We start from the raw sequence: 72089 nt of genomic DNA, 5'->3' as shown, positions 1-72089 counted from the left end.
AATTGACCTAAATTCAGAAAAACAAAAAAATAGTACTCCCTCCGGTCTTTTTTATAAGGAACACTTTGAAAAAATCACGCAGACCAAGGAAACACATTGTCCATAGTTATTTCATTTAATACTTTTATAAATTTAATTTTTTTTCCATGTATACCCTTATTTAATTGATCTTAATTCAACTAATTTACTTATTTTTAGTATTCTCTTTCATAATAAATAAGAGCATAAGTGAAATTAAACATTTAAAACATTTGAAAATTGATCAATATTTCTTATAAAAATGACCAAATTTTTTTCCAAAGCGTTTCTTATAAAAAGAATTGAAGGGAGTAGTATTATTTAAGATGTGTCAGAAAATAAACGTAATTTATCTCAAAGTATATTCAATATTTATACCAGGACTTACTTTTCTCTCCAAATTTAAAACATCTCTTTAATTCATATTGTTTTCTAATGGGATTTTTTTTGGAAAGCATCTCTTTCATATTTTTCTTAAACCACACATATTTTCAATTGCGACATTTAACTTTAATTATATATTAGACTTAAATATATTTTAAACAGATAGAATCTTAATTCTTGGATTTTACCAAGTAACACCATACTCTTAATTTCATCAAATCATGTGATATCTTATGATTATGACACTTCTCTTAGCAAATGATTATGACACTTATAGAGTTTTCATATTGATCAATCAATTTTTTTTTTCAATTAATTATTCAATATTCTTATTTTTTATTTTCCTTAATTAATATTTAAATTTAACTGGAGATTTATAAATAATTAATATCTTCAATATCAATATTTTCTTGGTTGTAAAAGTTATCTTCCAACCGAAAGTTAGAGACTAATCTTTTAAAATAAAGTGATCAATTTCTAATTTGACCTGTCCCAAAATGTGTTCCAATAATTGTGACAAAACACACCTACAATGATATATAATATTACCGAAAACCGAGACGTCTAAACGATTGCTATAATACAATTCACTACGCGTTTGAAATCCAATTCAAAATCCGCTTTATCAAATTGTAATTCATAAATCCAATTTAGAACGCTTAAAAATTCTAAAACTTTACGTGTATCCACCTAAAAACCATATACTTTTTTTTTTTATTACCATGATAACAGTATAGTTAGTGATGACTAATTTTCGTCGGGAAACCTGTGAGACACACAAGGTGTGTTCACCCCTCCCAACCGAATTTTTTTCATACGCATGAGTCAAGAATTAAACCCTTGACTACATGCTTAAGGAGACCAAGATTCTTACCACTTGAATCAATTAATTGTTGATTTAATGAACCCATTATGCCAACTACACCACACCATGTTAATTAGTTAGTATATTTAATATTTAGTTTATTTATCAAAATAATTTTTACATTATAAGAAATATTTAAATTTCCTTGAAATGCTCATACACTACCCTGAAAACGTGCTTACAGCCTACAATTTGGTTTGGCTCACATGTCAATTTCATTGCTAATTGCTATCAAAATCAACTGTTAAACAAAGACTTATAATATTTATTTATAAGCAATAATGCATACAAAACTCATCAATCGCCTATATAAATGTATCATAAGAAAAAAGATCCTACCTCAATGACAAAGGTACCAAACTAAAAAATTGTGATCAAAATCATAATGAAGATCACTCCAAATGAGATTGAAGAGGAGAATGTCGTCATTGACACGTCTCTGACATCAGAATCAGAACATGAAAATCGCAATAGGAAAGTGGTGAAAATGGTGTACAAAGCACTACTGCGTGGCGGCAATGTCGAGAAGGAGAAGCTAGCAAGAGTGGTAGGAAAACAATTGGAATGGAGATACCATGGACCTCCACATTGTCAACACATGATGAAAATGTTGACCGGAGAGTCAACGCAACAAAGTTTCAAGTTTAGGCCAAGGAGAATGAGGAGTGTTAATGGTGACCGTTTGATTGTTGAAGGATGGGAAGATGTGGGGGAGTATTGGGTGCATGTGTGGAGACTCAAGGATGGGATTATTACTCAATTGCGTGAGTATTTTAACACTTTGTTAACTGTGGTTTCTGAGGACGAGAATAAGGGTAGGTTTTGGAGGAGTACTCCTTGGGCAAGGGTTCAAGGGTCTTTACCAGATCTTGTTCTTTCTATATGAATCATGATATATTGTATACTGTTTTTTAATAAAATAAAATAATAATCATGAAGTATTTAATAGGGTTTTACTAACAAGTGCACCGGAGTACACTGCATTCACTATCACAAGTAACATATATAACTTTATAAAAAGAGCCACTTCCTATATTATGTTTTTGTGTATTTTTGAATCCTCTTAAAATTAATTCTTGCAACCTCTCTTTTCTTTTGTTTGTTCTGGCTGGGTTTGGTCTTACCCCTAGCTTGTACGCTTTTATATATATATATATATATATATATATATATATAATATTATGAGCACTTGGTGCAGGATGAGGATCTACACCAAAAAAAAATACTAAGTTTATTATTTTCAAGTTATTATATTTTACTTTGAGATTTACATTTTTTTAATAATGGTGAATACACTAATGTTTAATGACAATAGTTTAGTTTATATAAAATTCATGGTAATCCAATTTTTTTTTTCTATTATGAAACTATTATCGCATTGAATTACTTTATATCATTATGGACATGCAATTTTTAGAACAATCGTTTTAATGAAGAAAATTGTCGGTTATTCATTTGTTTGGCTTGTTTGTGTCCAACAACATTGAAAGAGATGTGTTCAACAACATTGATAATGAATTAATTATTCTCGATTTTAGAACCTGAAATTGCGTAAATGACAGTTGTATAGTATGTAAATAATTTTTAGAGTATAGTGATTTTTTTTTTAATTAAAGTTCAAAAATTTGCACCCGTGGATCAGAGTCCTATAGCTAGCAACGCCACTAGCCTCATATATAAACAAATTTTTACATTTTAGATTCTTTAATTACTAATGTATATAGTTCATACGAACCATATACATGAATAATTGAATCAACTTAAAAAGTAAAAATTTACTTATATATATAAGTCCGGAAAAAGTAGTATATTAATACATTGGCCTAATTTGCCTGTTTTTGACTAAACATTATTAAGCATGGTTTGATCACTCTGGACAATGTCAGCTAATGACCCAACCTATGTCAGCTAATGACCCAACCTAACTTATTTCATTTTTTGGTTAATTTACTCATATAATATTTTTATGCTACTTTAATACATATTAGTTTCTCGTAATTATATATCTATTTGATGAGATATAATTTGATGTATGTAATTTTTTTATTTATATTAATATCGAGTATTCTCACAATTATCTCTTTAAGTATATTTTTATTTATAGATGATAATATTTTTCTTAAAAAAAACCTTACTACTAATAGTTTTTGTTTAAAGGCAAATGCTAAATAGTGCCCCCGGGGCACTCTTTAAGCCCTTAAATAGTAAGTTTTTTATAGAATTTTTATCGGAATGCATAAAGTCAATGCATTGGAAATTGTAGTATTTAACTTTTTGAATAAAAAGTTTCTTTAAATGGAATGCTTAAAGAGTGCCCCGGGGGCACTCGTTAGCAAGACCGTTGTTTAAAACTCACGAAGTAGTTGCAAATGGCTCGGTTAGAAGCCCAAAGGACTGACCCAGATTACTTTTTATTTTTGGCTCAATGAGCTGACCTAAAAAAACTCCAATTATTTTTCGACTTATTGTTTTACTGTTATATTAATTAATTAATAGAATTTAATTTATATGCACCGTCAGTGCAAAGTTATTTTGCACATTCGTCCAATAATATAACGACACATCATGTATGGTAATTAAAAACACATGATATGTCACATTCATTAAGTAATGTGGCAACGTGTCATTGGATGTATGTGTAAAAAAATTTTACACCGACGGTGCACAACAATTAAACTCTAATTAATATATACTACTCCATCATTAATTATAAGTAAAAATCAACTTTTTTGATTTATTGAATAATTGATTTTTTTTTTGAAAGGCAAAATTTTATTAGAATGAAAAGTACAAGAAGTACTTATACAATACACAGGAAAGGCTAGAAATAAAAGCATGCAGGCAGGGCAGCGGCCCACACACCTAGCCAGCCTAAACACAACAACACCAAGAACCTGCAAACAACACAAAGCAGCAGCCCAGCACCACCTAAAACAAGCAACAAGCGCTCAACTCTAACAAAGCGCACATATCAATCCAACTAACGGAGGCAAATTCCGGGATCCCAACATGATTCGTAGAACAAGCAAATAGCAATTTTCCTGCGGCTCAACCCCCACCGCCATGAAAGAAGTTTAATATCATCCACCACCTTCTCCAAATCTTTAACCCCATTCGCAAAACACAAATCGTTCCGAGATTTCCAAATCCTCCACACAGTCGTGTGCCAAATCAAGGAGAACCCTTTTCTACTCTTGTTGTTAGGCGCGACCCCCAACAAAATCTCGAGCAACAAAAAGAGGTTTGGCGGCATAATTATGACCACACCAAGCCGGCGAAATATGGCATTCCACACATGAGCAGCAAACTCACAGAACATGAAAAGATGAGAGGCATATCTTCCGTCCTTCCAAGACAATGAACACTATATTATAGACCAAATACATCAGTTATTTAATGAATCTGAAAAGTTAATTTTTGCTTATAATTAAGGATGAAGGAAGTATGAATTTATGGATTCCCCTAAAGTTATTTCAGTTGATATATCATAAAATATATGTATAGGTTAAACTTTAAATTCTAAATACTTTACTTATTTATCTTTGAGCTAATTGAATTTTAAATTAGCAAACTCCTACTCAAAAAATATCATTATTGTATAGCATAATATTTCGTGTTGGCTGTGATGACACATCAAGTATTCAGTGTTTGGTTCAAAGTATTTCTACTTTTGAAATAAAATAAAGTCATCGTGCTTTATTGGTGTACCACTTCCATGCTATTCCATCTCAATGTTAAACAAACACATTCAATAGAATAACGTGTATGCGCAAACTCACACTCACTCTTTTTGACACAAAACACAAAATTAATATACGTGTGTGCGGCAAACATTCCAACCCAAAAACATAACAAAATAACGTCAAACCAGCCACCAAGCACATCATAATATAGGCATAAAAGCACAATACATTTCTTAATTTTGACCCCAAACCCTTAAATCAAACAAGCACACCCCATGGAAGTGATGAATCAAGGCACACTATGAGTAGTGAACCTTGGAATTCCAATTCATATGGAGCAATTTTATTTACAGGGATTAATTGCTGATTTAATCCTCGGCGTATCACAATATTTTATTTTACAATTTTGGTCACCAAATTAGATTGCTAAAATAAGTCCGGGAACCGATTCATCACAAAGCGTACTTTGCCAAATGCATTGACACATGGAAGCAACCGGCTCCACTATTTCCGATGGTGGTGCCACCGTGATCCCCAATCGGGTCACCGACACAGAAGTATTTACATATTCTTTAACCTGACTAATAACACCACCAGTATTAAAAGTCCAAGCATGCACCCACCACACCAAATTTTCCTCATCGTATCCTTCAGCAACAACGATCGATCCAAACCCAATTACATGACTAGGAACCAAAGCCTTTGTCGATGGTGATGGTGAGCTTCCGGTGAGCCATGGGACCAAATGGTGGCGATGGCACGGTGGCCCGTGGAACCACCACTCTAAGTCTTGTGTCACTAGTCCATGAAGTGTTTCGGTTTCTTTTGAAGTTAAGGCTTTGTATAACTCTCTAACCACTCTTTTGTTGCGTTCCTCTAATTCCTCTAGACATGCTTGTGAATGTGATGACTTTGAGTTTGCCAGCTCCGGAATATATATATAACAATTACGCCAACAAAAGAGAGTGTTATTGCTCTTTACTTCCAAAGCAAGAAAGCTATATTTGTGGGAATGGAATTGTAAATGCTGGTTTCCTATATATATAGTAGTGCATGGAGATGGAGCCAAGGGTGAAAGGGAAAGATACTTGTCATTTCCATGTATAAAATAACTTTTAGAGAAATGATTAAAACTATATAGTTCTATATTGTGGTTGAGAGTTTCACCAAAAAAAATATTTTGGTTGGGATATTATACAGCATAGCAAAAAAAAAAAAACATTGCAATAAAAAAACATTTATATTGTGATTCCAATGCATTTTTTTTTGTTGTTGAGGCAGTGATCCTATTGCATTGTTAATTGTAATTTAAATTTATTATATAATCATTTATGATATTTAGGATCTGTTTGGTTCGAAGTAGATGGAGGGGAGGTAAGGGGATAATCTTGACAAAGAAAGGTTTCTTTTTATTAAATCATTTTTTCTTAAAAAAATGTTTTTTATTCTTGAAAAAAAAATCAAGGGAATATTCTATGAATTTAAAATATTCAACGTTTTTTTTTAAAATGATTTAATTTTGTCAAAAAAGAAAAGATTTAATAATTTTTTTTTCCAGTCAAGATTACTTCCTCACATCCCCTCCATCTACTTTGAACCAAACAGACCCTTAATTTTTTTTTAGATTTTTATTAGATTTAATTCAATCTCCTAAAATCAGCTTGTAAAAAGACGGCATTATTTATAAATTCATTTGAGCTGTATTATTTGTATACTATGTGAGACTGAAATTTTACTCAATACACCCCCTCGTATCCATCACCGTTAAATTTGGAGCGTGAATATATTATATGGTGTAAGATTAGTAGCATGAACAACTTCTGGTCTTGTACCTTTGGGTATTACTGGTAGAATTTGTATGAAATCTCTGCAAAAAAGAACAACTTTTCCACCGAAGAGAATGTATTTATTTTTCATATCAACAAACTTGAGAATATCTTTTAAAGTTCGATCAACAGCTTCGAACCAGTTGTTGTGCATCATTGGTGCTTCATCCCATATGATGAGTTTTGCCTTTTGATTTAAGAGTGCCAACGGGCTTTTGGGAATTATGAAACATTTTGGAAACTCGTCAACATTTGGAGGAATACAAAACCTTGAATGTGTTGTTCTACCACTAGGTATGAACAATGCAGCGATCCTAATTGACGCAACTGTTAGAACTATTTCACTTTTTATCGTAATGCGGCTGACATGACCCTCCAGATAAATGTCTTCTCTGTTCCGCCATAACCATAAAGAAAAAACACACTAGACTTGTTTTCGTTAACTCTTGTCGTGGTTGTGTCGTATACTTTACGTTGTTCCTCAGTTAATGATTTTCTGTTATAATTCAATTCATGATGTATCAAACTATGTTGTATATCAGGAATTAATGATGTGTCTGCTCGAGCCATCGAAGATAATCTTTTATACTCTTCCCACAACTATGTAACACCAGCTCAATATCCGTTAGTGCATATTGTTTAAAAATACCAGCTTCTCCCGATCAGATAAAAGATTGAGATTCAAATGACCTATATATATATATATATATGTGTGTGTGTGTGTGTGTGTGTGTAAACGATAGCATTTGCAGCAACCACGACTGCAATGCCTCGGCCATCCGATTGACATATTGAATGGTAATTCATTAGAAAGCTCAAATATATATATATATATATATATATATATATATATATATATATATATATATATATATATATATATATATATATATATATATATATATATATATATATATACACATTAGAAAGCTTCAAAGGACCTATATATATTGGTTACAAGGCTAATCAAAACAAAACAAAAAACGAACAGAAAAAAGAAAAGGGAACTATTCTCTAAGGTAGAAAGTTTCAACCGCGTCGCTCCGAAGAATATCAAAGAAACCTTCTGGGGGAGATGCATGAACCGTGAGATTAGAATCTGAAGAGGCTCCAAGTTTGGTTAAGAAATCCGCACAATTGTTTCCCTCTCTGAGAGTGTGGCAAAGAGTAATGTTCCTTTGAGATCTTGAATCAACACAGCATAAACATGACTGCAATGTCTCGGCCATCCAATTGACATATTGAATGGTAATTCATAGAAAGCTCCAATCCTACCTTTATTTACGGCCTCATTTTGTATGACATTAAAAAACACTTTAGAATTTTTTTTTCTTAACGTTTACTTTATATTGTGCTACACTCGATATTTTATCTTTATACAAAAATTCAATAATTTTTAAATTTTAACAACTCAAACAAAATAATGCTTAAAAGTATGATATATTTTTCTTAACAACTCATCAATTTAGTCTATACGTTTTATCATACCGCTTCAATTTAGTTTATAAACTATAAATGTATTTAATATTTTTAAACATTATGTAATTATCAATTTCTTTGTTAGGTTACCTATTAGGTAATTATAAATGCATTTAATAATATATTAACATATTAGGATTTTTAATTTTAATCACAATTGAAGCACATGCTCTAGTGGTTGAAAAAATTTATTTTAAGCAAATGATGTGGGTTTGATTTCCACTGTAGACAAAAAATTTTTTTAATATAAAACTGCAATAAAAAGAGAAGCAAAATGAGCAGAAAAATGATTAGCTTTAGAGTTAACGTATCGGAATAAGCTTAAAATATAAGAGATTATCAGTCAATACCAAAAAGGTATGGCCATTGTTTGCAATTCAGTGGTGGAGATCATGCATTTGAAAGTTGTGAAATGGTGCTATTTTTGCCAACAATGTGTGTTGAGAAAGTGGTATATTTGACTCAATTTTAACCATTGTAAATCAGAAGAACCGTTAACCACATTAACTTTTTATTTTTTATCTTATAAAAATAAACTACATTAAATTTGACCTTATAAAATTTTAAAGAAGTTATCTAAACCGTGACGAACAAGGTATCGACCAAAAAACAAGGTGTTATTTTGTGAAATGGTGCTGTTTTTTTTTTTGTAACAAAAAAAAAAAGAAGGTGTTATTTTAATTTTCAATTTTTATATTTTTTTTCTCTCTTTTAATTAAAATAGATCTAAATTGCACTACTAACACCCCTCGTTCTCCTTCCAACCCCTTCAGCTTCTTAAAGAACACCAATTGGGGTCATCCCATGAGATTTTCAATCACATTTTATATGAACGGTTGATCATTTCTACTCAGTTGGGGTCTCTTGATGAGCACCAAAGGTCGTTTGCAAATGGCTTGATTAATTTCTCTTTTGGCTAATACAATAACTTGGTTATTTTTCTTAAAGACAAATATATAATATAACGAGAAAAGTATAATAGAAGGTTAAGAATGACAAAGATATACTAAAATACACTCTCATTAGAACCGAACAATTTTTAAGATAAGACAGGAAAACAAACAAACAAATAAAACTACAAAAAAAATACCAACAAACTAAAACCCCTCAAAAACATACACGAGAAGAAGATAACTTGGTTATCTTTAATTGCTAATAATGTGCATAAGAATTTTATTGGATAATTTTCAAATTATAAGATACATTAATAATTTTTCACAAGACGCCTCTAAATAAATTGAATTAGATAAATTTGATATCACGTTCAGTGTTCCACACATCTCAATATAAATTTTTTTAGTGGTGGAAATCTATGGAATATAAAAATTAGATGAATTTTGTTAGAGTTCCCATCGAGTATATTAAAGTGTTCAATGTGATACTTAAGTCATGAGGCTCACCTATTGGACTAGTCTTTTTGGTTGGGCTCTCCTTATGTTAGGCACGAATATGAGACAGGGCAGGGACACATATTTTGCCTTCGCCTAACCCAAACTCATAAAGTTCGGGTATCTCAAACTCGTTTTAATTTTCAACGGGGATAAAAAGTAGAACTCCAAATTCATACTCAACAGGGTGTAGGTATCCCCATTTTTCTCCACCTCACATAAATTTAGGTTGCATTTGGTTTTTTTTTTATTATAAACAAAAGAAAAAATACTATATTTAAACAAAGAAAAAAATAGAGCAAAACAACTTGTTAAATACTTGACTCAATTTTTGTTTTTTTAAAAAAAACATACGAATGTAATTGAAGAGTTTGTTTTAGGATTTTATGTAAAATATAATTCTGATATAAGCAGGGCGGTATCGGGGTGGTCATCAATATCCTCATTACCCGCTCCACCATCGTCTTTCAAAATCGAGGAAAACTCACACTCAGACCAGTCAACTCGGGTTTTTGCAGTCAAATTATCGTCGCGGATCCGAACGGGTACCTACGAGTATGGGTTTTGTTGTCATATGCCTACCTCATGTGCTCAAGTCCCTACAATTAATGCTTTCATTGAGAGCTGGGTCACGGAAAAGGCTACATATGAGCTGGATTAAGATGCTCCATTGAATACTAATATATGAGTGAAGCCGTCGAAACAAAAAAGGACTGCTATCGAGCCAGTGCCAATAGAGTGAAAGCCGAAGTTTTCAAAAAAAATAAATAGAGTGAAAGTTGTCGTGGACGTCGACTGTTAAAGGGTGTGGCATTGTTAGGTGTCTCACATCAAGTATATATCAAAGTGTTCAATTTGGTACTTGAGCCTTGAGACTCTCCCACCTATTGGACTAGTATTTTGAGTAGGGCTTTCCTCACGTGCTTAAGGCCTAACAATTGGTAAGTCTCATTGAAAGTCGGGTCACGGAAATGGATACCTATATGCACCGAATTCTAATAGATGAATGAAACAATTGAAAATGAAAAGGGTACCATCGGGTCATTGCCTATAGAGCGAAAGCCACCATGGATGTCGACTCTTAAAGGGCGTGACAATGTTATCGAGGATATCAAAATACTCGATGTGGTACTTAAGTCATGAGGTTCTTTCACCTATTGGACTAGTCATTTGGATTGACACTTTTCATGTGTTTAAGTCCTAACAATATTTTTTTTTAATATAAATAGAATTAGATGAAATATATATATTTTTTTTACTAAAGATGAAATATATTTATTGTTGGCGTGTAATAACTGAATATTGGATATTTAACCAAATTGATGTGTAAAATTCTTCCCAGCCATTTGATGAGGAAGTATTCATTTGAGTTGAGCCTAATTAATTGCCATCCCTATAATTTAAACTCATACTTTATCGCAATGATTCTAACTTTTGTTATACATATATTACCAGTACACCTGAAATTATTTTGATTGTAAAAGTTGCATTAGGTGAAAGAAAATGTGATCAGCAAAGATCAAAATTATATGTGTAGTTGTTTGTGGAGCATCATGAGCAATAAACACGCCGACCTAATTAAAGATGATTAAGTTTATGGGAAAAGCTAACATAGGTTTATTCATAAAAAACTTAGTACATAATACTATGACAAAACTAAGTGTACCACTTTGCCTTTAATTTCAATTTCTTCACAATTATCTTTATATTAAATACTTCCTTTTTGTTATTTTATGAATGTAAAGCTTAATCATAACAAAGTTTAGTGCAATACCAAATCTCCACTATATTGCAATGGCCCATGCATTTTCCTACCCTCCACATTTTTGTGTGGCTCTAGTTTGTCATTCTACTTTTAAATTCAATTATGTGATAGAAAGGCAATTCTAACTCTTATATATATATATATATATATATGAAATGACGACGACAAACACATTTTAGAATTGAAGTTCTTAAAGATTATAATTAATAAAAAATTTAGTGTAAAAAAAAAATTAACAAAAAAATTAATTTCATTTTTGGCCTCAATGTTTACTATTTTGTACATTGGTCTATCTTTTTAAATTCTGTCAATTTTAATTTCGTTCTTCATCAAATATTTGGATATGATGTTTTAAATGAAATTTTAAAGGAATTTACTTATAATTTTATCCGTGTTGATCACTTAGTACCATAAGATCATATTTATATACCACATCACCTATTTTTTAGTTCAAAAATATGATTGAGCGACTAAAACTGTCGGTTTTAGAAAATAGGAGGACAAAAAGTTGTATATTTGTTTAAATTTTTAAAAGGGGATATGAGGGAAAGGGAGCAAAATCCCTCCGAAGACCAATTTTTGCTTCTCTCAAATTGGCGGGATTTGGAGGGGAGGTTATGGAAGAGGAAGGAAGATTTGATGTTTACAATTCTATTACAATGCCCAAATTATCCCCAATTTTATTTTAAAATTCCAAAATTATCCTTTTTAAAGTTGTTAAAAATTAGGTTAACTTGTTCTGCTTCGGTCCTTCATTTTGTTATGTTGCTGTTTTTGAGAAGCTTTGTTCAATTCTATTTTTCTCTATATATCATCCACATGTCAACAACTTCGGCTAGGAATTACTTATCCCAAATTGTAAAACAATGCTCAATCTCAAACAAAAGCAACACATTGAAGCACTAATAAATAATAACAACTCCAACAATTATTCTCTCCTTGCTCTTAGATTTGCAAACGACACATCTGCACCTCTTTGGAGAAAATTGTTAAAGTTGTTACATTATACCATGGTTAAATTTTTTTGTCAAATAGTCTAGTGGCTAAAAAATTTACCTTAATGGTGAATAAGTGAAGTGTCCGAATTCGAATATGGGCTCCTGTGCAATGTCCCGGGTTCTTTATTTTAACTATATATAGTATTACAGAAAAAACGAAAAAAAGCAGGTACTAGAAAAAAAAAACTATTATAAATCTCCTCTCCTCCTCTTGCATGCGAACCAAACATAATTAAAATCTTTTATCTCCCCTCCGCTCTTCTCTTTTGAACCAAACACATATCTAATTAAAAATTATTCTCTCCCCTCCCCTCCCTTTCCCTCCCCTTTATAAAAGAACCAAGTACACGAAAGACAAGATGGAAATAGATGCAAGGAAAACATGATGAATAAAATATAAATTCAAGGTCTCCCGTTAAAACAAAATTCAAGTTCGCCACGATCCATCTAAATATTTTAATCTAACTCTGGCACTTGTACAACACTTATGATGTATGTTTCTTTGTTCATATCATATCATATATCGGAGAAACACTACAATATTGTCTAGATACATTAATTTTCCAATGAATGTAAAACACAAACTTTTTCTTATATATAGGACCGGAAAAAGTATATTAGAATAAATATTTAACCTACAACACTGAATATTTTTCTTTTAAATTCTTTTCATTAATTTATGAGTGTGTGCCAAAATATTTTCATTTAAGCTTGTGTCTATCTGAGTGTTTCTCATCTTTTATTTAGTGAGACTTGAGTTCTTTATATATTAAGGTGGAAACTTGAAAATGTTTGGAGGCAAAAGAGTTTGGGGGATTCATAAACACCAAATTAACAGAAACTTAATCTAGATAATACTTTCAATTCACACCTTTATTTAAAATCAAGAGAAACTCAAAAAATTATAAACACCAAATTTTTAAATTTTGTTAAACTTAGTCTCTTAATTACAAAAAACATTAATTTTGAGAAATTGTTTTTACAGAAAAAAGTATAAATTCAATCAGAAAATTCATAAACTATTAACATTCGAATATAGGTAGCTCTGTCACTAGTTGCACATACGTTGTTTCCATTGAATATTTAATTTATTAATGTTTTTAGGGATAATTATGCTAGCAAACACTCTTTTCAACATATTCGCTTTGATTAATTGAAATTTGAAATTCAAATAAATCACACTAAATTTATGTGACTTATACCAAAATCCATTTAAATTTAAATTTCAACTAATTAGAACGAAAGTGATGAAAATAGTGTATTAGAAATTATAAAAAAAAAAATAAAAAAAAAAATAAAAAATAGTGTATTAGAATAATTGGAGGGTATATGCTTTAACTGGGGGTACCAAAAGTTTATTATTCTTTCACAGTTCACTGTCTCATGGGCTTTGTGTTCAATAGATGAAGGAAAATACCGTAATACCCCCCACACTGTTTCTCATCTCTCTTCTCTTCTTCTCAGTTTCACAGTTCTCGATCACATTCTCTCATCTTCTTCCTTTCCATAACCCAAATCCAAAACCTCTTTCTCTGAAAACCAAAACGTTAACAAAATGTTGCGGTCCTTGACGAGAACCGCAGCAACAAATCACCATTCATGGCGCAACAACCTCACTCCAACAATCTCATCACTAAATTTTTCTTCAAAGTCTCCATCAAAACCCACTCCCACTTCAAAAACTCCTGCCTCCTCTACCGCCCCCACCGCCGACACCTTCTTCGACGAACAAGAACGTCTCCGCAACCTCGCCGCTGACGAAAAGGATCCATCTCTCAATGTGGGCCCCAATGGCCGACCCCTCTTCACTTCCGCCTCTTCTCTATCAAAGCTCACTAGCAACGATACCTGCACCTACTTCAAGCTCACGTAAACTCTTTATTTTAGTTTTTTTTGCTTTGTTTACCATTGCGGCATTTTCTCGAACAGGTTGTGTGTGTAGACAGTGTGGTGAAATTTTGAATTTTGAACTTTTAACTTTTTTTTTTTTGGTTTTGTGTTTCTGGGTTGCTTTTGTTTTTCAGAAAGGAGACATTGGATGCTGTTTTGCCTGAAGGGTTGCCGGTGGGTATGTCGAAGGAGTTTCAGGACTCTAAGCGAACTGCTTTGCTTGTTCGCCAGAGCTTTTTGGATCTTCGTGATAACTTCAGACGTGTGGTTGATCCACCAATGTCGTCACCTCATGGTAAAGGTGAGCTCTTTGTGCTTATACTTTCGTATTACACAATTATTTTTTATGTTGATGAGTCTAAATTGTAGCTGTGATTAAGTTGTGGACGTTGATATTGTGGCAATGATTGCCATTTTAGAAAAATAAATGGTACACGATTTGATTTATTTGCCATTTAAAAAATATTTAGGGGTCAAAGTTAGGAAGCAAGTTATTTTAGATGGTCCTGTTAGCTGTGGGAAGAGCATTGCGCTTGCAATGCTTGTTCAGTGGGCTAGAGAAGAAGGTTGGTTAGTTTTCTATGTTCCTCAAGCAAAGGAATGGACTCATGGAGGATTTTTCTATAAGCATCCACAAACAGATCTATGGGACACACCTGTCCAGGCCGAGAATGTTCTCAAAGTAAGACTAAGAGTTTTACTATTTATAGCTTTACCATTGTTGTATCATTGTATTTTCGTTGTGTGTGTGAGTGTATGTATGCGAAACACACTTTTTAATTGGAAATCCGGTTTTGACAACGTTTCAAAGAGGATAAATGAATGATATAAATGTGTTTTCTTGGCGATGCTTTGGCAACATCGAATTAATTTATAGAGGTTGTTCAGTTAGTTTCCTAGGATGGTTGCCAACTCTTTGAGTTAGTATTGGCTGCTCAATTTGTTGTTACTCCAGTGTCATTTGGGCACCTGTAGTATTACACTTTTGTTTGCCTAAATGCCTAATTGAGTTGTGGTAGTTTACCTATAAGAAGTACAGTTCCAATTCTTAGAAATGTAGTTATTTAGCAAATAAATAAGAATGATTCCACTTGTCTGTCATCTCTCTCATTTCCCAACTATTTTTGTGCACCCCTCTTTCTTCTCCTGAATAATTGGAGAGAATGTTAAGGAAAGGAATATAGAAAATTTGAGTTGAAAAGTTGTGTGGTCAACTTTTTTGACGTTTACAATTTGTCATTTCCAATACAAAGTTACTATTTTTTTCTTGCTTAACTAATGCCCTTAGGGAAGTTGTTAGCATGACCCTATCCTTATATATTGTCATGATATGCAGGCTAGAACTCAATCCACATTATCCAACGATGACAATAATATCTTCATTTTTAATGGACAAATGTCCGCAAATTTATGATAATTTTAGTTTCCAGGATTTGAACTATGTACCTCCCAGTTGAAACTCCTTCAGTGTCCCTTAACTTTGCAATTAAGCTACCTATGTGAAACAATAATGTTACGTGCAACAGCTATCATTTCGGCTGTTGGGACATGTCATATAAAATTGTTAAGTACTACGCTACTAGGTTAGTGTAATGCTAAACCTCTATATGGGTAGACACATATAGATGTTTTATAAAGAAAAATTAAAATTGATATTGATGAAGGAAACAATGTTCTCAATTTGATTATTTTGATTTTGGCTGTTCATTTGTATTTTGCATATTGATGTTAATAACGATTAACATCATTTTATTATCGGCTTCCTTCGTTCGTTTCTGAGAGTTACTTTTAATGTGGATCATTTCTTGCAGGATTTTTTGAAATACAATGAATCTTACCTAAAGGAACTGCCGTGCCAAATATTTGATCCAATCCCATTAGGTGAGGGTGCTGGTGTTGGATGGTTGAAAGATGTTGATTCCATGGCGATTCCTGAAGGTACAATGTTATATGAGCTGGTGAAGACTGGCATTGAACAAACACATGCAGCTGTTGGAGTGGTAGTTCGTTTGAGGAAAGAGTTATCACTTGTTAAAGACATGCCTGTTCTTATTGCAATTGATCAAGTGAGAATTATATTCCTTGATTTTAAGATGATGTTCATTCTTTGAAATTATTTGTTCTCAATTGGGTTATGCACTTATGCTATATATTTTGTCTTATTTGCTGTAATTGCCTGTTTCCAGTATAATAGCTGGTTTACATTCAGCGAGTATGAGGAACCTGTCACAATTCGTTCATGCCGGTCAATACATGCTAAAGAAATTACCATGGTTAGACAATGCCAGCTATATATTCTTGTACGGATAAAACTTCTTCCCCTGGAAAATAGGCTACATTAAATGCTTTCTCCTTATATTTGCAGGTTAATGCTTTTAGGTCAATGAAGCATGATGATATGATGGTAGGGGCTTTTTCTCATTCAACAGCTGTAGGAAAGCTTCGTCAATATTTACCAGATGTTCCAGTAGATGCTCGTGCTATGTTTCCTCGATACAGTTTAGAAGAAGCCGAGACTGTTTGTCATTATTATTTAAGGTTTGTAAGCATTACTTATAGTACAACAATAACAGTTTCCAGTGTATAGCAGATAGAAAAGACATCATTTAATTAATTAATCAGTGTAAAACAAGTTGTCTAAATTTGTGTCTATCTAATTTATTTTTCCTATATGAAATGTATAATTGTTGGACATTTCCGATATGCAGTGTATGTCTATAATTTTTCCAGCATGCATTGTAGACATGCATAGAGAGATGCATTGTACACGTATAAGTGTTTCTTCAGCAAGTGGTCAATTGTTTAATGTCCTTTGTATATTATATCTTACTCTAGTCCTTAAGCAGAAATATTATTTTTCTTCGTATTTTGAATTACACCTCTAAGTTTTTTGTCTCTAGTATAAGGTTATAGTTAGTGGAATTAATATCTTTTGAAATAATATTTCTTTCATATATTTTTTTTTTTTATTGATACTGCACAAACAAACTTCTTAGCTTGAAAATTGTATTTCATATTATTGAGTTTCTTGTTTTTCATATTTGACAGGCAGAGGCTTATTCGCCGTGAAGCATTCTCAGAAGAAAATTGGAAGAAAATTTACTTCCTATGCAACGGGAATGGAACAGAGATGAGAGGGTTAGTTCCTTTCATGCGATGACAGACACCAGATGCATTATTATTAAAAAAAAATTAACCAATGCGATGTCTTCTGACTGTCATCCATAATAATATAGATGTTTCTTATTTTTGTGCGCTATATTCCTCATAGGATAGGATACAGTTGTGTTATTATTTGTACGATCCAGTTTAATCTGTTTAATTTGCTTTAAAAATTGTTCTCAAAGGCAGTGTAATGAGTCTGTTTCAGATTTTGTACATCTAAAACATTTCGTTACTATAAGAATATTTTATCTCCCTCTATTAACCAAACAAGAGGTTTTATCTCACTCCTTCCCTGCCCTTTATTGAATAGAATATCAAATCACAATCTCTCCTCTGATAAAACCCTTCCCCTCTCCTTTCGTTCGTTGAATCAAATAAAGTGTAGTCTGATAGTTATGACAGATTTTATAAAAGGAAATGTGGGCAGAATGATACAGCTAATCATTCCCTTATAGGAATGTTTCCTTATTCGGCGAGGGAAGAGAAAGTAAATCTAGACCTGATTGATTAAATAGGAGAATGTTTTCCTGCCATTGTTTTTTATGCATGATTTGAGTGGTGAATTTTACCCTAGGAGAGCTAAGGCCTCTCAAAGTGCCTCCCTTATCAGTTACAACTTATTTCCTTTCATTTTAATCTTTTATTTGTATTGTGAGCTAGATCCCACATGAACTCTAGCTATTTCCAGCAATAAGACTTTTTATTCACTACTATATTCTACTATTTTATTTTATTGATCAATGTTCAGTCATAATCGAGATCGAGTCCTATCATAGTCAGTTTAAGATATACTAGTATGAACACCCGTGCCAAGCACGGGCTACAAATTTGTCTGAATGTTTTTTTTAATAGGTTTAATAAATATTGTGTTATTTACGTATTATTATTTTATTTCATTATTATTTTATTTTATAATTAATTTTTTCCATAAACTAAAAGTTTATTAAAAAAGGAAAATAGAAAATGGGGACATGGCTTTCAGCCCCTTTTGTATCCAAAAAAAAAATATGGGGACATAGACATAACTCAGGGAAAGAAATAAAAATAGAGTAGACATAAATCGAACCGTCGATTTTTCCCTTTTCCGCTTCGTTGATTTTCTTCCAATTTTTTGGTTGGTTGTTTGGTTTTGTAGTTTCCAGCCCAATTTATATCATACATAGGTCTAGTTTCCGATTCAACCGGTCGGACTACAAAGTTAGCAATCACTTTTATTTCCTTCTCAAATATAAAAGTGACATGTCTTTAATATTTTATAAACATCACCCTGTATATATGTTACATATTAAACGTGTTAGCAAAATTATGTTAAAAATAAAAAATGGAAACTTATCATAATCAAATAGCCATGTGTTTTACATGTATAGGGATGTCAACAGGATAAAGATTGAGCGGAGAGTACATCATCACTTCCTTCTCCACCATCTAAAAAGATCCGATCATCCCCATCTACATTCCCATTTTAGGGAATATTCTTTCGCATCTCCATCCCCATAGATCCCCACAGTTCACACGGGACACATCAACATTAAAAAAAAAGCCTTAATTGCACGTTTGGTTCCCTTATTTTAAAATTAAACTTTTTGGTCCCTCTATTTTCACATTTTTTACAATTTTGGTCATAACTCATATTTTTTGCCCTAAAAGTGACGATTTTTTTGTCAGAAGCGGTGAATTTTGATTTTAAATGTGATATTTCATCTTTAGATTTAATGTTGGAGAATATAAATCACCTTTTAGGATGCCAAAAATTACCATTCTTAGAAAAAACAAAATATGGGTTGAGACAAAAGTTGCAACAAATATGAGGCGGAGTCTTCAAAGGGTGGGGGATAGAATCATGTCCCCATCTCCAAACCTCCATTAGGGGGACTTTCTCCCCCATTCCCGCGAGAGAAAAATTCCCGTCTTTGGAACCGCAAATAGAAAAATCTCCACGGGAATTCCTGCACGGGATAAAAACGTGAATAATAAAATTAGAAACACAATTAATAATTGAATATAAAACAAATATATTTTAGAATTGATCTTGAAATTTGACTTCTCTAATGTGAATAATATTAATCGTGGTAAACTCACTTTATTTAAGTATATAATTTAGAAGGACAACATCAACATAAAAATATTACACAATAAGTAGAAGCAACTAACACAATTTTAAATGCATGACATTTTTAGTGAAGATTTTGTTTTGAAAGTTTGAACCGAATAAAAATAGACCCCCCCGTATAAATTAGCAACGAAAAGGTCATCATATTAATATATATATATATATATATATATATATATATATATATATATATATATATATATATTAATGAGTTAGAAATATAAGTCATGTATTAATCTATGAGTAAAAATAATATATGCTCTCATATAAATTACAAACAAAAATGAGTAAAACTATAGCCACCCGTATAATTTTTTTTAAAAAAAAGCCTCCAAACAAACAAAAAAGTTAAATTAGTCTTATAATATCTATAGTAAAATAAACATGAAACATAAATAAATTAAAGAAATTTCCCGAATATAGCTTATGTTATTTAATTGTACACATAAATACCCTCCAAATAAAATAAAAGTAGATCATCACATAAATTATTAAAAAATTCAATGTATTAATATATGAGTAAAAATAGAGGCCCCGTATAAATTAAAAAAAAAATCTATATAAATATTACAGGGGTAAATCAAAACTCGTCCAAATTGCAAGGGGGTAAACACCTATTATCCCTAAAAAAAAAACCCTCAATTCTAGCAATTTTTTAAGCAAAATTGTTGATCAAGTCTTCATATTATATATTTTTCAAATGATAATCATTGTCTCTTTTTTGTAACATAATAGAGCAGCAGTAAAACTTCATGTTAAAATCTACTACTATTTTTTATTTTTTTAAATCAATCTCTTTATTTTGTTAGAGACCTATTACCATGTAAATTTTTTTTGAGGCCCCCAAAAATTGGAGGCCCGGCTGCGTAGCTCACCCTGCACTTGTGCAGGGCCGACCTTGATATGACTATAAGTATCGGTCTCATATAAATTACAATAAAATAAAATAAGCCTTGCATTAATATATGACTAAAAAAAATAGGATAAAAAAAAATATAAGTCATCATAGTAATATATGAGTATAAATATATGTTTTGTTTAATTTTTTTAAAAAAAAGGGTGTCGTATTAATATGAGTATAAATATAGATCATATATAAATTCATTCATTTTATTTCCTTAATATAATTTATAATAATTTTTTGTTTAAAATAAAAACTTAAACTTGTTTTTTGTTAAAAAAAAAAGATATCCTGCAAGTAAAAATAATTTATTCGAGTTTTCAAATTATTTGAATTTGTAATAATAATGATTTGAATTTGAATTATTTCCTTTTTAAATATGCAACTTAAATGAAATATTATATTTGTCTTTTTAGTGAAAGTCATGTGTACATGATCATTAATTGAGACTTAAAATTGTCCTAAAATATATAGCATGTATGTAGCTATAGATTAATATACACAATTTTCTCAAAAAAAGAAAATACTCTCATAAAATCTTAATCAATTGTCCACAAATCCTAGCTCAACTGGCAGAAATGTCAAAATTGCTAGTGTCGGACGTCTGGACCGGGGTTCGAACCCCGGTCACTCCACTTTGTGTGTGTGTGTGTGAGTTTTCAATGACTTTGTCATTTCGTCTATCAACAAAAAAAAAATCTTAATCAATTAAATGTTAATTATTAATGTTTATCTGAAAATCTGATTTTATTAATTATTAATATTATATCTTTCAATTCAATATTCAATCTATTAAAGGAAGCCAAAAAATCTTGACCAAAAAAAAAGGAGCCAAAAATTTCTTAAAAATGGAATCAATTTAATGTTATTTATGTATGACAAAAATAAAAACAAAGAAAATCAACAAAAAATATAAAAAAAATATATTTAATCTTTTAAATAAAAACAATGAATCTCATAAAAATTCATTCAATTATAAAAAATAACAAAGAAAATATTTAATCTTTTATATTTTTATAAATAAATTCGTTTATTTATTTAATTTTATTAAAAAAAATTAGTTTGTTACGCACTACACAAAAATTCGAAGAAAATATTTTATAATTTATTTATTTTATAAATTAGTGAGGTACCATTATTTATACTTGAAGTTAAATATATTTATAAACAAATTTGTTTATTTATTTGAATTCATTAAAAAAAATTAACATTGTTACATCCTGTATGAGAATTCATATAAAATATTTTATATGTAACCAAAAAAATATAAAATATTTTATAATTTATTATATATATATATATGGAAAATGCTATTTAGCAAGAATTTTTTGATGCAAGAAAGAGAAGAATTTTATGTGGCAATATTTGATTGGTCAATTTATAATCACTCTCTCTCCCATGTATGGTTAGCCAATTTTTGATTGGTCAAATTCCCTAATTTTGTGGATTCTTCTCTTTCTTGTATAAATATTTCTTACTAAATAGCAATACTATATATATATATATATATATATATATATATATATATATATATATATATATATATATATATATATATATATATATATACAACACATTTTCATTGAAAACACCTTTCTATAAATTCGTTATGATATATTATATGTATAAGAAAGACTCTTTAAGAAAATCAAAATAAATGGATGAAAGTTAGTATTGAAAAAGTAAATTATATTAAAGCAATAACATAATCTTTCAATCAAAGCAACACCATTTCTTAAGCTGTGAAATAGTATTAACAATATATTACACCTTTTCTATAAAATAAAAAATACACATTACATCTTTAAAATTAATTTACACTCAAAATACTTGTGAGGTAGATTAAACATCACTTAAAACTCATACATTATGATCAAAATGTATCTGGTCCAATTTCTTTAGAGTTCGCATATCATTTATATTCTTCTTTTGAGTTCCACATCTGCAAAAATTGAAATGAATGATGAGTATAGATTAAGATTAAGATGAAAATAAGATAAATTGAAAATAATACAAAGAAAATAACTAAAGAGAAAAGAGATGGAAAATGTGTGATTTGAATGTTCAACCAAAGACCATTTATATAGGAAAAAAAGGGGTATATAAGTAATTTTATCCATAATATGCAATTAAACGGATTAATAACAAATATATTGATTCTTTTTTCAGTCAATGTCATCTTATGACTTTTTGTAGGAAATTTAATATTTAACACACAAACTTTACTAAAATAAACTTTGAAAACTTTATTAACTTTTAAATAATTTCGTGAATTATTATTACTATTATAAACAATGAATCTCATAAAAATTCATTCAATTATAAAAAATAACAAAGAAAATATTTAATCTTTTATATTTTTATAAATAAATTCGTTTATTTATTTAATTTTATTAAAAAAAATTAGTTTGTTACGCACTACACAAAAATTCGAAGAAAATATTTTATATTTTATTTATATAAAATATATAAACTAACTACAATTTTTAGAATTTGTTTTTAATTATTTTCTCTATTATTTAAATTGAAAAAGGAAATAAAAAAAAATTGAAAAAGGAAATAGTAGAAAATAAATTTATAAAAGATAGTATCAACAAATATATTGATTCTTTTTTCAGTCAATGTCATCTTATGACTTTTTGTAGGAAATTTAATATTTAACACACAAACTTTACTAAAATAAACTTTGAAAACTTTATTAACTTTTAAATAATTTCGTGAATTATTATTACTATTATAAAAATAATTTTACAAATATTTTATTTATATAAAATATATAAACTAACTACAATTTTTAGAATTTGTTTTTAATTATTTTCTCTATTATTTAAATTGAAAAAGGAAATAAAAAAAAATTGAAAAAGGAAATAGTAGAAAATAAATTTATAAAAGATAGTATCAAGAATTACGTAAAGAAAAATTTGTGATTGACTAATCATGATTCAAGCATTCTAAAAATGACCTCACAAAAAAAAAGTTTTTAATTCTTTCCTTTTTTAATAAACAAAATAATTGCAATTGCATATATTCTTTGTGGGAAGTGCCATGTGTACGTGACAATTAAATGAGGAATTATAAAATAAGCCTCAAATGTATAGTATTAAGATTAAGATTAAGATTAAGATTTTTTTAAGGCGTGGCACAAGCTCTGACATCAGTGCAACAACTTATTGTAGTCGTCACGTCTCAGTGTTGGTGGTTCTGTTTCAGTAGTAGGGTTATGGGGATGTCCAAGCTGTAGTTGCAGGGCTGAGATTGCGGGGTTATGTGTCTCAGTGATGGGATGAAGTTACCTTGTGAATCGTGATTCTGAACTTAGTGTGAGGGGATTTTGGGTTAAGGATGGGTGGTCGGAGTGGTTAGGTTCCCTATTATAAATTATTTTGTAATCCTTATTTTGTTAAGCAATGCTATTATAATATTATTGAAACCCTAGCCGTCACTTTGTGTTTCTCTCTGAACTTTAACATGGTATCAAGAGCATGTTTCGATCCGCCTTGAAGCACCCATAGTTTCCGCTGTTGAGTTCCCAACAAAAAATTGGGAATATATTTGTTGCCGAAAATTTGATGTAGAGGAAATAGTTTCTCATCTCTGTCGAAATTGTTAGCACCGTAAGCATCTCATATTGTCTCCTCCTTTTCTTATTCTATGTGTACCGTGTAGTTTGCAATCTCTATATGTTGGTATATTGGTTCATTGTTTGAATAAAAGGGTATTGGCTGGATCTTAAGTTGGGTATGAAGGCTTGTTGTTTTGGAATTTTGGATCATGTGCTTCGTTCAAACAAGTGAAAGTGGCACATGTTTGTTGTTAATCCATTGTCATTTGAAGAGGAAAAAAAAAAAAAAAAGATGCATCATACGGTGAGGAACTTTTGTGCACCGTACAATTCTTTTGGTTACTGAAGTATAGTAACAATGGTTGATAATATATTTGGCTCTTTTGTTGGTTTGCTTGGGTTATTGTCTTTGGTTTGTTTTGTTATTAGTTCGTTTGATGGTGTAGTTTGGTCTTGTTTGATTCTTTATTCTGATTGCACTTCTTTCTGGCTTCTTCTAATTGCATTGTATTTCTCTTTGGCTTCTTCTGATTGCATCGTACTTCTCCCTGGCTTCTTCTTCTAATTGCATTGTACTTTTCTCTGGTTTGGATTGATTTGATTTGGTTCGGTTTGGATTGGAACAATTTGGTTTGGTAAAGTTTGGACTTTGGATTTTTCCATTGGTTCGGTTCGTTTGGTTTGAAATTGGATTGGTTTGGTTTGATGTTTAGTTTAGTTTCTTGCGGTTTATTTTGTTTTGTTATGGCTAGTTCTATCTGGTTCTGTCTGGTGAGTTAAGGTAATACTCACAATATGTCTGGTGAGCGAAAGCTCGCAATCTGTCTGTCTGGTGAGCGAAAGCTCGCAATCTGTCTGGTGAGCGAATACTCACAATTTGAAATTTGAATCCGGTGAGGGAATACTCACATTGAATCCGGTGAGGGAATACTCACATTGAATCCGGTGAGGGAATACTCACATTGAATCCGGTGAGGGAATCCTCACATTGAATCCGGTGAGGGAATACTCACAATTTGAAATTTGAATCCGGTGAGGGAATACTCACATTGAATCCAGTGAGGGAATACTCACATTGAATCCGGTGAGGGAATACTCACATTGAATCCGGTGAGGGAATACTCACAATTTGAAATTTGAATCCGGTGAGGGAATACTCACATTGAATCCAGTGAGGGAATACTCACATTGAATCCGGTGAGGGAATACTCACAATTCGAAGTCTGAAATCTGAAGAACTTGAATTTGAAGCTATTAGTTAATTTAGTTTATTTTCGGGTTGATTTGTAACAAGCTCAAAGCTATAGTACGCTTTAGCTTGAGGGGTAGTATTAGAAATAAAATATTTAAGTAGTTTGATTTTCGTTTTTTGTTTGACAAACTCTCGATGATTATCTGATAATGCATCGTGAGTTTGAGGGAAAGTGTTAGATAATAATATTATTAGGGCTTTAAGTATTGGGCTTTATATGTTAGTAGTTTAGTAGTCCATTAGGAATTATTATAAATTATTTTGTAATCCTTATTTTGTTAAGCAATGCTATTATAATATTATTGAAACCCTAGCCGTCACTTTGTGTTTCTCTCTGAACTTTAACATGTTGAATATGTAGTTTGTGTTGTTGGAATTTGTTTGAAGTCCCACATTGCTTAGGTTCCCGGGATGTGAAGTGTATAAATATGTGAGGGCAACCTCACCCTTTGAGCTAGCTTTTGGGGTTGAGATCCAAGCATATTTAACATGGTATCAGAGCCGGGTTAAGGACTGTAATGTGGGCATTTGACCCAGGACCACGCTAGGCGTGAGGGTGGGTGTTGAATATGTAGTTTGTGTTGTTGGAATTTGTTTGAAGTCCCACATTGCTTAGGTTCCCGGGATGTGAAGTGTATAAATATGTGAGGGCAACCTCACCCTTTGAGCTAGCTTTTGGGGTTGAGATCCAAGCATATTTAACACCCAGAAGGTGAGTATCACTATCAATTATGGCAGAAAAGTGTCTGTGTGACGAAGATATTCAAAAGTGCATCTAGTTATGGTTTTGAAGATGGGTTACGGGCAATGTGACTCTTGGATCGGGTGGTGGCTGTGTGACGAGGAAGGAGCATTGCACTCGGATGGTGGCTGTGTGATGAGGAGGGAGCATTGCAGATAGATTACTATTATGTTTGGAACTATATTTAAGAGCATCCAATTCTCTCATTGGTAGTATAGAATTTGAAACATGAGTTGACATTAAAATATGATGTTTGGCTTCAATGAACATGAATTGATTTCAACCTTATACATTACACGCGATAACATTGAAGCTACAATTCTTAGCTTTTGTGGAGCAAAATCAATTCTCACTTTCATGCCACGATGTTCTTTAATTTTTCATGGCAGAAATGCCTATTTGTCCACTTTTCTCAAATAAAAATCATAGTTGATCGCTATCTCGATAAAAATTAAGTTTAACAATTATATTTTTAATTCAAATTCAAATTTGGGTTAATTTAGATTCGAATTGGAAAGATTAATTTAAGGAATAAATCATATTTGATTGAAAATTTAAATAGATCAAATTTATTTTGCTTCAATTTTATAATTAAGATTAGCTTCAATTATATGTTAAATTCAAACTTCAGTTTGTTATTGATATCCTAACTAATTTTGGAAAATTGAAAACTCTATAAAACAATAGAAGAAAAGGATAAATTGCAACTAAATAGTCATCATGTTATATAAATTGTGGCAATGGTCGATGTTAAAGCTGTGTTTTTTTTCTATGGCACCAAATTCATTTCCAACATTTAATACCCTTTCATTGGACTAAAAATTTTGTTGTTGCAGCGCAACACAACACATTTTGGTTGACAATAAAAGTTTTGTTCAATGACATAACATATCCATGAATGTCAAAAAATATACATAACGACTTCTCTTTTCATACTATCAATAATAACACATGCAGTAGTATTATGATTAACACATTTTTATTGAGACTTATAAAAACATTGAAATAATCTAGAGTTTATCTAACAAAAGTTTTAGACTTCAAACACTATTTTTGACCATATTCTATACAATTTCTGACAAAATACTATGTATTAATTTATTACTCTACTCAAAATCTTGCATGCATCCCAAACACAGCCACATCATTCTCAAAAAAAAAAAAAAATAGAGGTTGCATAATCAAGCTTTCCTCCTTTGTACCCAATTGTAAATAATCCACAATGTTTCAGTTGTAGGAATTAACTGTTTAGAACCTGTGCAATGCTGAAACAAAATACCTTTTCACTATGGTATTCCCATTAATCAATTATTCTACCATAGTAAACATTGGAGCATTTGCATACTTTCAAATAAATTTGGGTTTACTTCCTATTGGAGTTAAAATGATTTATGGAAGAATGGACAAAGTTCTAGAGGAAGGAAGAGGAGGGGAATCATAAGGTTTAACCAATAACCGACATAGTAACAAGCAAATGCCTTTGAACCATGAACGTGTAAATATCAAACTAAGCAATCAGAAATGTTTCAAACAGATTTTTGTTACACACATGGAAGTCCTAGATGACAATCAAAGTTCAAATGTTTCATTTTTAAAATTGTACGAGATGTGCATATAAGAATTACATATAAATTATGTTGATAACATTCATTGTCACCCCCTTTTTTTCTACCTCAACAAGGAGATGAAACTCAAAGAATCATCCAACCATGGTCCTCTTTCGTCCTCTTTGTCGCACTACAAGTTGGAAAGAAGTAAAGAGGTAAGTACTATTTTATGAAGAAAATGTTTTAACTTTGAAAACAATTAGATGGAAGGTAGTACCGTCTGCCAGCTTGTTCATTGTGGATGACCACTGCTTCGATGACTTGCGGTAAGCAGCAAGTATTTGATCCATCTATCCACAATTTTTTTATATTAAATGCAGTACAGAAATGATATTATAGCAGAACAAGTTTTGCGGTGCCTTTTCTTATATCTATTGTTTAAAATAATGCACACAGATAATAGTTAATCATAGTAATTTGCATAGTAATATTACTTTTACTAAAATGTCTTTTTTAACCAATCAATCATCTGTACACTGTACATCACTCATCTTTAAAAGGATATAAACATTACATTGAGTGGAGTGATTGAAAATATTCTAGTAGCACTCAGGTAGAAAGACTAATTAATTAATATATGATGGGGATAAGATACATGTAAATATCATCTTGATATTCAAATTTTCATAACAGACAGACAAATAATCTTGTTTTCATATCCTCGATATGTAACACTATAACAATTAGGACTATGGAAAGAATGAGAAATTGGCTTACCACATTACCACATGAAGAATGCATTGAAACAAGGGCTCTTTCTAGGACATACAAATCAACAGCTTTATCTTCTGGTAGAGTTGAAGTGAAGCTCAAGCCGAAGTCAATAAGAACCTAGACAAAATACACGTCACAACTGCAACAAAAGCTAATGATATTTCTCATATTACATAGCCTAACTAGGTGTATTAAATATTAAACGACCTAAGAAATGAATGAGCTCACCAACTGATCGGTATCTTTCTTTAGTAGCATGTTTGATGTTGTTAAATCACCATGAACAAGACCACCATCATGTAACTTTGCAATTACATCACCAATTTGGGACGCAATTTTGCCTAGGCGCTCTTCATTGATACCACATGATCCGAATTCAAGAAACACATCTTTGACCGAAGGTCCGTCAACAAATTCAAATGTTAAAGTATGCAACACAGGATCCACAGCATACAACACAGGGGTACAAACCCCAAGTCTCCTTGCCTTGGTTGTGCACCTCGCCTCCTGCTCCAACAATTGATTGTCAAAACACAGTATTCAAGACATCCGATGAGACACAGGTAAAATGATGATGATGATGATGATGATGATGATGATAATAATAATAATAATAATAATAATAATAAGTTTGGATTATTTTTTTGAGCTTATATACTACAATAAACACTGCAATACAGCTTATGACATGTCCATAAGTTATTTTCAGCTTTTTTCATAAACTCTGCAATACAGCTTATAAAACATCTTATAGCTTATATCAAAACAATTTGACTTTATTTTATCTTTTGTTATTTTGTTATATAAAAAACTTATGCATAAATGCTTATATGATAAGCATGTTATGATCTCAAATGACAAAAGGGAACATACACACAGTTGTCAATAACTGAAATTGAAGATTTTAAGTAACACATGGGATGTGATCCACAAATGAAGAAATTGAGGAGAGGAAAGGCTAACAAAAAATATTCTTCATTATGCTATAAGAGGCAAAGCAAATGATGAAACTACCTTCTCTCTCTATTGGAATATTGTACTAAACTTTCTGCTATTACTCAGTAGTATTTCTTCTTGTACTTAGTTTACTTTTCCCTACCTTAGCTACATCCTTCCTAATGAATTAACTGCATCCCTTAAATTTCATTATTGTACTGTCTATTGGTATAAAAAGTGAAAACATTGAATTCATCATTATTTTGTCTTCTCTATAATTCCAAACCCTAACAAAGTAATTATTCTATAAGCACTTCATCAAGTTGTTTATCCAAACAGGGCTTAACTTGAACATAAATTAAAAATGAAACTTTTATCTAAAGCTGACCGTACCGCATTTAAGCGCTTGAGTGTCAATTTAGAATCCAAAATTGGATGCCTGTACTTCTTTGAGAATCGCTCCTTGACAACAGCCCTTCTTCCCACAAAATCAGACTCAAAAACCCTCTACAACAAAAACAATAATAATAAAAAAATCATAAGCTATTGCAATTGCAGGTCAAATTCAAATTTCTTTCAAATTAGCAAAACAACATATCCATGAATCAAAATTACAGTTATAAGGATGGTGCATGGATCAATGAAAACAATAAAAATGAAATTTTTCAATAAATCAAAAAAGTTATTATAACTTACAGCTTCAGCACCTTGCTTGATGAGAATGAGAGAACTATCTCCTGACTCAGTTTCAGTTCCCATAATATAAAATCCTTTAATTTAACCCTTCAATGGAAACAAAAAACAGTTAGCAAATTTAATAGGAATTGGAATTGAACGTATTTGAGTCTTCAACAAATAATCTATAAAACCTATGTTGTTAATGGCGTCGCTTTAGTGCGGAATCGCGTGTTACAGGAGAGAGAAAGAAAATTCTGAAAATAAATAAAAAATGAAAACCTGGACGGAAAATCTCACTGTGACGGCGGAATCCGGCAGCGTGTTTTCCGGTGCAGTTGAGAGTTGAGTTGAGTCGAAGTTGTTTCAGTTAACGCGGCTACAGACTGAGGTTGTTCTGGGCGGCGCTGGGATGGAGGTCGACGGCGGCGATGATAGTTGGGAAGGAGAAAGAGGTGGAGAAGGAAGGAGTTACTGAAAGGAAGGAGATGAGAGGAAGGAGTTACTGAGCTTGAAACGAAGGCGGCGAGTATTACTATTTTTTTTATATAATATTTACAATTCTATAAACCACTTATTATTGGGTTTTCTTCATTCAAAAAAAATATTATTGGGTTTTCTTTTTTCTTTTTTTTTACAAAAATTATTGGGTTTTCTTTATATATATATATATAATTGTTTAGAATTTGAATTTAAATAATTAACTTGTAAAAATTATGATTTTTTTTGAAATTTTCACATTTTTTAGATGTTATAGTTTTTTTAGAGATCGAGTCGATCGGTTTATCCATACAGTGACAAAGTGAAATATCGAATAAAAGTCATTCGCACGGGTCTTTAAACTAGTTCTTTTAAAAACTATAAACCATATTAATTTATTTGTATATTATTATTATTATTATTATTATTATTATTATTATTAGTAGTAGTGGTGGTGGTATATGACTTTGTTTTATAGAATTTGTGGCATTCTTTTTGTGAAATTTTTAAATTTTCAAATTTTTTATGATTTTTTTAAAGACCGGTTATCTGATTCGACCAGTTTAATAACTATATAGTTTTATTATACAGATCAGTTCATTCCATCGGTTTAATTTGGTTTGTCATGCGGTTCGACCAGTGACTCGGTGGTTCGACCAATGAATCAGTGACCCAATGCCCTTGCCGGTTCGATGACCGGTCCGGTTTTTAAAACATTTGTTGAAAGTTACGGGAAGATTTTTTTTTTTTTTTGTTCAAAGAGGAAAATGTATTTTTACTAAACAATATACTAATTTTTAAAAGTTTGATATCAGCCATTAGATTGTTTATTTGTCACATAGAGCTGTCAAAACGGGCAGCCCGGCTCAATTCGGGCCGGCCCAGTTGGGCTTTAGGCTTTATCGAGTCGGGCTAAAAAGTCCGGATAAAAAACGGGCTATGAAAATTAGTGCTCGAGCCCGGCCCGGTACGGGTTGTGGGGTTTCGGGCCGGCCCGAATTTTTTATTTTACTTTTTATTTTCAAACTTAACATTATAAATAACTAAAAAACTACTACGCTTTGTTGTGCATACAAAAATTGGACTTTCAAATTAATTACTACGCTATGTTAATCAATACTCTTATATTATACATATACTAAACAAGATAAAAATTCTCGCGCGCCCTATTTTTACCCACCCGCTACCTATAAGTTTCTCGCGCGCCTTATTTTTACTCATCTTCTACCTACGAGTTTTTCGCTTGCTCTATTTTTACTCACCCGCTACTTCTGAGTTTCTCTCACCCGCTATTTTTACTCGTCCGCTACCTACGAGTTTCTCGCGCCCTATTTTTACTCATCCCCTACCTACGAGTTTATAGCGCGGCATATTTTTACTCATCCGATACCTACGAGTGTCTCGCACGCCCTATTTTTACTCACCCTCTATTTATGAGTTTCTCGTGCGCCGTATTTTTACCCATCCCCTACATAAGAGTTTTTCCTGCGCCCTATTGTTACTCATCCGCTACTTAAGAGTTTCTCGCGCCCACTGTTTTTAGTCATCCGCTACCTATGAATACGCTCTATTTTTACTCATCTGATACCTATGTGTTTCTGTGCGCTGTATTTTTACTCATCCGCTACGTAAGTAGCGGATGATATTAATATTTGAGACACTTGTAAAGTGGCAAAATAAACTCTTATAATACAAACTAAGTTAAAATCATCCAAAACAAGTTACTTATATTATTTATTTTGAAAAAAAAATATTATAAATTATTCGGGCTTGCGGGCCGCACGTGGGCCATTTGGGCTAGCCCATATTTTAAGTGAGCTTTATCGGGCCGGGCTAAAAAGGCCGAAAAAAATTTGGGCTAGGATTTTCGAGGCCCAAGTCCGGGAAAAAATTGGGCTTGGTGGGCCGGCCCATTCGGGCTAGCCCATTTTGACAGCTCTATTGTCAGATGTCATACATCCATCTAATTAATTTAGAGGATACACTAAATGGAGGGAACCTGAACTCTGAAAATAGAATAACATGTATTTTAGCAATCAACACCTTTATTTTAGCAAGCTCTGGCGCGGCGTGTACTAACGCATGAGTGACTACAGAGTCGTCACAACCATTTTCGGGTTCAGAGTCGATTATGCAAGAGGAATGTATTAGCACCACTCAAAATCGAACAATTGAAACTTATAAGATTAAAATCGAGCAATTGTGAATCTTAAAAAGTAAAACAATTGTGGAAATAGTTATCACCTTGTTCATATTTCCAAGTCTCTAATATTTAAGATAGCTTTTTAATGTCAAAAAAAAAAAGATAGCTTTTTTATTTTTATTAAATAACCCCATAAATGCAATTGTCAATTTCTCTTTTACATTACATTTGCACATATGCTAGGCTTATTACATGATGTTTTAATGCAAGTCCTACAAGTATGGAATGAGATTTTGAACATGTTCTTCATCCAATTGTATTGCATTTGCTTCACATCTTTGACATTGTGTAGTCCATCACATCTACTAGAAAATCTACAATAATGGAGAAAATGATCTGAATTAGCAAACAAAACAAGAACTAAAACAAAATTAGAGTATTAGGAATCAAAAGAAAATGGCGATGATGATGATTATGACAATTAATTTACCTGCATCCTCCTTAGTGAAGCAAAGTGGAGGTGTAATCCTTAAAACATTTCCATAAAAACCACCTTTTCCAACTAGCACTCCCATATCTGCAAAAATAATGGCACCATAATACTAACTAAAAATATTGTGACAAATATTTGATTGTTTGAACCATATAGACAAATCATATATACTCATTTGTATGCCTTTTGAGAATCATTGCAATTTCTAGATGAATTTTTTTTTTCTGGTAGTGATTTGGTGGATAGTGTTCTATGTTTTTGTTGGACAAGGCTCATCTCAAGCCTTATTTTCGTACTATTAATGAATTTTTTTTGTTGAAAAAAATAAAAAAATTCGACCAGATAGAAGTTATGTAGCACCGACACTTTAGATAGAAAACAAGTTTGGTGTCCGACACGTGCCACTGTCTGTCTATCTGACACTGACACATATAGTTACATTCATATTCAATTGTTCTATTTTATCAAAATATTAGTGGTGCCGACGAGTCAGTGTATGTCTCAGTGTTTCATAGGATAGACACAATAAAAATAGACCTTTCATCTGTTCAAGGATATGCAAGTTTTCATCTTTTGCAGGAGTTTTCAGTTTCCTATCTTTGACAAGTTCAACTCCAAGCAACATTCCTCTTCCCCTTACATCTCCAATTACTGCCATAAAAAATCATGTTAGTAATAGTACTCCTAATCCAAAATTCCTTGCTCAGTAAATCAAAGACGAAAGAGAAAAGAAGCTCACTTTCGTGTTTTTCCATTAGTGAATTAAGACGGTCCTTTAAATATGATCCAACAACATGTGCATTTTTCTGAAGTTTATCCTTCTCAATTACATTAAGAACAGCTAATCCAGCAGCAGTACAAACAGGATTTCCTCCAAATGTGCTAAAATAGTAGGCGTGTTTTAGCACTTTCGCAATCTCAGGAGTCGTTACCACTGCACCAATAGGTGCACCGTTACCAATTCCCTGAGACGAGCATAAAAAATGTTACATAAAACACCAAGATACTAAATGAGTTAAACAAGTTTAGCAGGCATGAGTCATTGAGTTGTAACTTTTTCAAAATAATGTTTGACAGTTAGTCTTTTCTTCAAAAAGTGTCACTGGAATTTCATATTATCTATCAAGCAATGACACAGACATGAGGTTGACACATAGATGATCATAAAAGATGGTAATATTTATAATTTACATGAATGTTGTAAAAAGTGACTACCAGTTCGACCAAAACCCGACTGGAACAATTCCATGTGCCAGCAGCTAACGAAGTGTTTTTACCTTGGCCATTGTTACAATATCAGGAACAATTCCATGTGCTTCAAAGCCCCAAAAGTGACTACCAGTTCGACCAAAACCTGACTGAACCTCATCAGCTATAAAGAGACCTCCTGCTTTTTTGATGATGTTATAAACTGCAGGCAAGTAACCTGGAGCCAATTCTATCACTCCACCCACTCCCTGTTTGGATAAACCACTTAATTAAGCGCTTATAGAATAAACACTAATCTTATAAATACTTGGCTATTTCTATAATAAAAGATGAAATAAGTTGTTTTCATAAGCTATTAGTATGATGAAAACAGCTTGTAGTCTTGTAGACACGTCATAAGTTGTTTCCATAAACTTTCTTAAACAGTTTTACTGGCGCTTATGCTAGTGCTAGTAGATAAGCAGATATAAGTGAAATCCAAACGAGTCTTATTATATTTTGCTATGTAAGTATATGACATATAGTAGTGCTTGCTTGTTACCTGAATGGCCTCAGCAACAAAACCAGCTACATGACCAAAAGTTCCATAATTAATTATATCTTGAACATCATTTGCATATTTTGTTCCATCCAAACCAAAAACTCCTCTATATGGATCAGGGTTAAGGACATGGTGAATTCCAGTCTACTACACAATAACAATGATAAGAGTGAATGCAAGTTGAAGTTTTCTTTTTTTGTTTTCGTGATGCTATAATAAATTTAAACAAGAATTGTTGTCATAACTCATAACAAAATAACATCCTCATTATATAAGAGAAAAAGTGTCACCTGTACAACATTAAACTTGTGAAAAAACTGAGCAGTGGCACCCATTGTTGAGGTTGCATTGCCATGGTAACCATTTCTAATGGAAATTATATCATGGTAACCAGTGTACAACCTTGCCATCATCAAAGCTAACTCATTGGCTTCTGTCCCAGAATTTGTGAAGAAAACAACCTTAAAAATTTGAATTATTTTCATCAATATAGAAGGAAAAATAAAACCGAATGTGGGAAAAAAGAAAAAGTAAGTAAGCATTCTAGTCATTGATATATTTTAAAGGTCGGTCTCAACTCAGTCTCTCAAATTTACGAATTGGCAATTTAGTCCATTAAATTGAACAACATCATATCATAGTACTTTTTCCAAATTTAACACTACAATTTTAATCGCGTTATATGTATCTTGATCCAACAAGAGACTATTCAAATCAGTAAGTAGGTTTTTCATTGATTTTGATAGATGTTTACAGGACAGAGATATTTTCATTGAGGGACTGAATTATTTGGTTTTTGGTCTTAGCTCTCTAGTTTCCGGGGGAGGGGGGTGGCTAAAGATTGTTTTTACCAGGATTCAAATTAACTCAGGTTCTCTCGAACTATTCATTCTTAACTATAACTCATTAACTACTTAAGTTCAATCACTTGCTTATTGATTGATCTTTAAAAGACTAATTTGTTATTTGATAAATTTGAGGACTAAATTGCTCAACCATTACAATTTTTAGGACCAAAATGTTGATTTACTAAATAAATGTACTAAATATAAAAATAGAAACCTTGAGTTCTCCTGGCATCTTAGCAGCAAGAGCCTCAGCAAAATCAACAACAGCATGATTCAAATAAAGAACAGTAGTATGCTGCAAAAGCCTACTCTGATTTACAATTGCTTCAACAACATCAGGGTGACAATGACCACATGAAACAGTAGCAATTCCACCAAAAGCATCAAGATATCTTCTACCATTTTCATCGTAAACATATTGCATTTTTCCCTCCACCAGATTTAACTGTGCAACCATTTAAAACAAACAAATTCAAAAAAGTATAGTTTTTTATGCAAAATGATTCATCATAAACTATGAGATTCCGCGGGTCTCTTCTAGTATAACCAAGGTCTTAGGTTCGATCCCTGGTTTGGATATGCAATAGCATTAAAACTCTTTAGAAGAGTTTACCGCCTATTTGGATCCCAGAAGGCTCGAGACTTTACAGTTGTGAGCAGAGAATACCTGGTTTAAAAAAAAAAAAAAAACAGATTCATCATAAACTATTGTCACAAAGAAATACTTACTGGGTGAGTGTAATAGGTGCCAACAAAAGTGGGAAGATACTGATTTCTTCTCTTCAAGAGATCAGACGATGAAGGGCCATTGTAGGGAGCTGGAGTGTGATTGAAGTGTGGAATTTTGGGAAGAAAATTGACACTATCTTCATTGCTTTTAGCTATGGTGGAAAACACACAACGTTGCCACCTACGAATTTTGTCCCATATAAGTTGTCGTGGGTGCATCCTTTGCAATATTGAATGTTGTGTGGTTCAAAGTTCAATGGACTTGTCTAGCAAAGATGATGATGGTTAGTCACATGTCAAAGGTGATGAAGCTATAATTTAGTGATTGTTTCAGAAAGCTGGTTTGTATTTTATTTCTAAATAGTAAAAATTACTTTTTCTTTTTAAAAGAAAAAAATGGCAATATATGGTACCCGCCGGCTGCCCCGATTTTGACGGGAAAAACCAAATTGATTGAGTTTGGGTTTTTCTCGATTTTAAAAAATGAATTTAGGGCAGGTAATGGGACATTGATACCCACCCGAATCCGTTCCCGAACTCGCCCCGTTTATATATAATTATATTTTACTCTCTTAAATTATAAATGCTTAAACAAAATCTTAAATTATATTGATATGTTTGGGTTTATTTTTAAGTTGAGTATTAAATAAAGTTTTTCTATTTATATTCTTTATTTAAAAAAATTATACTGTCGCAAAAAAATAATTTTCAACTTTTACCCCTTTTTTAATAAAAAATTACCAAAATTTAACCAAGTTCATACGGAAGCGAGGCAGAATGGGGATACCTGAAACCCATGGAGATATCCGAACCCCGTTAGGTATGAGATTGGGGTTCTACTTTTCATACCCATTGAGAATTGGGACGGATTTGGTGAAACCCGAACTCTATGGATTTGGGAAAGGCAAAATTTGCCCCGAACCCGTCCCATTGGCATGCCTAATTTGGCTCCTACATCTATGGGTGCGTAAGTGGTTCAGACCAAAGTCATCATACCGATAAACCAAACCAAACAAAAGATTAACTAATCTTGTTTGGTTGGGACCAAAAATCGAACCAAACCGAAAAAGATCAAACTAGTTTGGTTTGATTTTCAATGTTTAAAAAATAATACATTGCATGCGAATCAATTCTTTTACTAATACATGAATTACTTTTGCCACCCTATTAATTTCTAGGCCCGATCTACGAAATTACCAAAATATCCCGTCCACTTAACTCAAAAATGTTTACGCTATACCGATACCCACTATGGAGGTAATAGTGGCTATGGTTGATGCTTTGAAAGATTCATTCGGATCCTATGTTCCAAATTGTTACAATTTCGATCCCTGCAATCCAAAGTGCTCCAAAGGGTAATTTTGTCAATTTAGGAGGGCCGGGAGCAACACATAAGGCTTAAAGAGCAATTTTCATACCCATACCCATTATAATTGCATCATACTTCTTCCCACTTGTGATCATCTTAACCTATGTAGTTCTTTATTTTTTTAGTGTGATAAAATTATAATGGTGGCTTGCACTAAAAAGTATCTTGCTCCTCTATTAGTACCTCAAACTCCCAAATTAAATTGAGTTATTATTATTTTTTTAATTAACTCTCTAATTTTTTGGAGAAGGACCCTAGTAACCTCAAATTCCTGAATTAAATTGAGTATTTTATTTTTGCATATGCATGGTTGTTTCAATTTCTTAGTATTCTCTTTCGAGGTGATCCCATACCATGTGTCTTTTTTTATTTTTATTTTTAGTGTCCGATTTTGAGATCATTTTAAATTAATAGCAAAAATTATGGTCGCTGGTCTATTTGTACGAAAGTAATATGAAAGAAAAATAATATGAAGATGATGTATTACATACAAGACAAAGAACGATGTTTATTTCATCAAAACACACCATTACAAACATTTCACTGCTCTATAAATAGAGCCAAATATAACTTAAATTAGGAAATAACCTCCCTAAAATTATTGTTCTTGAAAGATTTATTATGTAATATTAATATAGTAATTAAAACAATAAGGCAATTTCAAATGGATAATACAAATCAAATTTCAACACTAAGAGTTCTTAAAGCTTCAATTTCTTCCTTGAACTTAGGCATAGCAGCAACAGGTAGTGATGTAAAAAGATTAACTCCTCCTTTCATTGATGGAACAACATCATCAAATTTATTAGAAGATGACAAAACACTTATTTCAATAGATGCAAACATTTTGCATGGTGCTGGTACTAAATTTACTATTTCGTTCCCTCCAAAATCTACATTTTCACCCATAAAACCCAAATGCTTCCACTCTGTCAAAACCGTTACCGCACCAGTACTTTTTTCCATGTTAACAGGATCCTTAAAATTCGTCTCCAAAGAGTCGATTGTATTTTTGACATAATCAGCCGTTGAAGCAACATTTTTAGCTTCTTTGATCAGCTTAACAATTTCATAGAGTGACATTTCATTGAGATCACTCACTTTTAACACAATGTTTGCTTCCATAACCGAATTACCATAAAACCCTTTTGGTATTGGATCGAAATCCTTCAAGTTGCGTCGCATACCAACTAACACAGTCAACATTGTATCGCCATTGTTGTTAAGTTTTAAGGCTCTTGCTCTTGATCTCCAAATATAAGCTGCAAGTGATTCAAAAGTTGTGAACCTTATATTTTCATTTTCACTTTCCTTCATCAAACTCAACTTAAGCTTTGTTATCATTTCACCCTCGACTTTAAAACAATATTGCTTAATATTTGTACTATTGGTTTGATTCAAAAACGGCGAAAATGCAATAGATTCTTTGCGCATGGGGAATAATGGAAATGGTTGTTTAGTTATTGATCCAACTAGTCTCTCTCTTTCCCATACCGGTATCACCGAGGGCTCAATTCTTCCCCTTGCAAGTTCAACAATTGTGTTGAAGAATTGAGATGCACCAAATCCATCGCAAACGGCGTGCAACACCCCCATTCCGATTGTGAAACCCCCACAAAGAAATTTTGTCACCTTGAATACCAAAGGATAACTTAAATCTTGAGGAATAAGCAACAAATGCTTTGCAATTTCTGTGTTAGTATTGTCCAAGTAATTAATAGAAGAAAGGGTGCAATTAGCAATTGCTTCCAAGAATGGAACACCATAGTTTTCAGCATTAGGGTTGCAATTGACTCTAAGTATTCCATCATCGGCATGTTTCACTAGTTTACCTGCAAGATGTAAAAGTTGAATTATAATAAGTTGTTACCTATAGAATACTTTGGGCCCGTTTGTTTCAGTTTTTTTTTTTAAAAAAATCTATTTTATTTTTAAAAAAAAATCACTTTTTTATTTTACTTGTGTTTGTTTCAGATTTTTTCAATGGGCGAAAACCTTGATGAAGGGAAAAAAGCACAGAGATTAAAAAATCTATATAAAGGTAAACATGTTTATTGTGATTGAAATAATTCCAAATATAGCTAGACAAGCGATTCCACCAAGTGAAGTTATTAGTAGATAAATCAATGTTGATCGTTTTAACAGCACAACACTTTCCTTCTCTAAATGTGAGTGACTTTGAAATTTATTTATAACCGAAGAAGCATGCAAAACTATATGTCTCAAACTATGAAGCATCGATACTTTAAAAATGACGAAGAATCATGTCTGATACGTGTTCGATACCGATACGCACCCGATACTCTCAAATGTCAAAGCTATATGTCTCCCATGCATCGCACGAGTGTTATAAATAGTTTTTAACAACTAAATTTGTATCTAAAGGGGGAACGAAACTAGCAAATTAGTTTTCGGTTCTTTCGTCTATGTAAAAAAAAACACTAGTAAATTATAAATACCTGCAAGAGGATAATAATAGAACAAAGCCTTTGAGAGTGCTTCTTTGAATACATGACAAAGGTCGAAACTCGAATCAGAATCACGAGTTGCTGATGATCGATATACATGAACAGTTTGACAATGGTTATTATAGATGCCTCTATTATCAAGTGTAGAAAGAGAAAGAATACAAGGAGGAGTGAACTTTGATGGTTTTACAAGCTCAACATCTTTCATTTTAAGGTTTAGGGTAACTTTCTCATAAGCCATAGAAAAAGAAATATGAGAAATCTGGGAAATATGAATTCAATATATAGTATACTCTGCTATATTTTTCTTTTTCTTTGGATGCATTGTTCTTTATGCAAGGGTTCAATTTATATAGATATATGAGATAATGTGAATTTAAAATTATAGTTTGCTGTAAATGTGAAATATGAAATACTCCCTTCGTCTCAAAATATAAGGGGAAAATTGCTCAAACAAAATTGATGTATTTAGTTCAAATTTTTAACCAAATACATCAACTTTCTTTAACGAATTTTCCCTTATATTTTAGGATTGAGGGAGTATACACTATTTTTCTGCAACATCTGCACCATAATTCATAGGTATATGGTATTTTCACTTTTTGCATTTAATGAATGGTGTGAAACCTTGAACATGGCAATTTGCTTGTGACAAATTTTCTTTATGTGTGGTCCTTTACATAAGAGTCTAATAAGTTTGAAAATAAACTCCATACTCAATAAATTGCGTTGATTTTTTAATTTTTTTTGTTTATAATGAGCTGGAAATTGAACTCAGAATTTATAATATATACTACTCAAACTCCTCACCATTAGACCAAACCTAGTGGCTTGTTAATTTTTTAATTTGTTGACATTTTTTTTCATAAGAGTTGGACTCATCAATTATTCTATGGTAAATTTTCGGTAATTCGAGTTTAGTTTGATATTGATATTTATAAAAAAAATTAATTTAAAATTAATTTAAAATAAATTAATATAAAAATAAGATAAAATATTAAATTTTGCTTACAAGGCACTCGTATCTAACACTATTAGATTTTTTTTAATTTTTTTTTGGTACAAAAAAAAAAAAGAAATTTTTAAATTTTGTGCGGAAAAAAATCCAACCACAACTAATGCACAATAAGTCCATAACTAATGCTATAACTTACATTGTCTAGGTACGGGTACGGTACCTAGTACGAGTACCGGTATGGAATACGCCATTTTTAGAAAAACTAAGATTTCGTATAGTTTGTATAATTTTTTTTAATATAATTATATAAATAAAATTACATTGTTAAACCAAATAATTAAACATAAAAAAAAATCATATTTAAAATAAGGGTCTTGCTAACGAGTGCCCCGAGGGCACTCTTTAAGCATTCCATTAAAAGAAACTTTTTATTCAAAAAATTAAATACTTTAATTTTCAATGCGTTGACTTTACGCATTTCCATAAAAATTCTATAAAAAACTTACTATTTAAGGGCTTAAAGAGTGCCCCGGGGGCACTATTTAGCATTTGCCTTAAAAATAATTCAAATTGTTAAAATGATAATAAAACATCAAAACAAAAAAGCAATTTGCTCAAAAAGAGCGGCCGTTAGTTTAAGTGTATCGAGAAAAACATTAACAACTTTAAGAATACCGACTCCATTAAATAGATTTTGTTCATCTCCACCAATATCCTACATTTTTGTTGCTCCTTTCTTATATATCTTACTCTTTTTTCGATAAAAAAACCTGAAAAAAAATCGCAACTTTTGTGTTTGGCGTACCTCATGTGTACCCATAGTGTACCCTACGCATACCCTGTATGAAAAAAATAAAAAAAATTGATACGATTTCGATGCGTACCATACGTGTACATAGTACATACGATATGTATCCAGTACCGGTAATCTTCCTCAAATGTAGTACCCATTCTTGATAGACTATAACCTACAGGTCACATGAAACAATCACAACTAATGCACCGTATTTGATCCAACCATAAACTCAATTGATGTTTTATAATGCTCTTAATTTACCTACAAAAAAAGGCCGCTATAAAATACTTGATAGAGCTTATGGATTTTTTTAAAAAAAATATTTAAAAGATTTTTTTAGATATTTGAAAGATTTTTTTTAAAAAATCCATAAACTCTAAAATATTTAATTAATGTAAGGAGAGAATAAACTCTATAAATTATAAAGTGATAAACCATTTGTTACATTTAAAAGGAAAAACATGACTAAAATGGTCAAGTTTGTTTATGTAAAAATTATATTTCTTTTTCTATTTCTTGTTGCAGGGAATATTGCCGGTAAGATTTTTTTTATCATCCTTTTATAATTTCCTTCTTTACTTCATATTTTATCCCATATTAGTAGAATATTTGATTCTTTAATTATTTTTTTTCTTTCATCACAGTAAATATTAAATGTGAAATGGATTCCGATTATCCACCATATATGTGTGCATATCTCTTAAAAGCGAAGTGTGTGGCCTGCAAGTGTAAATGTAAGGACATGGATGATCCATGGATTTTGTTCCCACATAACTATGTATTTAGTGTAGATTCGTACTTTTCGCACCCCCTAGATTCACTCAGCTGCTCCCTGAAATTATCATAAGACCCTCCTCGCTATCTACAACGCGAGTGATGGTGTGCCTCTTGGAAAGCGAGTGTGAAAATAAGTGACCGTTTGGAGGTGGTTTCACCCCCTATAATTTTTTTTGAAAAACAACGTTTGCATTTTACACAGCGAACATATGACAGTTCGCTTTCTAGAAAGTGAACGGTTTCCATATATATATATATATATATGCATGGATCTTTAGATACAAACAGTACACACTTTCATCACCTTATTTTTCCCTCTCCAAACCCTTACTAACCGGCGATTTTCATCAAAGAGAAGGTCACAATCCAACCATCAAAGAGCTCCACGAACATCCCAATGAGTTGAATACAAAGGTAATGTTACTCTAAAACCTTTCTCTTTCGTTTTGCAAAGCATTTCGTTTACATCCATCAAACATATTTTCCTGGTTGAGTTCGCTCCCTAGTTAGCGAGCATGCATGTAAGCGTTCGCGCCCTAGGTAGCGAACATGTCAGGGACTGAAATTTACTGCTCTGTTATTTCCATTTTATTTCAGGGAGTGTGATGGATGATTCAAATACACGCAAAGTAGAAATCAAGTTAGGAAAGAAACCTATTGTTGAAGAACATGGTAATGTTGATGCAAAGCAGCCCGACGAACCACACAACGTTGTGCCTCTTCCTCCTCCTCCTCCTACAATTGATTTTCGCATCCAATTTACAACGGCAATGAAGTTTGATAATCGCGCGCAAATGCTTAAGTGGGTTAGAGATTTAGCACGTGAGTTAGGTTTCGTTACTATGATTGCAAAGTCTGATAATGGGGCGAATGGTGGAAAGGGGTATGTACATATTGTATGTCAAAGAGGCGGTAAATATTGGGAGTACCTGATAACCCACTTTATGTGATTTTAGTTGTCCCTATTACTTTGATTATTATCTGACCAGACGGTGATTTACAGTTGCTTTAGAGTCATTTTATTATGTTTTCGAGTCTAGTGATGTACTTAGGCTTTTATGTAATCCTCTATGAAAAGAGAGCAATTCTATTGACAAAAGGAGTCAAGACAGACCACTGAGTGAAGTTAAAGAAAGCCTCATAGCTAATTAATGATAATCAGAGTCGACACATCCTGAGTCCATACAAATTGATGACTGGAGTCAAAGCGTGAGTCAAACTTGGTCACATCGGAGTTGAATGGTTGAACGCGTAGCTGCATAGTAGATGAAAGACCGACTGACTATTTTCTAGTGTAGTACAATAATTTCTTTGTATTGACTACTTTGGGAAATATTCTTTGGTTAGTGGGCTGAACTTTCTCCACTCATTAAAGGCCCAAATCCCAATGTTGATGCTTATATAAGGGGGCCTCGAGACCTAATTTTGGTATCTTTGAAAGCTCGTCATTGATCTATCATCCTTACTGTCAAGCGCAGCCGTTCCAGTGAAGAGCAGACACAACTCTGAGATCTGATAATCGGTGCCTCGCCACCGTCGTCTGGAGATTTATTTTTCACTATGATTTGTAAATCTCTTTCTATGGTTGTATTGTTTACTCAGCTCAATATGAGCTAAACTCTCTATAGTTGGAAATATGTGAAGTTGATTTTGATGTTATTCAAGTGATGTGATATGTGTTTGTTTATGCTACTTTATTTCTCTTGAGTTAATTCTATATGTTTTTATCTTAGCTTGATCACCTTAGATTTAAACACAAGTTCATTGTTATGAGACATCTAGCATTGAATGAATTTAGAGAAATAATATGGTAGGGTATTGACACACAACTCTTTCTTAAAGGACTTAGACATAAACTTTAGGGTACTTCATTGCCTTCAACACATTAAAAGTGACTTCTTGAGTATTTAATCTCATTGTCAGTTCTCCTTTTTTCAACATCTATTAGAGTTCTTCCTGTGGCAAGAAATGGTCTTCCCAAAAGAATTGGGGTAATTTCATCAGCAGTAAAGTCCATAGCTATAAAATCTGCAGGGAAGACCAACTTGTCAACCGTTACTAACACACATCTTCAATTTTACCTCGAGGGTAACAAATGTTGCGGTCAGCTAGTTGAAGTGTGATAGTTGTTTGCCTAGCAGCTCCTATACCAAGATTTTTGAACACAGATAATGGCATCAGGTTGATTCTAGCTCCAAGAACACATAGGGATTTACCAATATAGACATCTCCAATGGTACAAGGGATAGTTAAAGATCCAGGATCTTTCATTTTTTGTGGAATTTTTCCTTGCATCATTTGACTACACTCTTGAGTGAGTGCAACAATTTCAAATTCACCAATCCTCATTCTTTTAGTTAACACATCTTACATAAACTTGGAATAGTTAGGCATCTGTTGAATGACTTAAATTAGAGGAATGTTGATGTGCAACTACTTCATCATTTCAATGAAGTTATCAAATTGCTTCATCACACCTTGACTACTGGGTTTAAGAACCTCAGTGTCAATGGAAGTTTTGTCAGACTTAGGCTTCTGAACAGCTTCAGGACTTTCTTCAGTGGTAGGTGATAATGATTGGCTTGGCTCTGAGACAGTATGTTCTTCAGTTGTGCCTTTAAGAGTATTATCAATCACTATATCGCCTACATTTGGTCTTTCATACTCCCTTCCACTGCTCAATTCAAAGATGACTTTGCATATCTTTTTTCCTTTGTCGTTTGAGGTGGATGCAGGGGTTTCAGTACTGCTTGGCAATGCTCTGGTTGTCCTTGAACTAAGTGCAGTAGCTATTTGTCCAATCTGGTTCTCCAAATTCTTGATACTAACACCTTGTGCCAATATCTAATTCTTAGAATCCATAGTAAACTTCTGACTTTCTTGCATAACATTCTTCATAATTGTCTCCAGTTGACTATTGCTTTGTGCAGAGAAGCCAGGAGGTACGACAGGTGTTTTTTGTTGATTTTATGGAGCAATCCAAGAGAAATTTGGATGATTTCTTCAACCAGGGTTTTATGTGGCACTGTAGGGATTATTGTTCTTGCTGTAATTAGCCACATAGTTAATTGAGACAGGATTTCCAAGGCAATCTTCAAATAAGTAACCACCACCGCAGTAAACACGTGCCACTTCTGCTGAATCTGTAACAACTTTGATTGGCTCTGGCTCAAGTGTCTTGACAGGAGTTGTCATAAACGTCTTCATCATGTTGCCGAGCTGAGCAATCTGAGCAGAAAGGGCTGTAGTTTCTCTCACTTCATGTACACCAACAATCTTCTTAGTAGGAGCAGAATTTGCTCTAGCTGTTGGCCACTGTTATGTATTGGTCGTGATACTCTCAATTAGCTTGAATCCTTCATTGTAAGACTTGGAAAGGAGGGCTCCTCCATATGATGCATCCAAGATGTTTCTTGAACTAGGAACTAGCCCATCATAGAATGTTTTAAGTTGAATACACACAGGAATCCCATGATTGGACATTGTCTCAACATCTCTTTATACTTCTCCTAGACGTGAAACAATGTCTCATCATCTCCTTGTCTGAATGAGGTAATATCATTTCTCATCTTAGCATTCTTGACAGTAGGAAAATACTTGGCTAGAAACTCCTCAGCTAAAGCATTCCAAGTAGCAATGGAATTGGCCTCTAGAGAGTTTAGCCAACTTTTAGATATGTCCCTCAGTGAGTAGGGAAACAATCTGAATCTTGAAATTGCTTGCCACCTCCAGAAATTGCTTAAGGTGCAAGTGCGGATCTTCAGTTGCAGCGCCATAAAATTGCCCAATAGTTTGAAGCATTTGGAACATCATAGGCTTAAACTCAAACTGAGCAGCAATTATCTCTGGCCTCACAATCCCAGTGTTCATTGCATTAGGATTAAATACATCATAATCTCTGATACTTCTCCCCTTATCATTGGCAATGCCTATTATGTCAGGCTCTGCCAAGACAGCTTCAGGTTCTGCTTGATCAGCCATATCTTCTTCTGAACTATATTCTTTTTCAGCTAAGTTAACACCAATTCCAGAGTTTTCCTTTAGATTTATTCTTCTACTTCTGAAAGTTCTTTCTATCTCAGGATCTGGTCTGAATTCTGGTGATACCAATCTATGCATGCACTACCTGTATTGACACCACTTGATAGAAAACAGATAAGACTCTAATTTTTTTTTTTGCCTTTACTCTAATTTTCAAGCTGCGCTTCAATAGGAAAATTATAACATCCTTCTATACTAAAAAGTTGCCTTTACTCCAATACTTCTCTGTTAGGGGTAATAATGGAACAACAAAATTAAGAAACTTGTCTCATGTGTTTCTTCACTATCTAGTAGAGAAAAGAAAAAGTAATGGGTCCCACAATTTTTTAATCTCTCTTCTCTATTTCACTTCATTCCAAACAAGAGAAATATGTCATTTCTTCTCTTTTTCTCTCTTCCCTCTTTCTCTCTTCCTTATTTCTCTTGAAACAAACACGGACTAAATGTGGAGATGCGCTTTAGAAGAGTAGCGAGAGAGGTGGAAGATGCAGGTAATTATATATTCACTTTATATCCCTTCACTTTATTTCTATATATTTATCCCTTTACAATTTTTTTTCTTTGTTTTGCTTTTATTTTTAAAAGATAGCGTTCTTTTTGTTTAAATTGGAACATAAATTAATTAGTTTGATTATATATAATTTTATTAATTTAAGTTGAAAAATGTTAAAAAACTAACATGATTTATTAAATTAACGGAAGTTATTTAATAGATGAATGACATTAAAAATTAAATAAATTTTTATTGAAAGTTTTTTAATTAGGGGTATATATTGGTAATTTTAAAAATAATCTACACTTCTCCCTCTTCAATTTCTCTCTTTTTTCTCTTAAACCAATCAATATATCAAATCTACTTTACTTCTCATCTCTTTCTCTCTTCTCATATTCTCTCTCACCTATCTCTCTTCTCATTTTCTTCTCAAAGCCAAACATACCCTTAGAGGGAGATATATTAATTTTAGTTATGGTTTTGCATGTAACAACAGTTTTACTTTTACCTAATAATCAGGGTGTGACATTTAACCAACTACATAATAGTATTAATAATATTGTTGTGAAGTCTTTTATAAGCTTAAGTCACGTCATTCTCTATATTTGAATTGAGTATTGGACTTAACTCATATTTATAAAATCGGTTTGTAAGGTGAGGATTGCCTCTAGTTTATAAACACTTAGTCAGGTCATCTCTCAACCGATGTGAGACTTCATAACACACCCCCTCACGCCCAACATTATTGGGCTTGATGTGTGAATATAAACGGTGGGTGGCCCGATAGTGGAAACCCGATAACAGGTGGCCCAACGGATTGTGGAGAGGCTCTGATACCATCTTTGAAATGAGTATTGGGTCTAACTCATCCTTACAAAACCGACTTGTAAAGATGAGTTAGGCTCAAAACTCAATTCTAAGACTCTATGACAAGCTTCAAGTCATGCCATTAAGGAAATAGAAAATTTTGCACCAAAAGAAAATAGTGTTCAACCAATTGAAAAGATGTGTCTATCATCTATTCATAAATATTTCAATTTTTGGGAGAATAAAGTAAATAAGAACTAAAACAAACATTTATATTTCATATACTATAGCATTTTTTTTGTTCATCTATAGCATTTTTCATTACAAAAAGAAAAAACAAATATAACTAGTATGTAACACCGAAACCCATTATATATCTACCCTTATTAAAATCTTTGTATAAAATACGCAACGGAAGAATCACAATTTAATTTATAAAGTATCGGTTTAAGTATTACATTCTTCATAAAAATAATACTATTTCAATTAAATATAGTAAAACTGTTTGTTTATACGAATTTTTGAATCAAATATTGCATTATTAATTATACAAAATGACCAAGACTATGAGACTCTATATACATTATAAAATCCCTTTTTTCCCCGTGTCACAATCAGAGTGGAGCTGCACCAAATATTCAAACAATGATAGACGTATATCCTGTAAATCTGGGCCCCCAAAGATCCAACTTATAACACAAAATAGAGAGTTAGAAATCATAAACATAATACATAAGTGTAAGCAAATAATATTTAACACTTCATCTTATTCGAACTCATCAACATGCTTCATGATTTTCAATTAATTAGGAGTCACAACATAATTGTAATCAATTTCATTTATCTAACAACAAAACTATTATAATTTTATACCATAAATTTCATTAAAAGTAATCGAAATACTGATTTTCCATTGATCTACAACAAAATAGTTATGGTTTCCACTTCATGCCATATGGTAGGGGGAGTTCATTTTGCATAAAAATTTTGATAACAAATTTTGAAAGTGAGAAGTAATGTTGAAAACTAAAGGGTAGTTCTGGAAATAAAATAGAGCAAACCGTTTCTTCTCTCTTTCTAGCCAGTCCATCGAAGAGATATAAAGTGGGTGGAACCCATATATTTCAGATCTCTCTACTCTATTTCTCTGCAAACCAAACAGGGTGAATAGTGCATTTCTCTTCTTACTCTCTATTAAGAGTCCTACATCGGTTGAGAGATGGCCTGACTAAGTGTTTATATACTAGAGACAATCCTCACCTTACAAGCCGGTTTTATAAGGTTGAGTTAGGCCCAATACTCATTTCTAAGATGGTATCAGAGCCTCTCCACGATCCGCTGGGCCACCTGTTATCAGGTTTTCGTTATCGGGCCACCCACCGTTTATATCCACGCACCAAGCCCAATAGTGCTGGGCGTGAGGGGTGTGTTAAGAGTCTCACATCGGTTGAGAGATGGCCTGACTAAATATTTATATACTAGAGACAATCCTCACCTTACAAGCCGGTTTTGTAAGGTTAGGCCCAATACTCATACTCTCTCTTCTCTAACTCTCTCTTTCGAACCTCTCTCAAACCAAACACAGCCTTAGGGAGGGAGACATGTTTTTGTTATGGTTTTGCATGTAACAATCAGGGATGTGACATTTAATCAACTACACAATAGTAATATTGTTGTGAAGTCTTTTATAAAGCTTAAAGTCGGGTCATTCCCTAACAAGATTAAAGTCATGCCATTAAGGAAAGAAGAAAATTTTGTACCAAAAGAAAAGTGTTCAACCAATTGAAAAGATGTGTCTATCATCGATTCATAAATATTTCAACTTTTGGGAGAATAAAGTAAATCAAGAACTTAGTTTAATTATTTGTAATATTAAAAATGTTTTGCTTCTTAATCCAAACTTTGTGATTAAGTTTATAAAGCGATAAGTGAAAATGGTTAACCACACGCTTGCTAGAGTAGCCTTTTCTTGGACTAGTCGCTATTGTTTCGAGACATTACCTCGTTGTATTACCTCTATTTTGAATTATAAAATGATATAAGTTTCTTTTTGTAAAAAAAAAATGTAAATCAAGAACTATAGCATTTTTCATCACAAAAAGAAGATAAATTTTTTTTTAACTAGCACTACTACTTCAAAGAAAATTTATGAGCAAAGAGACATAGGATTAGTGTTACTAAATGTCCCTCTGATGTCTACTAGTCACTATGATGTCTTATGATGCTCTGAATTTACCTAAACAAAAAAATCAAATCATTCATTCCAATGCTAGTGCATTAATTAGGGAGACATATTTCTTGTGCTAGTCCAAAATTAATTTTGGAATAAGACATAAAATTAGAACAAAAATGAGATTTGTTTTTCACAATTCTTGCATAGAATTTCTTTCCGTGCAACTTATATCTTATTCCTTGATTGTTTTTGGCACATCAATTTTAGCACCTCAAACTCGCTAATTAAATTGAGATTTTTTTTATTTTTTTTATGTTAATTAACCCTCCAATTTTTTGGAGAAGGGCCCTAGTAACCTCAAACTCCTTAATTAAATTGAGTATTTTTTTTTTTTTTTTCATATGCATGGTTATTTCAATTTCCTAGTATTCTCTTTTGAGGTGATCCCATATGTCTTTTTTTATCTTTTCACTTTCATACACTACGAGAAAATACGAGATTAGCTACAACTACGTTTGTAGCTATTTCGTAGCTAATATCTAGTAAAACAGTGTTAGCTACAAATCTGTTGTGAATTAGCTGTCATATAGGTCATAGCATGGAATGGGCGGCAAATCATCTATAAAAAAATTTCCTAGGTAATCTGCAACTAATATAAAGAAAATCCTAGCTAGTTCCCAACTAATACCTAGTTAAATAATGTTCAAAAGTTTGTGTTTCGTAACAAAATCGCGGGGATATTGTCGCAACGATTTCGCAATAAATCTCTAGCTACATATTCCTAACAATTTCGCAGCCAAATTCAAGCTTTTTACGATAAAAAATTATAATTATAAAATGCTAATTATGAAGTCATGCCCAAAACCAAGCTAATTATAAATTAATTATCATCCATTAAAAAAAAAAGCTAAATTAAATGTATAGCACTCATTACATCTTGTTACCAACATCCTTAAAAAAAAAAACATCTTGTTACCAACAAATGAAGCAAATATGCATGTTATATTTAAGGATATTGATCCTACTTTAAATCTAATCTAAACTATAAATATTTAAATTGTACATTTATAAAATTTTCAACTACAATAATTTTTTGGGTGAACACTCCGGTACACGTATTATGTGGACGTGTACCGGTACACCGCTGAGGTGTATAATTTTAATTGGTCCACATGAATGATAATTTAACATATCATTTCAATACTTATTTAGATATAAGTTTTCTAAATTACTCTTTTAATTTACAAAAATTGCAAATTTCTAAAATTACTCTTTTAAATCATAACCATCCGATAGATCTGAAGGTCGGGATCTGAGCGCTGCACCACACATCATAGAGCTTCACCACTCTGAATCTGTTTTTTTGTTTGGACGTGAAGGAGACTGGGCTTGGGCAGTTGGGCCTGGTCCTTCTGTTTTGCTATATGTTAACCCCCATTCTCTGCTTGCACCCTCTGCGGGTTTTGAGTTTTAATTGCTTAAATTGCTTAATCGATTAAGTGTTCGTTTGACCCTCCTTATTTTTTACTTCTCTACTTTTTTTAAGGAGAATCAGGGCCAAACACAATTTTGATAAAGTTATTAAAATAAGAAGTGTCTTTTTTTTTTATGGAAAAAAACAATATAAGTGGTTAAAAAAAAGAATTTATTTTCATAAAAAAAAATAGAATTTATGATAATTATCTTTTTTAAGTTGTTATTATTATTATTATTATTATTATTATTATTATTATTATGGCAGCATCTATTATGCACCCCCAAAAATGGGGGTTTACGGTGCACCCAGCCCTTTTTACTGCGGTCCCACCTCAATTTAATATCTGATTATTTTAAGTAACAATGCAAGATTACGTTTATGCCCCTGAACTCATATTTTCACTTTTCTCTTTCTCTTCGTCTTTCTCTTTCTCTTTCTCTGAGGAAAAACGATCCTCTTCTCTTCTCCACCCACACTACCGGCGAACTCATCTTCTCTTCTCCGCTCATAAACAGAGATAATAAAATTGTAAAAATTGGGGTTTCAATTAAACAAGAAAAAAGTGACACGATCCCTTCCATTGTAGCGGTTCATATTCTTTCTCGTTGTCACTGTCAGTAGCAAAAGCGGCGTTATCGGCATGTTCTTACAAAGATCCGGCCACTTCACCGGCTGGAAAGGTCGTTGTCGCTGCTGTCGTTACTGCCGTCGTCGTTATTACTGTCATCGTGGTTACAGTTCATCGTTTCCGTCGTCGTTGCTGCTATGTACGGCGAGCTCTTTGGATTTCAATATCGCGTTGCTATGTGCGGCGGCCTCTCTGCCGGTTTTCCCACCGCCGCCGCCGTATCATGGAATAAAAAAGCGCATCAGCAGAAGTATGAAACAAAAGGAGGAAAAGATTAAATGCAAAAATATAGACTTAGTGTGGTTTTAATTGTGTCCATTGATTTTAATTAAATAAAATGAAGGTTCAGATTGAACATTATTTCCTCAATTTGTTCCAACACAGGTTTTTCACATCCCTTAATCAATTTCTCACTTCAATTATCCCAAATTAATCCCTTTTCTTAATTTGTTTTTGTCTTATAAAAAAATTGATTTTTATGTGTTTCCAACCACTTGGCGTTGGCAATACTGTTAGCATTGATTTCTCCACTTTATGTTCTTACAAGTTTGTTCCTTAATCTCTTGTTCTGAACTATGAAGATGGAAGCTTGCATTTATCTGATATATATTGATTTTAACTATAAAAAAAAACGGAAGAAAAAAGAGAGATATGGCAACCATTTTGTTGTGGAAGAGGAAGAAAAAATAGTTAAATGTTTGGAAAATAATGTGAGTCCAGAACTTGAAGAAGAAGGAAAGGAAGGGTGTTGTGTTTTTCAATATGAGTTATTGTTGTTCCTCATCGTGAGAGAGAAAGAAATGAGATTTTGGAATTTGCCCCTTGAAGAGATAAGAGGTTAAACATGCATTCACAATGGAGAAGTACAATTTTGAGTATCTGAATGGATCTCGCGTATACACATCACTCATTTATAATTTTTTAATAATAGTACTTAATAGACACTCAATCTATCCAGCCCAGCACCTCTTAAAAAAATTTCTAAACTGATCCCACAAATAACTCCACATCTCATCAATAACTCTACATCTTTATAAACGGGTCCCACAAATTCTATTAGGTACTATGTGAGAGAGAAAGTGCTTATTTGAGAAGTGATACTTATTTGATACTAAAATGTGTTATGCTTTAATGGTAGTACCTAATAAGTACCATGGGTACTTAATAGGTACTACACCATTGGAGATGGTCTAAGAGGAAAAGAACTTCTGGTCTTGTGACTTTTCTTTCTTACTACATTTTGCAATTTGGGTAGTACCTAATAAGTACCATGGGTACTTAATAGGTACTACACCAATTGTTTCCTTGTTGCTGCATTATGATGACAAAATTAGCAAGTGTACTAATTTATCGTTAAGTAATAAATTAAATTCGTATCCGCAGGGATTGTTTCAATCTCGATGAGACAACTGTATCGTATTTAGGAATGTAAATGCAGGGGGATTTGCTAAGCAAAGTTGGTTTATAAAACAATTAAAATTAAAAGTGATGATTGCAAACGATTAAAGAGACGATTAGAATTTTCGATTCACTTCCTCTTCATGATTTGGTAAATGCGGTCCTAAGCTACCTTTTCACTCTTATTGTCACGATGAATTAACTAAATAGTTCAGACCGGTGTTAATGACTAAGAACCCTTTTCCATAAAAATAATTCCCTAATGTCTTAGGTCAATTCAAATTCATAGAAAGATTTACGCACGTTAATTCTATTTATCATAGTTCAATAATCCGATATTTCTAAAACGACTATTGACCAAACAATTATTTCAGATTCAGGTTTCAAAAGTTATGGTTAGTAATCATTCGATTCCTAAATTCAATTCATAAATTCGTCAATTCATAAAAAGCATTACACACAGAAATAACTGAATAACAATAATATTAAAAAGGTCCCAAGGATCCTCAACAATTTACATGGTTCAAATCAATTCAAGGAAGATCATCTACTAATTCTAATCAATAGAGATTTAGCTACTCATGCTAAACATAACAATTAAATTCTGAAAATTATACATAATTTAATTGTGAAAAGCACCTGAGAATAAAGCTTCCAATGGTTCAATTGCTGCTTCTCTCGGTGACGGCGTGAAACTCTCTCTCCAAGTCTGTGTATTTTGCGTCCCCCTCCTTAGGTTAAAATAGCTTATTATTTATATGCTTAGAAGGAGCAATCACGTGACACCAATAAAAGGAATAGCCCTGTACCATGTCGCCACATCATCATTCAAGGAATAAAAAAAAAAACTGATTGCGTCAGCACGCGTCATAATCTGTCCTGCTGTAGTAAATTGCGCTGCGATTTGAATTGGATCGTGCCGCGAGAAATACAGTAGCTCCTGGTGTGAGAAGCCTTCAAAATTGGCAATATTTTTCTAAGTCCATTCTTTTTGTGGTCTTTTGTCTTCAAACTTCCTGCTATGTTAATTTCTTCAAAAATTCTTCTCTTTGACCATGTATTTTTCCTAAAAACTTATAAAACTACTAAAAAAATTGCAATTAAATTAACAAATAAGTGACTGTCATCACATTATAAAATACTTATTTTAGACTTAAAAATTCTAATTAGACGATGACTACCATTAATTCAATTATAAATACTTACTTTAGAACTTGAAATTAAAATCACACGATGGTTATGACTATTCTTCAAGGGCATGTAACAATTGTTTAAACGAATAAAACAAAAGGGTTATGACTAATCGCATTCTAAAATGCTTAATTTATATCTAGGAATTCAAATTAGACGACGACTACCACTAATCCCATTATAAATCCTTACTTTAGACCTTGAAATTCAAATTAGACGATGGTTATGACTATTCTTCAAGGGCATGTAACAATTGTTTAACTCTTCTGTTTTAAAAATCGAATTCTAAAATGCTTAATTTTGACCTTCGAATTCAAATTAGGCGATGCTTATGCTTATGCTTAATCGCTCTATAAAATACTTCATTTACACAATCGAATTCAAATTAGACATTGCTTATACCTAATCGCACTATAAAATACTTAATTGGCCTTATAATTCAAATTTAGACTTTGGAATTTCAAATTAGACGATGACTACCACCGATCAATTATAAAATATTTACTTTAGACCTAGGAATTCAAATTAGACGATGACTCCACCAATCCATTATAAAATACTTACTTTAGACCTTGAAATTCAAATTAGACGATGACTACCATCAATCCATTGTAAAATACTTACTTTAGACATAAGAATTCAAATCAGACGATGACTACCACTAATTTGAGTAATTTCATTATAAATACTTACTTTGGAACTTGAAATTCAAATTAGACGATGACTACCACTAATTCAACTATAAATACTTACTTTGGAACTTGAAATTCAAATTAGACGATGACTACCACTAATTCAATTATAAATACATACTTTAGACCTAGGAATTCAAATTACACGATGACTACCACTAATTCCATTATAAATACTTACTTTAGACCAAGGAATTCAAATTAGACAATGATTACCACTAATTCACTATAAAATACTTACTTTAGACCTAGAAATTCAAATTAGACGATGATTACCACTAATCCATTGTAAAATGCTTACTTTAGATCTTGAAATTCAAATTAGACGATGACTACCACTAATTCCATTATAAATACTTACTTTAGACCTAGAAATTCAAATTAGACGATGATTATCACTAATTCATTATAAAATACTTACTTTTTCAGTCCAATTAGGTTTTCGATGAGACCGTTATTACGATCTGTCTATAGATTTGGAGTCCAATGATCAAAATTCTTTTTCTAATTTGTTTGTTAGTCCAATTAGGTGATATTGAACGGTCAGATTGATAAAATTCGAAATATCCGGTCAAGATCGGTAGTTTTAGTCGAACTTCACAATCTTTTCATTAAAACTAGGTATTCGATGATACTGTTGTTATAATGCGATTAGTCATAACCATCGTTTAATTTGAATTTCAAGGTCTAAAGTAAGTACTTATAATGGAATTAGTGGTAGTCATCGTCTAATTTAAATTCCTAGGTATAAATTAAGCATTTTAGAATGCAATTAGTCGTAACCATCATCTAATTTGAATTTCAAGGTCTAAATTAAATATTTATAATGGAATTAGTGGTAGTCATTGTCTAATTTGGATTCCTAGGTTAAAGTAAGTATTTTATAATGACATTAGTGATAGACATGGTCTAATTATAATTGTAAGGTATTAATTAGTTATTTTAGAATGCGATTAGTCATTATCATCGTCAAATTTGAATTATAAAGTATAAATTAAGTATTTTATAATGCGATTAGGCATAAACATCGTCTAATTTAAATACCTTTAGTTATATAAATACATTTAGTTGTGATTCTGCCTTAGTTGTTCTCGCTAATATAGCAAGGACATAATAGATTATAGAAATTTGATTTAGTGCTATTTGAATCAACTTCTTTGATTTTATCTACCAACATAATCACTTGTGAGATTGTTTCTATAAAACTATCAACGAGTGCAATTTTAGAAAATTGGATCCGTTGGACTCACAATCGACCGAAATGTGTACCAATAAAAATTCTTTTTAAAACTTCTCATGAAACTCATACGAAGAAAATACAAAAAGTCATAGTGCGAATTATCTCTTTTTTAATAAGCCGGAAGAACCGGTTATCTACCCAAACTAAAATTAAAGGAAATAAGAGTAACAGAGTATCATGTGGTAGGCACGTGGAAAATAAATACAAGAATTTCCCCCAAAAGACTTGCCAAGCTAAAAGCCAAAATATAAGACTCTCAGGGAGGGAGGCTCCACTGTAATTTACTTATGCATTTCCATAAATCTAAACAAATGTGAGTCGATTAGTAAGCTTGTCATTCTTGTTCTTCAACTTGCACAGATTCAGAACAAAAAGATGAAACCTGCTCTTCAACCACCACCCCTCCCAGCTTTGTTCAGCTTTAGTAAACACACAATTCCACTGTACCAAATCCAGATTCATAAAGTTAGCTAATGACTATGATATTAATGCAGAGATTAGTTATCGAGACACTTCGTAAGCACAATCTATAACATGGATTATCCAAAGTCTTTGGCATCAATGTCCAAAACAAGCTAGCATCAAACATATAGTTGTTAAAGATAGTTGAGAGACTAATGTTAATTAATAATAACCTCTTCTCAATTAAAAAAAGTTGGATTTCACCAATATTGCATTCAAGAGACAACCATAAGTTGTGTCAAAAAAGAAAAAAGAAATAAAGAGATAGCAAAAAGCTAATTGTAACACTTAATGGTTAATGGTTGGATCTATGGTTAAGTTAACAACTTAGCATATAATTGATTAGTCTTTCAATGACTAAAAACAGATCCTGCAGCTACTAATTCATCAATGAAACACAGATTTTGCAGCTGCTACTTCATCAATCTTATCAATGACTAAAAATAGTAATTGACAACTTAGTATATACTAAAAATATCAAATCACAATTTAGGGATTTGATAGAAAGATGAAGTTAGGGTTTAGTGGTATTCACAGATAGAGAAAACGAACGATGGGTACACAGAGAGAGGGTTGCAGAGACTTACGATGGTGAGCGGTGGCAGCTCGTCGGAAGAACATCAACGAATGCGAGTGGAACGTGAAATTGCAGAGAAGGGGAAAGATTTTTGTGGTCTTTATCAAAGAGGAAACATGATTTCAAGAAGGAGAAAGATATTTTTGATGTAGATCTACTCAAATCGGAATTTCTTTGTAAAGGTTGTAGATGAAGTAGATGAATGATGAAGCTTTGTCGTTGGAAGTAGAAGAACATGTGAAAGTGAGAAGGAAGGGCAAAACTGTAATCACATAAAGCTTTTCAATTTTTTAATTTTTCAATATTCAGGTGGGCCCACGGTAAAACAGTGAAAAAGTGGGGGTGTAGCAAGGGGTGCACCCTAAAAGGGTCCATAATAGATGCTGCCTATTATTATTATCTTTTTTTAAGTTTGTTATATTATTAGGATAATTATCTTTTAAATTTAGATGATCATGAATTTATGATAAGTTAGTTATTAATCTATTTTACCAAACAAATTTAATTTAAAAGTGATAATTTAGTTGAAAAAAAATAATAAATACCAAACAACTTTCACATTAAATATAAAGCTTTTATTTTCAACTTTATTATTAAAGTAACTTTAAAGACTAAAATAAGGAAGGCCAAACAGGCACTAAGTGCTTATTCAAAGCCAGCACTTATCCAAATAAGTGCTTACTCACATAAGTGCTTATTTTTATAAGTGTTTACTCATATAAATGTTATTTAATTAAGTACTTTTATCTCATGAATGCTTTTATTTAAGTACCTTTTTTAAGTTCTTTAACTTAATAAATTGAATGAAAAAGGGAAGGTCTGACGTATGACTTTGTTTCCCCGGATGATTCAAGGCCTTGACGTATGGCTCGTGACTCGAATTATCCTCATTCTCATACGTTTTCATAAAAACTCCTAAAAGCAATCCAACACATTCAAACCTTTTCTCTGCTCACACGGGCAGTAAACGTAATAAAACTCTTTTCACAAATCGGGTGATGTTTTTGTCTGTTCTCCATAACATAAACCACGCTTAAGCCTCCACTGTGCGAGCATACAAGCAGCTTTTAAATACGAGAATGCGACATTCTCCGTAATACAAACAATGCTTAAGCCTCCAAAGTGCTAGCATACAAGCAGCATTTAAATACGAGAATGCGACTTAGACGCCATTCGTCTAAAAGCAACCAACCCACAAACATACATTTTCTACGTAGGAGCAAGATTCAACATCTTGTCGGGCATAATCATAAAATAACAAACTTTTTCCCCCACATCGATGAAGTAAGAAACAAACATTTAAGCAAATATTGAAAACACATTAAAGCAAACAAACAACTTCCCTCTAAAAGGTTCCCGTTGAGTACAACGGATGTGAGGAGTGCTAATACCTTCCCCTCGCATAACCAACTCCCGAATCCATCTCACGGTTCTCGGACCATTTTCTCTCAAGATTTTTTCGATATTTTCCTTTCCCTTTTTGGGATAAATAAAATTTGGTGGCGACTCTGTTTTCTGAGTGTTTACACTCGAGGATTTTTCACGCCGCGACACATGTCTAGAATAGATCAATATATAAAGTTTATTGCAAAACTTTAGTGTAACACCCAAACCCAATATTAGCCTTATTCTACCTTTAGAATCTTATTTTCAAAAACTACGCAGCGGATCAAATAAAGTCAAAGACTTAAATCAAAAAGATTGATAAAATATTGGTTCGAGATATTACAAATTACTTCAAAACCTTACTAATAACATTAATTGGTAGAATACGAGTTTAAACAAATCTTTGAATTAAATAATGTATTATTAATTATACAAAATAATTAAGACTAGAGGACTCTACATATATAAAACCCCCTTTTCCCGTGTCATAATCAGAGCGGAGCTTCATCAATACTCGAACACACGACCTGAGAACCTGGATCCCCAAAGGTCCAGCACATACACAAAACAGAGAGTTAGCAAAATATCCGACTAAGTGCAAGTAACTCGATTACTATCCACACTTGAGTAAATAAAAGTAAGGCATAAGCATATATGTTCATACACAATTCTATCTAATAAGCATACTCATTAACAATATAGCATAGCGAATTAGATAACAAATACACACATAATTATCAAAGAAACACTTATGTTAAATCAATGACAATTATCAAGTATCAAGTACAAATGACACATAATTCCTAAATGTACACTAATGTCAATTAGAAATGTATGTCTCCTAATGCATATCTAATGCATGTGGTACCATTCCTTTTTTTTGATAAACTTATATCCCTCTGCATCTCTCATTTGCTTACCAAAGCGGTTATGCATTTGACCAATTACATTGGATTTCCAACCTTACCAAAGGCCAATCATACAACATGAGTGCATGAAATGTTCACATAGCAATTATATGATATTTACATTTTACACATATACCAATATGTATGTACACTATCAATCATAATTACTATACCAATTAACTATCAACTCCATGATCAATTAACAATTCATATTATGATTCAATCACAAACATCATTGTCACACATAATGCATTTATTCCATCAATCAACAATCCAATTATCATTGAATAGAATACTAGCATATATTCCTAATTATTCAATCATTTGAATTCACAAAACTCATTTTATTTCCAAATAATGTTTCTAACATAAGAAATTATTAACAAGCAAGCATTATTCCAGAAAACTAACTTTAGATTCGGAATCTACACAAAAAACTGTGAAAAATAGGTTCGGGGTGCATGAACCATAGGAAAGTCAACGGTCAACACAGTCTGGTCAAAGTCAAGGTCAACAGTCAAACTGTCAAACCAACAGTTGCGTCGGTCATAGCGTCGATAAATTTCGATGCAAATACCAGTTCATACTGCATAATTATTATGCAGAAAAATTAGCGACGCCATAGCGTCCAACTATTCGACGCAAATACTAGATTGCAGATTTTCAGAAAAACGGGTTTTGAACGTGGGTTTGATCCAAAAGTGCTTATTTTCACCAAAATCACTTATTTGAACTTAGGAAAAGCACATACATTTAATACCCAACATATAACTCATATAAAACAACTTAAACATAAGTTAAAACACCAAATCATCAAGATTAATCATTTATCTTCAAGTTATTAGATTTTATCATAAATCTCAAAACCCACCATTTTTGCAAAGCTTGAACAATCAATCAAAAGCAATGACATCATATATGCATCAACAAGGAATATAAACACATTCTCAATTCCCAAATTAACCACAACCCATAGAGATGAAAGAGTTTGGGTATGGAGAAGAAAAGTTCTTCTCCCCTCTTTATGAACCATCTCAAAATGAATAAATTACTACTCTCATACCTTATTGATGTTGGATTCTCTAGTCCTTCATCTCCTAGTTCTTCTTCAATCTTCCCCTCTACTTAGCTTTCCTCTTCATTCTTTGTTCTTTCTCTTCTTTTCTCTAACTTTCTCTTTATCTTTCTTTCTTGAGAGCTTCTCTCTCTACCTCCATCAAAATCATAATTTATGACAACCTCTCTCTAACTTGGTCCTTATATAGTTAGGTTTACCACCTTCTTCTTTTACCAAAATACCCCTCTACTAAATGGGCCTAAAACATATTCTAACACATCACTTCCCTCATTCTATTCTTAACGAGTTATTTCTATTAAAAACACGTAAACCAACAATTAACACATAATTAATTAATTAATTACATTAAAAACCACAAATAAAATAAATGCAAATAATCAATTAATTACTAATAATTAAATTTGGGTCGTTACATTTAGTATTTTTCAAAACGAGTATGAATTAAATATGAATTTTCTATATCAAAATATCAAGATAAAGGTAACAAATATTTTGACCTAAAAATCAAATTTTGAGCTCCTTATTTTTGGACAAACTTCTTATAATGTTCTATATTTGCAAAATAATCATAAATACACATCAACTTAACAACATCACTATAATTGCATGCATAAAAATTCAGTATGGATAAAAATATGATATTTTATTATGAAGATGAAAAATTAAATTTAATAATTTTGCAGAGGCTAAAAACTTATGGAAAATTTTAATATGTGCACCAAAGGCACATGTTAAGAATACAAATGTAGTAATATTCTCTTGTAACTTGTGGATTATATTTTTTAAACATTAAATTCTTTTATGTTATTAAATGTAAATTTCTATTTTTAGATACTTAACATGTGTCCTTGGTGCACATATTAACATGACCCAAAACTTATTTAACCCTATAAAATATTACGAACCACTAATAATTAATAGTATTACAATAAAATATATACACATATTAAAAATTATAATTTTTTTTTGTAAAAAAAGTAAATATATGGTTAAACGATAAATAAATATGTAAACAAAAAAAAAATGATAAATAAATATTAAACTTTATAAACTAATAATATTAAAAAAATTATTAAAAAAAATCCAAGGATACACATTTTATATGACCCATGAATTTAATCAAACGGTGAAAATATTGAAGGATTAAAATATTTAAATCTTGTTAAAAAAAAAAAAAACTAGGTTGAAAGATTTGATATGCTTTGATTTATTGTGAAACATGATTGATGATTATATTAATGTGAAGGATGCATTTGCAAATATTAAAAAGTAGTGTTTAAAATAAAAAACTTAATAAAGAAATAAAATATGCATTAAATGCTTGCAACCTCAGCATTGTACCGGTACACGTCCACATAATACATGTACTGAAGAATTCACCAATTTTTTATGGCATTATTACACACCCAATTAAGTATGATACACCAAATGAAGCAAATATGCATGTTATACTTAAAGATATTGATCATGCTTAAAATCTAATCTAAACTATACATTTATAAAATTTTCAACTACAATAATTTTTCATTTACATTTAGTTTTTCCTGTAAACCGGTAATTGCCTCTGCCCTTTTCTTCTTATAGAGTTCATCCCTCTTGGAAATACTCCCCAGGTTCTCAGCTTATTTCTTCGCAGTTTGTTCTAACAGAGAATTTGACAATAAAATTACAAATATTTTGAAGTGAGGCTGAGTGATTGAATTGATAGATATATAGGCACATCTAACTGTGGTAATTCTATAACAATCAGAAGCTATAAGCTATGCATTGCAAATGCAAAAATGTATTTATTTGAGTGCATAATAAGCAACATTTCAAATAACAAAGAAAACAACATTCAAAGATCTATTTCATCAAAAAGAAAACTAAGATAGATGTCAAATTTAGAGAAGAGATAAGATGCATCTGACACAACCAATCATGAAGAATTGAAGCAATTTTTTCTTGCCTTGAAAAAATTGACTCACATAAAAATAGAAAAAGACGCTCAACTAATTGAAATAGGAAACAATAAGGGAGAGAGCTCTTTGTGATGGATGATGATATACACTAGGGGACTAAGGATGCTAAGCTGCATGTGCAAATGCTGCATTGCAAACAAAAAATATCTAAAAATATGCAAAGATCTCAAACTTTGATAATAAGAGAACTGCCTAAAAACAAACAACATTAACTCCTATTGTTTAAGTTGAATCAAGGTTTTAAATTGCGGTTGCGGTCGCGGATGCGGTTGTTGCGACACGCAATGCGGCTGTTGCGGCGTGAAATCATTTTGAAATTTCACAGGCTATATAAAATGAAACTACTATGTAACTACACTATTTATCCACTATTGCACAGTCTTAATTTATTTCATAAACATTAATTTGAATGTTCTTAAAATATACGGTTGAGAGATTGTTAAAAGTAAGATTTTTCATTAGATTTGACACAAATTAGGATTTGAAGTTTATAAATTTTATTTTTTGGTGAGAAAATTTGAACAAACATCGCCGAAAATGTCTGATGCAGCTTCTGATGCGGTTGTGATTCGGTTACGATGCGGTCGTACACGTGAATTAAGATCACACCGCAATTGCGGTACGATGCGGTTGCGGAGGCTACCCCATCAGCAATACTGCGGCCACAATTGCGGATGCAGACTGCAATTTAAAACCTTGGCAGGGCCAATAACTTTGAATAGAGACATAGCTGTCAAGAAGATAAGTCATATGCAACAAATTATTAGGTGATCGCCACAGTTCCCACCTCTCTAAAAATATTGTGATTTATTTTCAATCAATTTGTAACCGTTAAATTTAAGGAAGGAAAAAACCATTTTCACAATAACACAAAATTAAGAGTGGCAGCTCACAAACAAATATAAAATAAAACCTAGTTGAAGTATATGTGTGACGCTGGAAATTCTTCTTCCTTCAGTGCACTTCATTGCCTAACCAAAGCTATGGTCTTTGGTAATCAAATCTTGCAATATAACGGTTGCACTGCTCTCCAAGAGTGAATGCACATAGCTTCTCACTAGTGAGTATGTAAAATCTGTTACAATTGGTTCTTGTTGGCCATTACATGCTAGCAGAAAATATTCTACTCTCCGATTCTGCCGATTGAGAGGATTTGGTTCTATCACATTCAATTCAGTTGACGATACATCTAGTGCTATTATGCATTGGAATATGGTCAGGTAACACTATGTTGTTATTATAAGAATTATATGCTTACATGATTAGTTTTAGCCAATGATTATGGACTGTATAATAAGCATATATAATCATCATCAGTCGAGAAATCGTGTTTTGATATTTCATCTGTTAACTATTAGATATATATACATGATTTGATTGCACAAAACTTTTCTCTATTCTTTAGTTGAAATCATGCTTAAGTACATTCAGTCCATAATAACTAATTGTATATTTCTAATTGATTTTATGACCAATTGTTATTAATTTTATATCAAACCGGTGGCGTTTGTTGATTTATATCAGCATAAGTGCGTTAAGGATGCTAATAGTAATATTAGTATTAATTTATTTTAAAAGTGATATAAGAATCACTAGTTCCTTCAAAATTAAGAATGGTCTTAGCACCATTATCACTTTGATTTGAGATTGGTCTTAGTACTATATTAGAATGATCTCAGTGTCATTATATTGATTGATATTGTAGTATTAATACGGGTGGTATCGTAGTACCGATGATTCATAAATTGATGTCGTAGCATCAATTTGAGTGGTATTGTAGTACCACTAAATCACCGATGAATCATAGATCGATGTCGTAGCATCAATTCGAGTGGTATTGTAGTACCATTCAAGAAGGTGTATTCTTTGACCGATTTCTACGGTTCAGTAGCATATCGGTATACAGTTGTAATTGAGCTGTTTTATCATGGGGACAGCGTGGTTGATAATCTGCTTGCACAATTTTGGACAGTGCCACGAAACGTCTTAAAGAGAGCGACTTAGTCCGCGACTCAACCCAATAATGTCTCCGATGGCTGAAAAAATTATTTTTGAACGGTTTTTTAAACTCCGAAAAACAACAATTTTTCAATTTCAATTCCAAAGAATTGAAATATATCTTCCAAGAAACCTGCTTAGACAGTTTAAAACAAAGTATCCACTTAGAAGTAAAACAAATACTTCACGCTTAATTTATTGACCAGCTTCTTTCTCTCATAAGCTAGTTTTGTGATCTTTCCTTTGTCTTATATCTTCTTTTCCAATTCCTATAATCAAGAAAACATTTACTAACTTAAGCACACAATCCAAAAGATCAAAATCCAAAAAAAAAAAAAAACATAAAAAAATAAGATAAAGACCTGTAGTGTAATTTTGCCAAAAATATATTATCGGAAAGGATATCCCCTTGTTACAGGTCGTACACATTTGCAGAAGATAGAAACAAAAAATTATGCAATGTGAACTATGGCATGCTTCACATAATTGAAACTAAACCAAAACAACTCAACATAGACACGTATTCTAATAGTATGTTTATTAGATATGATAGATGACACTGTTGGCGCAGCAAGAAGCATCTACACACACTGCACAATTGCATAGGCTCAAGGCAAGCCTATGAGCATGAAAACAGTTTCCTGCAAAATGTGCTAGAAGGAATGGAATGAATTGAGAATTGAGGGAAGAATGAATACTAGAGATTTCTAATGAAGAGTAAAAAAAAAAATTATTCTTCTACATAGGGCCATTATTCACAAGAGTACAATAGATCCTATTTATATACAATATAAACTCACTTACTTAGAAAGCAAGTAACAAACTTACTAACTAACTAACTTGGTTGCAACTAACTTGTAACACCCAAATCGGGTCGTTACATAACTCACTTAGTTAGTTGTAACCAACTTATTCAATCTAACAAACTAAACTTCTAGTTATGATATTACACAATCTAACAGACACCAGCTGAAGTGCAAGCTTCAATACCATGTCATGTTACAAGTTATTTCAAATGCTAGAAAATAATTTATTGTAGAATTAGAAAAACTACATAACTATTAGAGCACAATTGAAAAATTAAATGAAAATTAAAGCACAGGTTTATTTTATGGTTGCAACCTTAATTAGCTAGGTTATCTCTTCAATATAAGTTGCCACCGCCATATCTGAAGTTCACGATTATTGCAAATATTCTGCTCAAAAGTACACTACATAGAATAATTAATCAAGATTTAGTTTTGGACTTTCTTCGTTCCTTTCTTTGTGATTTTTCAATATCCACCGTGAAGCTTGATTTATATATTATTATTTGTCATTAAAAAATAAAATAAAAAACAGTGAAGCTTGATAGTTTTCACTTAAAATTGATGCAATGGAGAAGTTTGTTTATGTTTTTAAGACAATAAAATCTGTTTCCAATTTGTTTGCTTTATGAACACTACACTACTAAAAAAAATTTCTTTGACCAATTTAGAGATCAATTTAAATTAATAGCGAAAATTATGGTCGCTGATCTATTGTGAGTGAAAAAAAAAAAAAGAAGCTAGTTAAAGGAAAAAAGAGGGAATGGGAGTGATTGCTCCGCGCTATGAGATAAGCCACATCGGTTTAGAAGAAACGGCCGTAATCCTCATAAATGAAAATAGCGGCGACGGTTTGTAGGAACTGCCGCGGGTCATCTGTCGCAAGTGAAACTTTTTGTTGTAGTGTTATTACATATACAAGACAAAGAACGATGTTTATTTCATCAAAACACAGCATTACAAACATTTCACTGCTCTATAAATAGAGCCAAATATAACTTAAATTAGGAAATAACCTCCCTAAAATTATTGTTCTTGAAAGATTTATTATGTAATATTGTAATTGAAACAATAAGGAAATTTCAACAGATAATAGAAATCAAATTTCAACTAAGAGATCTTAAAGCTTCAATTTCTTCCTTGAACTTAGGCATAGCAGCAACAGGTAATGATGTGAAAAGATTAACTCCTCCTTTCATTGATGGAACAACATCATCAAATTTATTAGAAGATGACAAAACACTCATTTCCACAGATGCAAACAAGTTGCATGGTGCTGGTACTAAATTTACTATTTCATTCCCTCCAAAATCTACATTTTCTCCCATAAAACCCAAATGCTTCCACTCTGTCAAAACCGTTACCGCACCAGTACTTTTTTCCATGTTAACACGATCCTTAAAATTCGTCTCCAAAGAGTCGATCGTGTTTTTGACATAATCAGCCGTCGAAGCAACATTTTTAGCTTCTTTGATCAGCTTAACAATTTCATAGAGTGACATTTCATTGAGATCACTCACTTTTAACACAATGTTTGCTTCCATAACCGAATTACCATAAAACCCTTTTGGTATTGGATCGAAATCCTTCAAGTTGCGTCGCATACCAACTAACACAGTCAACATTGTATCGCCATTGTTGTTAAGTTTTAAGGCTCTTGCTCTTGATCTCCAAATATAAGCTGCAAGTGATTCAAAAGTTGTGAACCTTATATTTTCATTTTCACTTTCCTTCATCAAACTCAACTTAAGCTTTGTTATCATTTCACCCTCGACTTTAAAACAATATTGCTTAATATTTGTACTATTGGTTTGATTCAAAAACGGCGAAAATGCAATAGATTCTTTGCGCATGGGGAATAATGGAAATGGTTGTTTAGTTATTGATCCAACTAGTCTCTCTCTTTCCCATACCGGTATCACCGAGGGCTCAATTCTTCCCCTTGCAAGTTCAACAATTGTGTTGAAGAATTGAGATGCACCAAATCCATCGCAAACGGCGTGCAACACCCCCATTCCGATTGTAAAACCCCCACACAGAAATTTTGTCACCTTGAATACTAAAGGATAACTTAAATCTTGAGGAATAAGCACCAAATGCTTTGCAATTTCTGTGTTAGTATTGTCCAAGTAATTAATAGAAGAAAGGGTGCAATTAGCAATTGCTTCCAAGAATGGAACACCATAGTTTTCTGCATTAGGGTTGCAATTGACTCTAAGTTTTCCATCATCAGCATGGTTCACTAGTCTACCTGCAAGATGAAAAGGTTCAATTGTAAGAAGTTTTTTTTTTTTGATAAGCTCCAATTGTTGTTCCTTATAAAATACTCTCTCCGTCCCAAAGTTCTCCAATTTTTTATAAGCTCCAATTGTTTTGGACGGAGGGAGTACTTTGTTAGAGGCATTCTGATAAGGTTGTAATAGGGTTTAAAATTAGAACCTTATAATTTTGAGTGTACATGAGTTCTATTATAATTTAAAAATAATGAAATGAAACTATAAAATTTACTAAAATTTCAAGCACTCATTTACGGGAATGGATTTACTGTTCGATCTGAATCAATGGATAAGATTATTTAACTGTATATTTAAACTGTTCGATCTGAATTTAATGGCTGAGATTGAAAATAGTGGAAAATGTAGGAAAAGCAATAGCAGTAAATCATGGTCCCTCATTTACCGAAAGTTGTTAATTATTATTGAATCTTAAGTGTCAAAACTATATATCTCCCATGCATCGCACGGGTTATAACTGGTTTTTAACGACTATATTTGTATTTAAAGGGTATAAAAAATTATATTAAATACCTGCAAGAGGATAATAATAGAACAAAGCCTTTGAGAGTGCTTCTTTGAATACTTGACAAAAGTCGATACTCGAATCAGAATCACGAGTTTCTGATGATCGATATACATGAACAGTGTGGCAATGGTTATTATAGATGCCTCTATTATCAAGTGTAGAAAGAGAAAGAATACAAGGAGGAGTGAACTTTGATGGTTTTACAAGCTCAACATCTTTCATTTTAAGGTTTAGGGTAACTTTCTCATAAGCCATAGAAAAAGAAATATGAGAAATCTGGGAAATATGAATTCAATATATATTATACTTTGCTATATTTTTCTTTTGCTTTGGATGCATTGTTCTTTATGCCACGGGTTCTATTTATATGGATATATGAGATAATGTGAATTTAAAATTATAGTTTGCTGCAAATGTGAAATATAAAAGTGCTTACAAGGCACTCGTATCTAACACTATTAGAATTTTTTAAATTTTTTTAATGTGAACTCAAAACTATAGTTTGCTGCAAATGTGAAATATGAAATATGCATTACGTACACTATTTTTCTACAACATCTGCACCGTCATTCATAGATATATGGTAGAGAACAAGATTTTCACTTTTTGTAATTAACGAATAGTGTGAAACTTTGGACATGGCAATTTGCTTGTGCCAAATTTTCTTTGGCTGGATACAACCTTAGCTACTTTATGTGTGGTCCTTTACATAAGAGTCTAATAAGTTTGAAAATACACTCGATACTCAACAAATTGCGTTGACATTTGAATTTGTTGACATTTTTTCATAAACGTTGGACTTCATCAATTTTTCTATGGTAAATTTTTGGTAAGTCGAGTTTAGTTTGATATTGATATTTATAAAAAAAATTAATTTAAAATTTAAATTTATTTTAAAATAAATTAATATAAAAATAAGATAAAATATTAAATTAGCACTCGTATCTAACATTACTTGAAATTTTCTAATTTTTTGGGCTTTGACCCTCTTTCGTACCAAAAAAATAAAATAAAATTCTAATACACCATAAGTCCATAACTAATGCTATAACATATGTTGCCTAGGTACAGGTATGGTACTGGTACCTAGTACAAGTACCGGTACGGAATAAGCTATTTTTAGAAAAACTAAGGTTCGTGTAGTCTGTATCAATTTTTTTAATATAATTATATAAATAAAATTACATTGTTAAACCAAATAATTAAACATAAAAAAAATCATATTTAAAAGTAATTCAAATTGTTCTAATGATGATAAAACATCAAAACTAAAAAGCAATTTGCTCAAAAAGAGCGATCTTTAATTTAAGTTTATCGAGAAAAAGACTAACAACTTTAAGAATACCGACTCCATTAAATAGATTATGTTCATCTTCACCAATATCTTACATTTTTGTTGCTCCTTTGTTATACGTCTTACTCCTTTTCGATAAAAAAACCTTGAAAACAAAATCGCATTTTTTGTGTTTGGCGTACTTCATGTGTATCCATGGTGTTCCTTGTGCATACCCTGTATGAAAAAAATAAAAAATAAAAAAATTGGTACGATTTCGGTACGTACTATCACTACAAGAAAATGACAATTTAGTGGCTGTTTTTGGAAGCCACAAAGTGGAAAAAACAGCCACAAAGTTGAAAATTTGGCAAATTTACCGGCGGCCATGATCGGCCGAAAAATGATCGCTGGTAACACTTACCAGCGGTATAGTCGGCCGCAAAGTAAAGAAATAGGTCTGACACACTTCCACTAACTTACCAGCGGCCTAAGTCCCCACAAAATACATATATTTTTTTAAAAAAAAAATAAAAATGGAAAGCATATGCAATTCCTCGGTAAAGTAATTTGTTTTCGAATCTTCTTTTGCAAATTGAAAAGAGATCTTGCAAATAAGATCTCGCGATTTCTTCTTCCAAATCAAAACAATTTCTTCCAAACCAAAGCAATTTTACTATCTCCTTCTCCCTTGTTCTTGATCGGTCCCTGCTATGGTGTTGTTTATGCTTTTTCTTTTTACTTGCTGGCTTTGCTTTTGGTTTTGGGTTGTTGTTAATGGTGTTTTGAAAGTAGTGATTGTGATGATAGAGGAGTTGGAGAGATTGAAAGATGAAGGTTGTGTTGTTGAAGATGGTGAAAGTATGGTGTTTGTGTTTTCTACTGCCACTGATTTTGGTCTTTTATTCACCTCTTCTTTGTTTGTTCTTTTTTATTCGGTTGTAAAATTGAAGTGGAGATTGAAAGTGGTAGAGGTTAAGGTGAATGGTGATGATTACGATGGATGAAGGTTGGAAAAGGGGAGGCGCATAACAGTTTTTTTTTTTTTTTAATTTTGTCTAACTTTACTGCGGCCAGAGCCGTCACAAAGTGTTGGAACAAATTCCAAGACCTGCCTGCTTGTTTTTTGTGGCGGTTTAGGCTGCCGGTAGGGGTGGCAAAGTGGGCATGCCCGCCCCGTTTAGGCCCGCCCCGTTTAAGCCCGCCCAAAAGCGGGGCGGGGCGGAGCGGGGCAACTTAGGTGTCCGGGCTCAACAACTCAAGCCCGCCCATTTATTGGCGGGTTGGCGGGTTGGCGGGCCGGCCCGCCAAATACTTTTTTTTTTTTTAACTATTTGAATTATAACTTCACAATTCTTACCTCCTAGTTGATGTTAAAAAAAATACTACAAGAAACGTTAATAAGTAATTTCTAACAATTACCCTTAATTAAACTAATAGAAACATCAACTAAGTTAATAAATAATTCATTACAATATAAGATAAAAGGATAAATACTAGCAAGTGATAATTCCCATTTGAAACCAGCAAACAGCCTGTGATGCATCCAGTTCCACCAAAACATGGCTCAAAAAATTACAACTATGTCAATACCAAAAAGCCAAAGACCACAACATAGTTAAGGAAATTCAGGGACACAAAACATAAAAAACTAGAAGCAATTAATCAATCTCAAAAGCTCTCCATCACAAACACTTCATCAATTATCTTCATCATCATCTATGTCATAAACATATGATGCTTCAGTTGATGTCGTAGTGACAGAAGGGAGAAGGAAGAAGAACAAAACAAAAGCGGTGGCTTGATGGAATAGAACTGTTGGGTTTTTGTATGATTGGCTACATTTTGCAAAAACATATTTGAGCCAAGTGTTGAGACAAGTGTGCTGGCCCCAAGTGTTGTGACAAGTGTTGTGACACTTTGGAAC

The 72089-nt window shown here is 32.2% G+C and overlaps 6 protein-coding genes and 1 long non-coding RNA gene across 9 annotated transcripts; 2 read left to right on the top strand and 5 right to left on the bottom strand.

Moving 5' to 3' along the window:
- Positions 1-1615: 1615 nt before the first annotated feature.
- Positions 1616-2238, top strand: LOC123917595 (wound-induced protein 1-like). Its single transcript, XM_045969356.1, has one exon. The coding sequence runs from the start codon at positions 1653-1655 to the stop codon at positions 2151-2153; it is 501 nt and encodes a 166-aa protein (XP_045825312.1). The 5' UTR covers positions 1616-1652; the 3' UTR covers positions 2154-2238.
- An 11605-nt stretch (positions 2239-13843) lies between these two features.
- LOC123917781 (28S ribosomal protein S29, mitochondrial) lies at positions 13844-17745 on the top strand. Its single transcript, XM_045969605.1, has 7 exons — positions 13844-14275; positions 14431-14597; positions 14767-14978; positions 16108-16362; positions 16483-16569; positions 16662-16834; positions 17345-17745. Exons 1-7 carry the CDS (start codon positions 13962-13964, stop codon positions 17454-17456), a joined length of 1320 nt encoding a protein of 439 aa, XP_045825561.1. The 5' UTR covers positions 13844-13961; the 3' UTR covers positions 17457-17745.
- Positions 17746-27507: 9762 nt separating this feature from the next.
- On the bottom strand, positions 27508-30514 carry LOC123917694 (EKC/KEOPS complex subunit TP53RK). 3 transcript variants are annotated; one of them, XM_045969487.1, is made up of 8 exons: positions 30391-30453; positions 30243-30340; positions 29982-30068; positions 29679-29792; positions 28578-28856; positions 28353-28466; positions 27853-27925; positions 27508-27765 (listed from the first exon to the last, which is right to left on the bottom strand). In XM_045969487.1, the coding sequence occupies exons 3-8, from the start codon at positions 30042-30044 to the stop codon at positions 27728-27730; spliced, it is 681 nt and encodes a 226-aa protein (XP_045825443.1). In that variant the 5' UTR covers positions 30045-30068; positions 30243-30340; positions 30391-30453; the 3' UTR covers positions 27508-27727. The 3 variants fall into 3 exon arrangements, with proteins under 3 accessions (XP_045825443.1, XP_045825441.1, XP_045825442.1); XM_045969485.1 differs by having other exon boundaries at positions 30243-30514; XM_045969486.1 differs by having other exon boundaries at positions 30261-30514.
- A 2115-nt stretch (positions 30515-32629) lies between these two features.
- On the bottom strand, positions 32630-36738 carry LOC123915767 (alanine--glyoxylate aminotransferase 2 homolog 2, mitochondrial-like). Its single transcript, XM_045966999.1, has 9 exons — positions 36404-36738; positions 35889-36119; positions 35117-35287; positions 34827-34970; positions 34354-34533; positions 33816-34041; positions 33614-33727; positions 33074-33160; positions 32630-32957 (listed from the first exon to the last, which is right to left on the bottom strand). Exons 1-9 carry the CDS (start codon positions 36620-36622, stop codon positions 32914-32916), a joined length of 1416 nt encoding a protein of 471 aa, XP_045822955.1. The 5' UTR covers positions 36623-36738; the 3' UTR covers positions 32630-32913.
- A 1517-nt stretch (positions 36739-38255) lies between these two features.
- LOC123919051 (spermidine coumaroyl-CoA acyltransferase-like) lies at positions 38256-40736 on the bottom strand. Its single transcript, XM_045971272.1, has 2 exons — positions 40232-40736; positions 38256-39604 (listed from the first exon to the last, which is right to left on the bottom strand). Exons 1-2 carry the CDS (start codon positions 40479-40481, stop codon positions 38451-38453), a joined length of 1404 nt encoding a protein of 467 aa, XP_045827228.1. The 5' UTR covers positions 40482-40736; the 3' UTR covers positions 38256-38450.
- Positions 40737-57000: 16264 nt separating this feature from the next.
- On the bottom strand, positions 57001-58332 carry LOC123916427. Its single transcript, XR_006812138.1, has 2 exons — positions 57961-58332; positions 57001-57352 (listed from the first exon to the last, which is right to left on the bottom strand). It is a non-coding gene; the product is annotated as an uncharacterized LOC123916427 (long non-coding RNA).
- Positions 58333-67037: 8705 nt separating this feature from the next.
- Positions 67038-69227, bottom strand: LOC123915897 (spermidine coumaroyl-CoA acyltransferase-like). Its single transcript, XM_045967174.1, has 2 exons — positions 68895-69227; positions 67038-68338 (listed from the first exon to the last, which is right to left on the bottom strand). Exons 1-2 carry the CDS (start codon positions 69142-69144, stop codon positions 67194-67196), a joined length of 1395 nt encoding a protein of 464 aa, XP_045823130.1. The 5' UTR covers positions 69145-69227; the 3' UTR covers positions 67038-67193.
- Positions 69228-72089: the final 2862 nt, after the last annotated feature.

This window comes from Trifolium pratense, linkage group LG3 (genome assembly GCF_020283565.1).
Source record: "Trifolium pratense cultivar HEN17-A07 linkage group LG3, ARS_RC_1.1, whole genome shotgun sequence".
Taxonomy (NCBI): domain Eukaryota; kingdom Viridiplantae; phylum Streptophyta; class Magnoliopsida; order Fabales; family Fabaceae; genus Trifolium; species Trifolium pratense.
This window is presented reverse-complemented; position numbering and strand designations above follow the sequence as displayed.

What these genes read in the sequence shown, in the direction of transcription:
- LOC123917595 (XM_045969356.1), top strand. Translation starts at nt 1,653, where the DNA reads ATGAAGATCACTCCAAATGAGATTGAAGAGGAGAATGTCGTCATTGAC.
- LOC123917781 (XM_045969605.1), top strand. Translation starts at nt 13,962, where the DNA reads ATGTTGCGGTCCTTGACGAGAACCGCAGCAACAAATCACCATTCATGG. An exon ending in ATGCTAAAGAAATTACCATG is followed by an intron (nt 16,570 to 16,661) that starts GTTAGACAATGC and finishes TTATATTTGCAG; the next exon opens with GTTAATGCTTTTAGGTCAAT. An exon ending in GTTTGTCATTATTATTTAAG is followed by an intron (nt 16,835 to 17,344) that starts GTTTGTAAGCAT and finishes CATATTTGACAG; the next exon opens with GCAGAGGCTTATTCGCCGTG.
- LOC123917694 (XM_045969485.1), bottom strand. Translation starts at nt 30,044, where the DNA reads ATGGGAACTGAAACTGAGTCAGGAGATAGTTCTCTCATTCTCATCAAG. An exon ending in CACTCAAGCGCTTAAATGCG is followed by an intron (nt 28,857 to 29,678) that starts GTACGGTCAGCT and finishes TTGTTGGAGCAG; the next exon opens with GAGGCGAGGTGCACAACCAA. An exon ending in AATGAACAAGCTGGCAGACG is followed by an intron (nt 27,766 to 27,852) that starts GTACTACCTTCC and finishes TCCAACTTGTAG; the next exon opens with TGCGACAAAGAGGACGAAAG.
- LOC123915767 (XM_045966999.1), bottom strand. Translation starts at nt 36,622, where the DNA reads ATGCACCCACGACAACTTATATGGGACAAAATTCGTAGGTGGCAACGT. An exon ending in AGATGCCAGGAGAACTCAAG is followed by an intron (nt 35,288 to 35,888) that starts GTTTCTATTTTT and finishes CAAATTTTTAAG; the next exon opens with GTTGTTTTCTTCACAAATTC. An exon ending in ACAAGTTTAATGTTGTACAG is followed by an intron (nt 34,971 to 35,116) that starts GTGACACTTTTT and finishes ATTGTGTAGTAG; the next exon opens with ACTGGAATTCACCATGTCCT.
- LOC123919051 (XM_045971272.1), bottom strand. Translation starts at nt 40,481, where the DNA reads ATGGCTTATGAGAAAGTTACCCTAAACCTTAAAATGAAAGATGTTGAG. An exon ending in CTATTATTATCCTCTTGCAG is followed by an intron (nt 39,605 to 40,231) that starts GTATTTATAATT and finishes TACATCTTGCAG; the next exon opens with GTAAACTAGTGAAACATGCC.
- LOC123915897 (XM_045967174.1), bottom strand. Translation starts at nt 69,144, where the DNA reads ATGGCTTATGAGAAAGTTACCCTAAACCTTAAAATGAAAGATGTTGAG. An exon ending in CTATTATTATCCTCTTGCAG is followed by an intron (nt 68,339 to 68,894) that starts GTATTTAATATA and finishes TTCATCTTGCAG; the next exon opens with GTAGACTAGTGAACCATGCT.